This window comes from Argiope bruennichi, chromosome 1, assembly GCF_947563725.1.
Source record: "Argiope bruennichi chromosome 1, qqArgBrue1.1, whole genome shotgun sequence".
In the NCBI taxonomy this organism is placed as follows: Eukaryota; Metazoa; Arthropoda; class Arachnida; order Araneae; family Araneidae; genus Argiope; species Argiope bruennichi.
Genome location: NC_079151.1, coordinates 49,746,508 through 49,807,455, shown reverse-complemented (window position 1 = coordinate 49,807,455; position 60,948 = coordinate 49,746,508). Strand labels below are relative to the sequence as shown.

Sequence of the window (60,948 nt, the reverse complement as noted above, 5' to 3'; positions counted from 1 at the left end):
CAATGGGAATTACATTCATTTGCCTAAAAATAATTGTCTTGCGTTTCGCTGATTTTGCACACCATCTGCAGTTTTAGTACAGATTATCCATGAAAAGAAAGGCATCATTGTTACGTACAGTTCAATTTAAAATATTTTTAATTGATATTTTAACTGCTGGAGATTTATGGAATAGACATGACATTTTTAATTGATGTACATATAATTTTATATTTGGAAAAGTACAGGAAAAGTTTTCTATTAAAAAGTGTATTAAGAAAGCAAGAATCCAAAGATAAAAATGTTAATGTTTCTTTTTGTCTCTTGACCTTTTCTAGATAAGGAGTAAAAGACCGTATAAAAGTATATATAAGAATTCTGCGTAGAATGCCTGATGATTTGCTTTCAACAGTGATTCATTTTTAAATACTTTTGGTTTTACTTTAAAAATAAATAAACTGATATAACATAAATAACATAACTTTTATTTTTTAAAAATTATAATATCTAACAGTATATGAGAGAAACAGTAAATGCATAATAAATACGTTCAGCATAATAGTTATGAAGCAACGGACAAATGAGATCATATGCGGTAAGTCGATGGCACATCACACAGTCTTTATTGTTGATTTGCCTCGTTTTCCTTGCCTAAAAGGAAAGAAATCTGAAATGAATCACAAATACAACATTTCAACATATATTTCATCAGGATCTGAAAATAACAAAAACATATATAACAAACTGAAAATAATAAAAATAAATATAACAGACTGAAAATAACAAAAATATATGGAACAAAAAAATGGATGGGTAAAATTGGAATAGTAAAGAACAACATTGAAAAATTGCTATTTAAATAAATTAGTTTTTGAATCGTTTAGTTATAAAATTTCAAAAAATAGTAGGAATGCTATTTATTCTATAAGCAAGTTTCATAAATATTGCTTCTATTGCATGGTTTGTAGTTTTTTATACATGCTGGAAATAAGCTGCATTTGTTTTGCATTGCAAACGTTTTAGAATAATTTAGAATTTTCTCTTTTGGATTTGGACCTAGGATTCTGGATTGTTAAGGTTTAAAAAAAACAGGTTTTCTTTCAGATACTTATCAAATAAAACTATGCAAAGGTCTATAAAGTTATTGCTTTATTGATAATAATTATTGTTTTCAAAAAATTCCTTTCCTGAATTTCTTGGGGAATTTTCGGACCATGAGGGGTCAATACTAAGGGTCAGTCAGATCTCTCAGAGAAAAAAATTTCTTACTTTTTAAATTCTACTTCCCTACTTAAAAATTGCTTTGATTTTTACTGAGCATTATCAAAGAAATAATTTAGATAAGTTTACTATAACAAATCTCACCGGTGCTTTTAGCTAAACAGTAATATAAATAACCTTTATTATTATTCATTAGCTGCTTTCAATAGATAGTTGTTTCACTAAGGATATCTGTAGTGTTTAATTTGAATTACTTATTGAATTTCTTATGTACAGCATAAAGTTCATTAATCCCTTAAGCCATATTTGTAAATATAAAATTGCGATAGACATTAAAGATATCTGTTTTGTATTTGTTCTATTTTTTGTGTATATAAAACTTTTTAATGCTATTATGAATTTGTAGTGTTATTAAAAACATAACTATATGGTAAATCTATCTTCTACCCACCCACAATCTCTATAATTTCATTAGAAACATAACTATATAGTACATCTATCTTCAACCTATCCGTGCTTTATAATTTCATTAAAAACATAACTATATGGTACGTCTACCTTCTACCTATCCATGCTCTATAACTTCATTAGAAACATACTCTATGGTACATCTATCTTCAACCTATCCGTGCTTTATAATTTCATTAAAAACATAACTATATGGTACGTCTACCTTCTACCTATCCATGCTCTATAACTTCATTAGAAACATACTCTATGGTACATCTATCTTCAACCTATCCGTGCTTTATAATTTCATTAAAAACATAACTATATGGTATATCTATCTTCTGTTCATGCTCTATAATTTCAGTTTTCTATTCATTATGCAAACTATGTACATTCTTAGCTTTCAATAATGGAAGAAAAACGCGAGATTAAATACTTGATGAAACAATGAAAGCAATTTAAATTTCAGGGCAACTATAATATTCATTCTCATCCTATAAAATATAATCGTACGAAATATGGAATTAGTAGATTTAGGCCAAATATTCTATCCTGGGGAGTGGCGACACAATTATGCGCGCACATGTACATCTTTATTATCAGCAGAAAAGACTGAGATATAACTTACTTTCAACAATTTTTGGTGGGCATGCTTTATTGCATTCTTCCTCGGTGTCGAAATTGTTTTGGTTGCCACCACATCCGCCATATACGAAGGATTCGCATTTTTCACCATTGAAGTAGAATCTGTTGAAATAGGCATAACAAAGACCGGGTTGTTTGGGTTGACTGCAGATATCTACATTTTCTTCAGGCTTAGGTACTTCTGCTTCAGCTATTGCAGGCAACTCTTCAATTTGGGGTTGATCTAAAATCGAAGGTTTTATTTAATTAAAACTAAATATTACTGTGCATATAAATCTAATGCACAGTACATGCATATGATTTCGAAAAAAAAAATTATAATTGAAAAATGAGTTTTTATTCATATACCATAAAAAATTTCAAGTTAAACTTATAACTATTCACTGAGGTTTAATAATTAACACTTACTTTCAACTGCTTTAGGTGGGCATACTTTATTGCATTCTTCCTCTGTTTCGAAATTGTTTTGGTTGCCATCACATCCGCCATACACAAAGGACACACACTTTTCACCATTGAAGTAGAATCTGTTGAAATAGGCATAACAAAGACCGGGTTGTTTGGGTTGACTGCAGATATCTACATTTTCTTCAGGCTTAGGTACTTCTGCTTCAGCTATTGCAGGCAACTCTTCAATTTGGGGTTGATCTGATATCGAAGGTTTCATTTAATTAAAACTAAATATTAGTACAGTACATGCACATGATTTCGAAAAAAAATCATAATGGAAAAATGAGTTTTTATTCATATACCATAAAAAATATCAAGTTAAACTGACAGTTATTCACTAAAATTTAATAACTAACACTTACTTTTCACTACTTTAGGTGGGCATACTTTATTGCATTCTTCCTCTGTTTCGAAATTGTTTTGGTTGCCATCACATCCGCCATACACAAAGGACACACACTTTTCACCATTGAAGTAGAATCTGTTGAAATAGGCATAACAAAGACCTGGTCTTGCTGGTTGACTGCAGATGTCTATGTTTTCTTCCGCCTTTGGCTCTTCTGGAACTGGTACTAGTTCTATTTTAGGTTCTTCTAAAATTATATATAGACAAATATGTTTAAAATCTAGATATTATATAAAACCGATTTCTAGATAAATGATAAATCACCATGTTTTATGTAAAATATTCTGTCAAAATGTATGAAAAAAAAAAGAAAGAATTCTTGTTAAAAAAAATCGTTTTTTAGAAAAGATTAATAAGTGAGAATTCAGGATGATTAAATGGTTAGTTAGAGAATTACTAAAAAGTGGTAAATAAGTATTTGTATTAATTTCATTGTTCAAAGTATACCATTACAGTTTCAAAGTGTTAGTTGTCAAGTGATATGGTAGATAGAGTCAGAATGATTCAACACTGGTGTTAGTAATAGTTTTTATTGCAAAAGCATTTATTCATAGTCTCCATGCATTGGAATTAGATACAGGGAACATGGATACATTTACAATACATGAAAAGATGAACAGAAAATTAATGCAATGACAATCAAAAATACAAAAATACACAAAGTATTATTATAAATGACATTTTAACAATACAAAATGTAGCACATAGCTTCATTTCTTTAGCGTATTGAAATGAGGAGATTTGGCAAAAATGTTTTCTCCATAGAGATAGAGAGAGGTCTTAGAAATAATGGGAAACGATCACTTGGTAAAGAGCCCTGAAAACACAAAACATAATTACTTCTGTGACCAAAAATGTTCTTCATTTCAATCAATCAATGCATTATAAATGTTTAAAGCAATTGATTTGAAAGGAATAAAACAGGGAATTTATATAAAATTGTATAAAAATATATCTTCTTATCAAAACTTTATTGATTACAGATATTTTAATTCTTTTTCGGAGATGATGGTTGTGATAATCAATTAAATTAATGCACGATGGCCAAACATTAAAGATTATAGACTCTGAGAATTCAACACTTTGATCATGATTTAAAAAAAAATCTTGAATTTGAATTAAATTTCGTGTGTTGTATCTTTTTCACTTATTAGTTCACATTAAAAAATTAACTGGATATCATACTTTAAAGATTATGTTTTATAAATTATGTTTCCAAACTTTTACGATGCAAATAACTTCAATGCTGATGAACCTGCATAGAGAAAAAATTGTAAAAACCATAGCAAAATATGAAATGTAAAAAAAAAGGACAATATGCTATATATTGTAAAATTCATAGCATATTGCAAAAGTTGAGAGAAATATGCTATTTTTAATGTTTTTATATTCTGCTTTCTTAACATTTATTTTTTATTTGAAATTTTTGATAAGTATATATATTTTTTACGAAATTTCAGTAACCCTACGCTATCATAGTTTGTATGCTGGATCAAAGAAATTATGGGCACATTAACTGAAGCCATCTACCATTTCATGTTCATTTAATTGCTTGAATCTAGAGGAGTATTTAATGAATTTCCTTTTATAGTGATTAACAATTTACTAGTTTCCAAAATCTACCTAAAAATATCTTCTCATAAATTGAGTTTAAATATCTATATATTTCTTTTTTAATAATTTTACTTCTCTTTAATCAATATTGAATTCTTCTTGCAATATATTGACACTATAATTGCTGGTCTGTTTCACCCACTCCATCAAAAGGTATTTGACCTCATCCTATAATTTATCCAACGATTTCAATAGACTTTCAACTCATCCCTCTAAAAGTTGATTAGCTTTAAGGTAAACTAGTTTCATTGAAATTCTTCTACTGAGTGTAGAAAGTAAAGGAAGCTTTTACAACCTTGACTCGTGTTTGTGGGTGGCGGGAAAATGGTTTGAGCTCCCAACGTCTTTTGTCCTATTTCGAATGCGACACACGTGTTCGGATTTCCCATGAACTCGCGTATCCATTCATCGGCAATATGTGCTCACTTTTCAATGGGCTCTTACGAAACCCGGTGGTCTTCTCTGGAGAGGGTGACGCAAAATTCTGGCTCTGCAAACCAGTTTTTTGACGTCTATTTGAAACATGTTGACAATTTCGTCTGCTAAATGCGGTCAATGAGTTCAATTGTCTTCTTTGCAACCTTTTTCAGGGAGTCTTACTTTACAGTCATATATCTTTCATTTAGCCAAGAAATATTCTGTTATATTTTTTGACATAATCAATATTATTACTGGATTTCTTGTAATTTTTTATTTTGCAAAATTAAGATTGTTTTTCCAAATTTCTTTCTAATTTTGAAAAATATAATTTATGGAAGTGCTAATTTGATAAACCATTTGTTTTCTATAATTATTTGGTAATTTTGTAATCTGAAATTGATTATATTTTTAAAAAGTGTTTTAACCATAATTTTAAAATTTTGTTTAAAAACAACTTCGGAATTTAAAAATTATTTCAAATTTAATTGTTTTATATTTTTAAATTTATTTCAATTTTTTTTTCGTAAGACATTTGTTGATTACTTTAGTGCAATTCATATTATAATTAATTGACAAGGAACCGAAAAAAAAATCGTTTGTATTCAAGACAAGCACGTTGAATTTAAAGTCTCTAGTAAAAATGTTAATTCGCGCAGACGATAAAATATCGTCTCATGTCATCTAAAACTGATATATATGAAGTTTGAGAACAAAATAAGTTTAAAATATTCGATTGTCTGGGAAAAAATTATACAAATTTGTGAGTAAATTTAAATTTAAATTTTATACTTGTATCTTCATTTTATTTTGCATAGAAATAAAATGAAAAAAAAAAAAAACACACACACACACACAAACAAGACCAAGCAAAAATTTAATGAATTACTCATTTCTAAAATAATTTTTCAAACATTTTATTATTTTAACTGATTTTAATAAATTCTTTATATTTTGCTCTCTTTCGGATGACCTTCTCAGAAAAGTATAGTTAATTATTTAAAACTGAATTCATTTCAAAAACGATTCACGAGAGGCGAAAATAAATTTTAATTAAAATCGAAAAATTTCGGTTTTGATAATATTTAAAGAATCTCATATTTTATGTTTTCGGTTTTGACAAAGTTGAAGTCCCAGGAAATGTTTTAATATTAACAACAAATGAATAAACAAAATAAATTATAATGAATAATAAACTCTTTCCAAAAGTAAGTTAGATAAATTATTTAAGTCGTCGTTTTATATGTATTGGTCATCCGATTTCAGAATTAGAAATCAAAGGTCCTTTTTTATTTACTATGCATATATGTGTCCATATTTGATCTCTTACTACGTTTAGGATATCTATTGTATAAAGTTTTCTTAAATAAAATATTTCTTAATGTTATACTGATTTTAAATCAATTACCTCCACCTGGTTGATTTTTTTCTCCACAAGCTCTCATGCATTCAGCTTCCGAGAAGAATCTATTATCGTTTCCACTGCAGCCACCATAGATGAAGCTTTCACATTTTTTTGTACCAGGGTTATAATAAAAACTTGGAATGTAAGCCAAGCAGAGACCTGATCGAGGTGGTTGCATGCACAGAGGTATGTTGTCGGTGTTTGGCATGAGGGGATCGAAAGGAGGGGATGCTGGAATAAAAGTTGATCAAATTAACATATAAATAAACAAAGAAAAACTTAAAAACGAATAAAAAATTGTTAAAAAAAGTACTACAACCACTATTCTTTGAAGCAGGTTACATATAAGATCAATGTTTATAAAATAATTTTCTTTGAAGCATACTACATAAAATATCATTTTTTAAATTTATTACATATAAGATCAATTTTAAATAATGAACAATTACACTTCAGGGAAACAACATTAAAAAAATATTATCAAGAGATCTTCTACTTAATATTGTTTGTAACGTAATACATGAGTTTACCCTAGGCTTCTTAAATTTAAGTTTAAAAATCATAATTTGTAAAAAAAATATTCCAATGATGTAAATTATTATAAAATATAAATTTCAAAATCAGCATCAAGGTGCCTTCCGTTGAAAATATTTTGGGACATAATAAATACGATCATTTCATTTTAAAAGTAATAATTAAAAAGAAACCCTTTTACAATAATTTCCTCTATAATATAATTTCAAAAGAAATAATTTTTAACCTTCGATTTAATGCGCACCATCAAATAAATGAAAAGAAATGAAATACACTGTTACAATGCAAAGAAAAAAAAATGAAATTTTTTTGTTTTATAACTGAATTTTTAAAAAATATTTTGCAATGAAATAATAATTTTTATAATTATAAGTATAATTTTAATAATTATAATTATAATAAAATTAAATTATAATTTAACAATATTTATAATATATAATTTTAATTATAAATTATACTTTTAATGAATCAATTATTTAAAGATATAACTAAAAATTGATAACAGCTTTTGGATTTTAAAAACTGAGCACATAGTTTAATGATGTTACTACTTTAATAATAACATGATTTTATTGTTATGAATATAACAAATAATAATTATAATTTTTCGAATTTTCATTCTTCAAATTTCATTGTGGAATAATATCTTAGAAATAAATACTAAAATAAAACTGATTTTAGTTTTTATTCGCCTAACTATTTTTAACTATGTCTTCCTTTACGATTTCTCTTTGATTGTAGAGTAGACATGATTGGTCGGTAGAAAGATTAAATTAAAGAAATCGAAAAGATTTTGTATTATTAGAAGATGAGACTGCAATTATAATTTTATAACCTTAAGAAATGTTTATATCTTTCCCAAAAGGACAATTATTTTTTTTTAAATTTATGCATGGTTATTTGAAAAATATTAATTAAAAAAGAATTAAAAAATTATTAATTAACATCTAAACAAATGTTTTGAATATAAATTATTTCCAAAATATTTTCAGCATTATCAATTTACAATATATGCATCCTCTCATAAATATATTTTTTCTTTAATGTACGCTTACAATATAGAAAGCGGAAAATGTGTTACGTTTTATAGAAACGCATTGTCGCCGATCTAATGTTGTATCCGAATTTTTGTATTTGTTATTTATTTCATTTTAATGTTCCACTGTTCCAATTTCTGTATTTTTTAAAAAATTCTAAGCAAAAATATGAAAATATGAAATCTTATTTTTTTAAAAACTGCTTAGATAGTAGCAACTTGTAAGCGCTGATGTTGCTACATTCTTACTATTTTTAGTTAACTGATTCCTTCTATCCTTTTTTAGCTTTCAGACTATTTTATTGATTAATTTAGACTTAATGATGAGTGGTTTTTCTTTAACTAAATAATAATATTTAATATTAATTTTAAATATTTCTGTGTTTAGCTGTAAAGTTGTTATTAATATATTTCCCCCTTCTTTTACAGAATAATAAGCTGTAGGCCACTTGAGTCCTTATTAATTCCTATTTGATATTAATTTTTTAAATTCGACAGACATGATCAACAAAGTATAACGTGACTTGAGTACGGAAATAAATATGCATTTTTGAAGGAAAAAATATTAATTTTGATTGTTCTAGATTTTTAAACAGATTTTTGATTATGAAATTTTCAGTGCTTTAATTCCAAAAATTATGAAAAGAAGCTCTCATTTATCATTGAAGAGTAAACTCAAAGCAGAATTTTTTAAAATTAATTTTATTAAAATTTTTCTTCAACTTTATTGTCTTATACAAGCAGTTGCTTAATGTTTATAAAACATATTTAAATACAAATTATAGAAAATTATAATTTCCAGCTAAAGTATCTTTTAGAAAAGAAAACCAAGAAAATTGTATCTAAATTTTCAATCAAATAGTAACATAAAAATACTTAGTCTTTTGTTATTTCAGATCAAGCGATAAACTTAATCTTTTCTTGTATTTTGCTTGTCAAAAATCTCTGAAATAAATGTTAATTAAGAAAATCCTTTCTCAAAAATATGAAATTTATTGAAGCAAAGCGAATACTGGAAGCCAATCTTTGAAGTATTTCCCACAGTTGATAAACTGTGAGATAAACCGAAACATTTTGAAAAAGCAAGTTAAAGATGAGAAATATTGATATAATGTTGCGTACCATGCTACTCATTCTTTTGGTGAGAAATTATCCCAATTTCACGGCACGAATAAATAATTTTATGAAAAATCTGCTTGTTTCGCTCTATTCCGAACCATTTTCTAAACTTCATTATTTATCAATTAAATTTCTATCTAAAATTACGACACATTATTTAAATGATGCAAGGATTTTTTGTTAAAAATTAATGATACTTTATGCTATTATATTTTCCCATTTAAAGAAAAAAACGAGAATTTTTTTAGAAAGATTATACAATATTTATAATAGTTTTTTATATAGAAGAATTCAATCATAGATAAAAAAATATTTTTGAAATTTCCCATGAAACATGAAACAATAAAATAAAACATGAAAGGGAAATCCTTTATCATACTACGAAGAAATTAAATTTAAATTCTGAGTTTTATACCAATATCTTTATCTTTGTCTTCCTTTTCCTTATGTACCTTTTAATGTTCTAACATAAAAACAGGATGTCCGCTTTTTTATCTTTTGATTTTAAGATTTACAAGCGTATTCTTTTTGATAGCGAATACCTGAAATTTTGTCTGAAGGACAAACAAATCAGGAAGTAATGTTTGTAAACAAATGATTTGTATCTTAGAAAAAGCTTTGAAAAATGCCAAAGAAAAGAAGTATATTCTTTAATGCGCTTTTATCTCCCTTATTTTAAAAAAGAATTATAAAGAATGCAATTTATAAGTACTTAATATTTGTACGTATCTTTGTACTGTAAATAAGGGATGCAAGGGATTTTTTAAAAAAATATGTACGATTTTAAAATGCTCCGACATTTTTTGTTGATTATAGTTGCTTTAATATTTATTTCTCTTATTTGAAGTTAAATGTACTGTTTTTCAATTTTATTCCTTTTATTTATTACAAGTAGTTTTATTAATATTAATTTTTTATATATGATATAACTTTTAGCAACCAGCTGGTTCGTAGCGGATATTGATAAAGTTTACTTTCAATTAAATCCCTATACATGCTTTAATATCCATGATTTCTCTTAGAAGATATTTTTAAGTATCAAATTAAGACAACAAGTCTCTTTTATTTTAGCAGCGTTACACAGATTCTATTAATTCTATATATTCATTGCTCCTATTTAAAGAATCAAATTCCTGAACTTTCCAGATTAAATTATCCGGATAATTTATTTCTAATAAATCGTGGCATAATAACTATACTTTATTAATTCTCATGTAAACACAACAGAATCTTTCTTTCTTAGCTTTCAACAATGGAAAACAAATTCTGAAATTAAATATTTGGCGGCACAAAGGAAATTGTTTGAATTTTACTTCAATAATGAACTGCATTGTTTAAGGTCATACAAAAATATACTTATAAAAATCTTGAAATTGAAAAAAAAATGACATATTTATTAAAAAGTTATTAAAAATAATTTTATAATTTTAAAATTACATGATTTTTATGGCATTTTGTGATGTAATATTTTCAAAGGTTACGGTGAAAAAAGAGAACATTTTTTTTTAAAGTTTGAACTATTTAAAATTTCCCTCAAAAAATATATCAGGGGTGCATATTCCTACCTTCCAAAATAATTGTGAAATTTGGTATCTAGACTATGAGATCTGATTTTTAGAAAATAATATAGGCGAATCGAAACTAAAATTAAAGTTTTATTTTGATATTTGTTTCTTAGATATTATTTTACAATCAAAGTTAAAGGATGAAAATTCGAAAAATTGTATTAATTATTTGTTATATTCATAATATTAGAATCATGTTATTATTAAATTTAATGTATTAAGCAGCATTCATCTATTTTTTGTCATTGAGAATAGATACATAGATTATACGCTATATTATTTTATAATATATGCTGACTTTCAAATTCTTTTTATTGTTCATGATGGCTAAATATACAATAAAATCCAAGATTTCATCGTCTTTTTGCTAAATTACCATTTTGGTCATTTTAAAATTATTAAATTTTTAATTATAAAAAAGCTTATTCTAAGTAAAGATTTTGATGCACAATAGTATATTTTTATAATATGGTATACTATAGATCCGAGTTCGTTTAATTTAGTATAGAATTGACTACATTTATATAGAATCTGCACGAATGAATCCGAAATTTATTTCTCGATTATATGACTATAGTTGGTTTTTATTATAATTAACTTTTATATTATGAATTTAAGCAGCAGTGCTTAAGAAACATATCAGAAATTTATTTCTCGATAATAAAATATAAATCAGTACTAATTTTAATTCGAAAATTCTTGGACTTCGCTTCTTAAATAAATTTAATATAACAGTTTCTCAAAATCAATTCTATTAGTGTACAACGTGTTTTCTATTAATTATTTTCTACTTTGTACACTTTTGTTTACAGTTCATTATTTTACATGTTAAAAAATTGAAATATTATTTTCTAATTCACAAATCAGATGGCGCCATGCGTAGGGAATCAAAATTCAATTAAATCAATCGATGTATTGATAATATTATAGAAATGTTAAAATAATATATTATCATTGATATAAGCAAGTGTACAAAATATCAAAAATCCAACCATTCAGTAAGTACGAAAAAATCAATCAAAATATTCTATCTTTACAAATTTGAAGCAAATGTAATGATAAAAAAGTTTAAAAACAAATTTTTACATAACGCAAAAATATGGTTTAAACATAAAAATATAGTTTACAGAACTTTTTTTTGCAATTTTAGTCGATTAAATTATCTTAATAATATTGTTCAAATGTACAAATATAGAATAAATTCATTCAGTTCAAAATGATAGTTTAAAAATTAGTTCTTAATTTTGCATTCTTTCTAAAGTTGTATTTTCTCAACATGAAATTATAAAATAATACACTTTTTGGAACATTTTTTTTGGATTATAAAAATTTTGGTTTAAAATTGTTAATTCATAAAAAGGAATCCATTAATTCTTACCAGCAAATGCACAACCCAGCACAACAGCCAACATCAAAACAAAAAGTCCCTTCGTCATTTTGAGAAAATGTAGTAATATTCAAGACAAAACTGCAAAATAAACAACAAACAGTTTCAGTTTCAAAAGCTGAAATAACACATTGATAATAAATAAACGTATCTGATATCTAATCTAGAACAAGAGGTTTAAAGAATTAGACTGTTTATCTTATATCGTTTATTCTAACGAACTGGCGAACGCATATGTCATTATAGCAATTTCCGATAAGTATCGCCTTATTTAAGAACGAGAGTAGAAATTACAAATTAGATAGGAAAAGTATCAGTATTTAGAATTAAGTAAAAAATTATAATAGTTGCGTATAAAATGTTTAGTCTTGCTGTTAATATTTCGGTGTTTATAAAAATAATTTACTATATTCGGTATTTATAAAAATAATTGAAAAGTTTTTACAAACATATTTTGCCACAATATTAAAATTTTTAGATTGATATTGGAGAGATCTAAATGAATACAAATTTGTGTTTGAATATTTTCGTTAATTTTTCTTCTTCATGGAACATTCATAACATCATAGATAAGTATTGCCTTATTTAAAAAAGAGCGCAGAAATAAAGAATTGGATAAGGAAAGTGTCAGTATTTAGAATTATGTAAAAAATTATAATATCTGTGTATAAAATGTTTGGTTTTGCTCTTAATATTCCAATATTTATAAAAATAATTGTAAAGTTTTTAAAAATATTTTACAAACATATTTTGTCTAATATTAAAATTTTTAGACTGTTATAGGGCAGATCTAAATGAACACAAATTTGTGTTAGAAAGTTTTCATATATTTTTCTTCTTCTTAGAATATATTTCAAATATAATATTATATTTTGCTAATATTAAATTGCATTTTGTTCTAATATTTTTGGTAATAAATTTGAAGACAATATTTTAGTTTCAGTAAATTAGTTTTTATTCAAAATATTTAACTGAATACCGACTGGTCCAAATAATATTATTCAATGAAGTTTAAACTCTGATTAGCTCCTCGCTACAAAAGAGAGCTAAAAATTATTTAAAATTATTAATTAAAATAATGAAACCATTTGAAAGACAAGAACGAAAAATTCATTTATAACACTATTTTAAATAATTTGTAAGAAATACCTAACGTTTAATGATTTATTCAAAAACTAACTAAACTTAATAATTTAAGAAATAATACAGAAATAGTAGAAATTCTAGTCAACTCACTATAAATCCAACTTTTCAGAATGTAGAGAATTCTTCAACTAAAATGCTTGGACCATGTGCAACAGTTTATATATATTTCAAACAAACCCGGACGAATAGGGTTGCCGTAGTTAAGTACCAAGGTCGTTAATTTATCGCTCTATTGGCACGACCTCGCAGTTATTAGAAGAGATTTATTGTCATGCTTGAAATCTCGTCTCTTTATCGCAATTGACGTGGGAAAAAAAGAGAAAAAAATTCATTATCAAGAAGTTAGTCATTGTCCTTCCTGTCACGACAACAGAAAATTACGTTTTACGTTGTTCATAAAGATATGTTATTTTCAAAAGTGTGTACAATAAATTTGGGATTTCCCTTACACCTGATGGCGTAAACTTAGGATTTCTCACTTTGTTTGTTTTCGTTTTTCTCTTCATCAGTTTCATTCCTTTTGTAAATTAATGACAGCTTCATGAGAAGTCAATAAAGAACCGTTAAATAAATATAAAAATGCATTAGTGCAGATTTTCCATATTTTAGTATCTTTTTCATTTGGCTACAATGAGAATTTTCAGGTGAGTTTGAAAATAGTCCTTGTCCTTTCAGTGCGAAACATAAATTTTATGGAATATCTTTATTTTATCGAATTTATATTATATTCTGCAAAAATTATTAATTATTTCTCGACAAGCCCGAAGGGTTGCTAACAATACAAATGAAGATAGTTTCTCATGGTTTTTTCTGAGTCATATTTTCAGACATACCATAGCGAAAATTGATTTTCTTACTGTAAATTTCATTGGTGATAATTAATTACAACATTAACTATTAACTAACAACATTAATTCATATTCATGCTTACTTTGTTTTGTAATTGTCTTGTTTTTTCATAAAAATCTAAAAAAAAAAAGAAAAGAAAATAATTAAAACGTTTCGATAATCCCTTGTGTAGAAAAAAAATCTTTGCAAATCTTTGCAATCTTCATTAAAAATATTAGTTTAATTACATAATTTGAAAAAATTACTAGCAAATTTGAAATCAAAATTCTTACATTTTCAATACGATTATATAAACAGATGATTTCTCAGAAAACTTTTAGATTTCCATAAAAAGTAAAATCGGAAGACCGTTCGATGCAAACGTGTTGTCTCCTTTGAATTGCAAGTTTTGAAAAATATAATAAAAATTGGAAAATAACAAACCAAACTTTATATTTATTTTATACTAGCCGCCTTTGACGACCAGCCGGTTCGCCAGTATTACCGCTCGTTACAATTTTCAATTAAATATTTTAAGTAACTGGTCTCTTAATAGATTCTCAAACAAAACATTTTTAATCTTCAAATTTTGACAGTCATACCAAACTTATACTGTTGTTTAGATCGTTTCGTTCAATTTACTATATATATTTTGCTAATTTGTTGTCATTTCCGGTAAAACTTCAACTTTAATTTAAAGTGGAAATGATGAAATTGCAATTAATATAAAGATATTTTTAATAAAACCAAGCGTTTTATTTTATTTATCATCTTTATTGTTATTTATTTATTATTATTATTATTGAATATGAGTATTGCAAACAGAATCACTCAGTATTTATGAGAACTACAAAATATTTTTCATAATTTATGTAATATCTCAAACAATAATTCAACAAAAATTTCTCAGATTCAGCATAAAATTCAGTTTTTAGTTTTGCTTTCAAAAGGATTGAAATGAAATCAATAATAATATTTTGTTCTGGCCTATAAATATATTTCACAAATTATGAAGTCTAAATTTAATACAGTAAGGTATCATATTCTGAGAAATATTCTGGACACAACTAATTTTAAATAAATGAATGAATGTTTCTATTTTCTACGATCAACTAAGACTTATTTATGAAGTTTTGAATGTTAAAAATTTAGAAAATCATAATCTTTGGCCAATTAATCTTGAGAAACCTGCGCTCTGATTGGCTTATTATCTTTGAAACGATCGATTTAAAATCTAAAACTATCCTTTTTTTATTGAATAGTGATATTCAAATTTTCATAAATCAGTCAGTTGAAGTGATTGATTTAGTTGATTGAAAATTAACTCTTTTTATTTAAAATATTAGTGTTTCAAGAACATTTTGTTAATCGTGATTTCCACAGCAGAAGCTTGATGTAAAATCAAAAATTCATTATTTATTAGAGCATTTATTGAATCAAATTACATAAAATATAATCATTTTCCATTTAGACAATTTTAGCAGATCTGTGTCTTGCTAAAGGGTTACAAATTAGCTGTGTAGCCCTGATTTGAATGGATATCCTGTTCATATTAAACAAAACTTGCCTTAAAATAAAACTGATTTTTTGGATTAGTAATATAGAGAGTGTGAAAGATCATAAAATAATTTTTCTTGAATTTATTTTTTAGAAAAAATAATATTTCATATTTGTTTCATTTCCTACAGACACGTACCGAAAATCATATTTTTGCAAATTTCATTTCCAAAAAGATTTAATTTATTTTAAATTGGAGCTTTAATAAATGCGATGGCGACACGTTGAAAAAAGCTCATTTTTTCCCATGAAAGCGAAACGTGCTTGTGTAGCTTAAATTTTATTTTTATTTTGTACGAAAAAAATTGTTGAAAAATATAGTTAAAATATTTATTTAAAAATTCATTAAAAATAGAAAATTAATTTTAAGGTTAAAGCATTGGTATCATTTAAAAGATAAATTTTTGATCTTTAACTTCATATAAAAATCTTTTTTGTGCGGTAATATTTTCGGAAGTTATAGCAGATAAACGTCAAAATTTCGCTTAATTTTTAAATAAATAAAATTCTAATTAAAAATTCAAAAAAATAATTCCCAGGTGCACATTATCGGCCTCCAAGGTATGCACGTGCTAAATTTGGTAGCTGTAGGTTGAATGGTCTGGCCTGTAGAGCACCAACACACACACACACACATTGAGCTTTATTATAAGTATAGATTATTCTTGCTTTTCTAATCTTAGAATATATTAAAAATTTCAAACATTCTGCTATTTAATTTACTTTCCTGAATACATAAATTGTTGTATTGCAGTATTATGATTTATTATTGTAAAGCAATACATTTTATTATAATATTAGTAGCTCATAGATCACCGGAGATATTGGTTACATTTAGTTTTCCAGTAAAATCGTTTTATAACTTTTTGTTCATGATTCAAGTAAATTGTCAGACATTTAATTTTGTTATTTTATTCAAGTAATATCAAATTTGTTATTTTATTCAAGTGTTATTTGATTCAAGTAAATTGTCAGACATTTAGGATTTGTTATTTTAATTGTCTTAAATAGTTATCTTCATTGTTCATACAAACCTCTTCAATAAAAAAGACGTTAATGAAAACAATTAATAGAATTTTTCAGCCCCATGACATCACAGAGTCCTCATCTGTCTTCCATTTTTCATTATATCGAAACTTATTTTTTTCACTTGTCTTGTAAACTACATAGATATTGGACAGAATCTTCCATCTTGCCTTTCAACAATAAAAAAAACCAAACTAGTAAATATCTGATGAAATAATGAAAAACATTTGAATTTCTGAGTATTTTGAAAATTCCGTCAAAATATTTTTTTAGCTAACAAAATTCAGGAAAGATTTGCAAAGCTAATAATTTGGTATTCTTAAAAGACAGTTTTTTTTAAATTTGAAGCAGTGTAAATCACACTTAAACACTCATCTTCATTATTAGTAGAGGTTGATAGTATCTTAGTGATCAAGGCAGAATCTTGGTTAGTCGAAGCCTCGATACTAGATTGTTCATGTAGATAAATCATGTGTATTCTATTCTAATTTAATTCTTATCTAATCACGTGTCTTCTAATTTAATTCTTTTACTCATCAGTTTTTATGTTGTAGTAGTACGGAATGGATTAAAATTTATAATATTTTTATTCCTAATATTCCAATATACTATATTAAAAAAAAGACATTCAATAAATTAATAAATTTTATGTGGAGGAAATCACACGTACATACGTTCTCTGTTTATATAGTTTAATGGGAACCACAATGTTTTAAATATTAATTTTATAAATTAAGAATACATAGTTTTCATCTAAGGTCCATTGAATACATTATTTTAAAGATTATTTAATTTTAACAAATAACAATTTTAATCACAAATAACACATATCACACATAATAACACAAATAACATGATTTAATTAAACAATATGTTTACTAATGCATCAATTAATTGAATTATTTTCATATTTTATCTATTTTCTTTCCTTTAATAGAAAAACTAGGCGTATTAAAAGACCACATAATTCTTATTGGAAATTTACAAGTTGAACTACACTTAGATGATGAAAATAATTTTACTGAAATTGCACAAAATTTATTTCTTATTTTTAACTTAAAATGAGAAACAGAAGATTATAATTATAAACGTTTTATGTTAAATGAGTAATTTAAATATATAATATTTTAATTGTATTAATAAACAAGAGATTATATCTCATGAATATATTATAAAATTTAGGTTTCCGATCAAAGATCGAAAGGCGAATGACATTTATCATTTGAGGATCATGATTTTATAGCTATACTAAAAAAAGTCGAATAAAATTTTTTCAATGATTATGAAGTAGTTTTAATATTTGTTTTTAAATCCTGTTATCAATATTTTAAATGTATTTACTAATATGTTATTGGTAACGCTTTTTAGAATATTAGTATTTTAGGTTATTATGTGTGATATGTTGCAATCAGAATTCTTACTATATTAACAAATTCAAGCCGAATTTAGAAAAAATAAAATCCCTAGTTTTTTAGAGATTAAAGTAAAGAAAGAAGAGTTATTCCCAAATATATGGGAATAAATAACTTGTAAAATATAATAATAGATATTATTTTATAGTTAAGTTTATAGTCCTACTTTTGCTGCATTTTTAAACTCATATATTATGAAGGATAATTGGGATAAATTAACAAACTAATAATTTATTAAAAATAATAGATTATAATGAGTGTATAACAAATAGCTATTAAAAATTTTTGTTCCATTGAACAGGCTGATATATCAAGTCACATTACAAGTTATTGAATTTAAATGTGAAAGTTCATGGCACTGCAGATTTTCAATCGGTAATTGGTTCTTTGCCAATTCATAAATATTATATGAGTATTATGAATCAACTTTTAAAGAGATACACTGTTTCAAACCATGAAGATGACAAATATTTTTCATGGAATACAGTATTTTTAATAAAGCTTTCAGTGAAAAAGAACTTCTCTGAATGTGGAAGACTTGCAAACTCATGTAGTAAAGTTTATTCTTCCAATGGTCGATTCCAGAAAAGGTTTCCTTAAAAAGTGCGGGCAGATACAGAATGCATGACTGCAAGATCTTGTTAAAAATATATAATTTTTTTAACTAGTTCACATTTGTGTTGTAACAACTGCATTATCTGACGAAACGAAGAATGAGACGACGATAGAGAGAATTGGGAAATCAAGAGAGCGAGGGCAGCCGATGATAGTGTTGGTGACATTCTTCCAAGATGAACGTTTCCACTAAATCGTGCCATAGAATTAAATTGTAAATTTCCTATTTTAGTGTCTTAGCCTATATATTTATGAGTTTTGGCCGTGTATATTATCTGTTCAATCCAGAATAAAAAAAAATTAAGCCCCTATAGGCACCATGGTATTCTACCATAATTCAAGACAGTAAAGTTCTTTTCATTGGGGGGGGGGGGGCACAAAAACTCATTGCATCTAAAGCAACAGCAGAATTCACTAAAGTCCATAGCTGAATTTATAAATAATGATGGCTAAGAATTCAGTTAGAGGATAAGCCCATAACCTTATTCCTTCGAGTTTTGTGCCTCAGTGATGCCATTTATAATTCTATTAAAAAACTGCTGGATGAAACAGTCGGTTGGGAGATATTTCAGACTTTTTCCAATGTTTTTGATCTTGAAAGTTCTAAACCAATTTTTTATTAGATATTATATATTTTCTCAATTAAATTTTTAGTTTAAATTTTTATTATTTAAAAGTTTTAAATATTTATTTTCTTTTATGATATTCTTAATAAGAATCACATGAATGTAGGATTTTTAAACTATCTGTATTCTTAATGATGTAAATGAAAAACCCCTATCTTCATAAACCCATTTTTTTCTTATGATTGCGTCTTTATTTTCAGACGTACTTAAGGGTCAAATTTCATTACCTTAAGGGAATCTGTTTAGTAGAACAAAGAAAGTTTACAGTCGGAATTTTGACAAATTTTCTAGTTTTCTGAGTATACTAGGGTGCACTTAATTAATTAAAAATTCTGAAGAACATTTTCTAAATTAAAATTTAAAAAAATAATTTAATTTCAAAAAATTAAAAATTATTTTAATTAATTTAATTAAACTAATTAAAATTAATTAAATTAAATCATAATTTAACATTACTATATTTTCTTGAGCAAAAAAAGCTACTTTCTCACCACTGAGACAAAATAAATGTTAGATGGTGGAAAGTTTAATTTGAAGATGTCATAATATTTCAAATTAATTCTGGTCATTTTCTCTGGAGAATATTGTTGCAGATTTGTGTTATACTTTCAAATGCTTATACTGAAAGTAATTCGGGTTAATTATACAACTTTCAAAAAACAAAATCTACTTTCTTTACTCATACATTTTTATACATTGTTTCGCTAATTTCCTTTTACAAACAACATTTTATCAAAGGAAATCACCTTTCTTGTTATTTCAAGGAAAAGGATGCTATTTTTTTGTCAATTGTCAGACAGGATGCAAGTTTTTCTTTTTAACAGTATACTCATATTTTATCAGTTTAAGGACATAAAATATAAAAACAGAGCAGAATGACAATGAAATTTAAAATGCACCTGCCACTAACTAAATTACTTTAGAAAAGATAATGACTTGTACAGCAACATTATGATTTAAATACACATAATCATATGAGGCATAAAATACATATAATGCATGTGATTTTAACTAAATCATTAAACGTCCACTAATCACGCTTATTTTTTTTCAGTTTTTTAGATTACTTTTGAAGATTATCTGAAAACAGAGAAGCGAAATTTTGGTGCGATGCGTTATCAAGAAATGTTATAATGTTATCGATGTTGATTATCATGAAAATTAAGTTTTTGTAATTTGACATCAAATCGCAAGATTTTACTTTTACTTAATTAAAATGTAACTTTAATATCAATAGATATAGTTCTCCTTAACAAATAGCAGAGGGGCACTGTTTTCTCCATAGCACAAGGGACGCCAGCGAAATCAAAACCTTAATAATATAAAAAGGAAATTAAAAATGAGATTTTCGTATCTTTTTTTTTTTTTTTTTGGTGACAATGAAATCTTCCGATGAACTATAAACAATAAAAAAAAACGAAACAAATAGAAAATGAAGGCTTTCTAAAAATTGAGATAGAGAAACAATGACATTAGAAAATGAGGATGCTATTGGTTCTATTAGAAATTAAATCATACAAAAAAAATTCTTGTCACTTTTTTCTATGAATATTTTTTTGATTTCCTATATTGATTCTTTACCAAACTGTCGAAGAAGTAAAACTTCTGCAAACTGATTAGCTTTTTCGCAAGAATATTTTTCAGCTTATCAGGACATTAATTAATTAAAAATTTAGAATTATACTTTGATCCTCCTTTATTTTAAATTAGAGAGAATTGCTTCAATATAAAAATGAACGGAATTTTAATGTTGGATGCAGGAATTTTAACATTTATTCAAGCCAAATTTTTAAAAATTAGTAAATTTTGTCAGAGATGGAATATAATTTATTAAGAAAGAAATCTTTGTCCATGGTCAATGGAAATGAGACTTATTATTATATATTTTTAAATATTATCTATATTTTATATAAATAAATTTTTGGGCTATTAAATATTTTCTTCTTTCATACTTTCATTTATAATTCCTTATTTTATTTGTTCGAAAACTGAAATATTTTTTTTTCTAATTTGCAATCAGATGGCCCCATGCCCTGGAAATTAAAATTAAATTAAATCAATTTCTTGATAACATGTTTAATATTTTATATAATCTATATTTTAAAATATTTTTAAAATTGAAGCAATTATTTTTGTTTTTCTAGGTTGTTTCATCTGAAATGTCTATTAAATGTTTACGGATTCACATTTGTTTGAATTCTTCAATGTGTATGTTTTCAAAATGTTTAAACAACTTAAAGTTGCACATACTTATCAGTCTCTTTACAGATATGGTTTATATGCCTATAAATTATATGTCATATGAATCGCGCTTTTCCTATAAATGTCATGGAAATACATTTTCCCGTGAAAGTAGTGTTTTTAAAATGACTTCCTCTTCCTGCGTCGTTCATTCTGTTTTACCTCCAGCTGCAATCACTGACATTGTCGGAGAATTATAATTGTGTTCCATGCACCTTCAATAGAATTTAAAGAAATTTTGATTGCGTATTCTTCGATGATATATCACGAAAGTAAACAACATATATTTGTTCGTGATTGATTAAGCTATTAATATTTAATAAAAATTCATGTTCATGATTGAATTTAAAATTACCCATGGCAATTTAATTTAATTTTAATTCTACATTGATGGAATTGATTCTGTTGTTGCTGATACTAACGTGTCTAGGAATTTTTAATAAGCAAAGAATTAATACTATTTAAAAAATACTAGTATTAAAAAGATTCATAGATGACTCTTTTTAATACTGTTTTATAAGCATTCGAACAGTTACTATTTATCTTGATGTTAAAATGTTAAAAATGTCAATCAGATGATAATTCAAAGATAACAAATGATTATAACGTATTGTTCAATTTTTTAAGGAATCGCTTTTTGAAAATAATTGGCTATTAAACAACCTTTTAAAGTCTAAACCAAAGGTTTGGTATAATTTAAACATTTGTTTGTATTTTTAAAGGTCTGCAAAGATAACTTGACGCATCTTATATTATTTTTTCGATTTATATAAACTTTGTTAAATATCTTTTATCTGAATTATTATTGTATTAATTCCAATTACTTTATGAGCTATTTTATTCAAAGGATACGGTTGGATAACTTATTTCCACTTAACCGAGAAGGCAGATTTATTATAAACGAATTTTCTAGTATCTGAATCATTGCTTGTTATTCTATCAAAGACCATAAGGTTTTCAGTTTTTATTTTAATTAAGAACAGTCTGTGTTCTATATAAAAACCATGTGCAATTATGCAGAAATGGAAATATCCATTCAATTTAAACTTCAATAGATGTTGGTAGTAATTATTGAAGATAAGCATGTAATTAAATAAAAGTAAGTGATTCAGTAAGTTGAATTAATCAACAAATTAAATAGTTTCTCTGATTTAAATCTTAAATAAGTATAAAGTTGTAATAAGTATAAGTAATGAAGAAACACTTTCGAATAGTCAAGACAAATGACATGTAAATAAAAAAGTATGAACATTATTAATAATATAATTTATATATTCGAAATTTATACTTCCAAAATATATGCAAGTAAATTTTTTTCACTAATCTTATTTTAATTCGCCAAAATTAACTATCAAGAAAAACACAACATTTTATTTCCTCTACTTTCGACCCAATTTTTCTAGTTTGAGCCAGTTAATCTGAAAGAGTAAAGAATCAATAAGCTATAAAGAATTCGTTGATTATCAGTGCAAGTTAAATATTCAAACGATTTCCATTTAATTAATAAAACATAATAGTTGAGTGATAGGAAGAAAAAAATAAGACCACATTTTGGTAAACGATTGCAGTTCAAACACATATTTAAACATAAAAATTATCTAATACATGATTCAATTAAATCAAAATACTTATTAAAAAACGACTTAGGGAACTTCATTATCATAAATACGTAGTTTAAAACCAACGAAATACCAGAAACCGAATGCATCTTTGGTAAAAAGAATGTAATATTCTCATTCATTCAAAAGAATAATGTGCCTGCAATCGGTCATGGTATTGATTTGTGATGAAAATTTCTTTATAGTTTAATTTAAATCACTTCCAAGTAAAATCTGTTAGAGAAGATTCATGTATTTAAAAAATACACCTTTTATGATTTATTGTTTTAGGATTTTCAAACTCCATACAAAAATCATCTTCTCTGTCTCAAACCATAGCGCTTATTATTAAATAACTATTTATTTTTTAAACTTGTTTACAGGTATGAAAAAATATTTAATTTTTGTTTTGTACATTGTATTTGTATGAATTGTACATTGATATAATTATAAGAGTATTCTTCATCTTAAATAATGCAAAATAAATCCTAATGTGAAGTTTAAAAAATTGAAGGTATCATTCATTGTATCATACCTTCTTTCATCGCATTTGCCATTTATTAAAGATTTATGTTTTATTTTAGAATTATATAATTTAAAATATTCATATTTGCATTTATATGAATAAATACCAGAAAAATGTGTATATATAGATAAATAGATTTAAATTCATTCTTATTGAAATTTCATGAAAGCACATTCATGAGAGATGCACTGAATAATATTTTAGAATGCACCCCAGGAAATCGAAACCATTAATAAGATATAACAGTGAGACTTTTTATATAATCTTATATATTTTTATACATAATTTTCATTTACGGAATAATACTTTAAAATGCACATCGGGAAATCAAAACCATTGTTTAGATAAAGTAATGTAGGTTTTCAAACGTGATTTCCATGCAGTGAATAATACTTTAGAATGGACACCAGGAAACAGAAATTGTTATTAAGATTAAATGACACAGATTCACATAAATGTTCTTTATCATTGATTTTACACTCCCATTTATTCTTTTAGAGTAATTTTTATTTGACGATGATTAAGATCTGAAGGCAAACGTTAACCACTTAGGGAATTTCCACCTGCAGTTTCTGCATTGGCTTTTACGAGTAATAATGGTAGGTAGATATGATAATGATGAAGTAATCCATAATTCATGATGCTTGTGTCGTAAAAGCGATTAACGAAGACATTTCTTTCAGAGTTCTGAAGTCTAATAGCTTACGTGTGGTGGAACACGTAGAACGGAAGACTCTAAATACTGTGGATCGTAATTCTTATTGTAACAGAAGAAATCATTCCCTGTTCATCTTATTACTCGTATTTTCTATGATAAAACTTAAAAATTGTTTTTTCACCAGTGTCATTTCAAAATTCATAGATTTTTGGGATCAAAGTTCATTGGTTGTCTGGAAATTATTGACAATTTAAAAGTATTAGAGTTTTTTGCTTCAAAATTGCTGAAAAAAATCCGAATAACTCAGAATTTTTGAGCTCTGTTTATTCAATAAGGAGTTCAAAAAATCTCAATTTTTTCTTCTTTTTTATAAGTGTCCTTGATTAAAAAAGACGTTTTTGTTTTATTTAAAATAAATGTCTCAATTCCAATATCAGTTTAAGTATTAATCATTTTTTACTATAAATATTTATTATTTATAGAAACAACAACAAAAAAAATCTTCAAATGAATTTCCAAAATTATCATTCATTTTATTGCTTCTGAATGATAACTGTACTTCATTTTTATTTCAAAGTGAAAAAAGTTTATTTCACAAAAAACTAACATATTTTTAAAACGATACATTTTCGGACAGCTTTATTATTCTATTATTTAAAAAATATTCTATGATTATTTTATTATTTAAAATAATGTTAAATTTTTTTAATGCTTGGATTGTAATGACTATAAAATAATTACATTATTTTACGACTACTGTAATTACATTATTTTATTTTTATGACTATTAATAATTATATTATTTTATAATGCGAATTTTATTTCTTTTTTGAATATGAATTGTATTTCAGTAACTTTGCAAATCTTTTCTCTTGAAGTCACATTCATAACTCCCTGAATTTTAAAGAAAATTAAAAATTTTATTCTAAAATGTTATTCAGTATTAATTTTTATGTTTTTACTTTATGAAAAGATCGGAGAGACATCTGCCTTTTGACATTAAAACTCAGTTTTGATTTTCCTGTTAAGAATATTAATTAAGAGATACTTTATATCTATATATAAGTATATATAAATATATCTATTTTACTTTCTCTATGCCATATAAAGTATTTTTCTTTCTAAAAGTCGGACAATGCTTTATAAGGCAAAACGTTATTTGAATTTTAATTGCCTCTTGTCATAATGTGATAGCATCTGAAGCAATTTTATATTTATAATTCTGTTCATTATATAAGTTTTTACATGTTGAGAATTGTAATGATTTAAAAATTTTCTATGGAGATTTAAAGGTTTTAAAATTATTTGCAATTTTGTTTAAAAATTATGAAAAATTGTTATTTTTTTTTTTACTTCCCAAGGCTACTGATAAATATTACATTTAAAAAAAATATGTGAAAATTTTACTAACATTCTGGAATTTTTTTGTTAATAAGTATGTAATACTATTCATACTATAATCACTTTAGCATAAAGTGAGCTGATTTTAAATTAAAAGTCTGAATAGAAAAAAAAATTCTTAGAAGCAGAGATTCTGCAACTAGTGTTTGAATAAATACAAGTAATATTATATTATTGATTGATCTTAAATATTTCTCTAGAAATGCTATATACATAATTATTTGAATTCATATTAAGTTATTACTTGAATTCATATTACTTATCATATAATTATTACTTTGGTAAAGCGTAGTTTAAAAAGCTTTAATGAAACATTAAACAAGAATAAAATGTTATTGTATAATATATATTGGGTATATATATATTGTATAATATATATTGGGTATATATATATTGTATAATATATATTGGGTAAATTGACTTTATTTCCAAATAAAAATGCAGAATTTCTAATTTTTCTAAGAAATGCTTCTCTTACTTTTTAGTCTCAGCTTTTATATAAGCATCAAGAAGGGGAGACTAGAACAGGATGTAGCATGACTTTGTTTATGTTTATTGATATTTCTACATTCGATACTAACAGACACTAAACACTGGCGCAGTGAAGTCATAGCGGCCTTTCGTTGTTCGTTAGATGATATGTATTTTGATGACATGTCGCAATTTTCCATGCTAGCAGCACAAAATCTCGTATACCAAAAGAACAAATTCTTTTCTACATAAGACAATCTGCTTTTCAGAATGAGTATTTATTCAGATCCTTTTATTATTAATCCAATCAAAGAATCTAAGATTTTTAAAGTCTTGATCAGAGCAAGATGGCCAGGAATTGTTGATGATATTGTTATCCTGCTCCAAATACTTTTTACTGTTTTTATTAGACATTTATATAATTTAAAAAATTATTTTGTCTATTTGATCCACAAGCTGTTTCATATTATACTGTAAAGAAAATAGATTCACAGATAATATTTCAAATTCCCTCCTTTCGCATATTTACTATTTCAGAATAAAATAATATTTCAACAATCCATCTGTCAAATATTTGTTATTTCAGAAGAAGATACATAAGAAACAATAAAATCATTTACATTTTTAAAAAAAGGCAAGATGCTCGAGGGGAAAAAAAGGAGGAAATTCGATTTTTGTAAAATAACTACCAAGTCCGATTTACACGATGTTAGCTGGAACATTCAAATAAACCTTGTGAGATTCTTCAATCAGAGAACTCTATAAGAATTATGCAAAAAAAAATACTCATTATGGATATCTGAGGTATGTTTTAAGGAGGAAGTAACGTTGTGTTTAATTTTTTATAATAAAGAAACTCGAATTTTTTGTTATGATAAACTATGTGAGCTAGAGTTGTAAGCACAACTCATAACATTTTTGAAAAATACTTAACAATATTTAATTCATCAGAGTATTGTCTTATAACTTCTAAGAATAAAAATGTATTCAATTTTTTTCTGGGTTGTCATCTTGGCTTAAGATCAAAATCGTCTCGCTCCAGTACCTGGGCAAGATGGCATCTTTGCCTTATTGTTACTTAAAATTGCAAAATAATATTGATAGCTCTAAAATAAATATTTATCCAACTAGATATAAGGCAATAAAAGATCATTCTAATGATATTTGTAATGTAAAACAATTTAAATCAAAAACTGAAAAATATTCAACTTTTATCCTTCACATCATGATCCGGATTTTCCTATATAATTTTATTGGTATATTTCTATCTAAAATAATGATGAAATATTCATTTAGAAACGATGCTTCATTTTTGTTTTCTATAGAAGAAACATAGAGAGATACTTCAGAATATCTGAAAATTTGTTTCAAAATGTTTTTATTACGTTGTTCGATGTAAATGCGCATTATTTAGAATAAAGTCAAAATACAGAGTATTTTTTTTTCGAATAATTTATTGAATTGCTTAATGTAATGACTTGGTATACATCAGGATCCTTTGAAACTTCTAAGCCAAAGTCAAACTAAGAATTAATTTGACCGAATAACTTTTTTTCATCATTAATGCCAAAATCATAAGTGCGACTCCTCCGGCAACCGAATCGTTAAATTTCTGAACATTTATAGCTAAAAAAACATTTGAAATTCTAATGAATTCAACAACTGAATTGTTTTCTTTCATCTATTTAATAAAAGTCTTCTGATTAACAAAATTATACTAACAATTTTGATTCAACACAAATATTAATAGCAACACTTGAGATAGTAATGGATTACAGATAATTGTATTTAATTGTATTTTAATGAACCACGCATAGAAATTATGTGTTAGAAAATACATTAATCAGATGCACGTGTGTTTCAGATAGAAATTATTTAAATAATTAAAGGCTATTTAGGCTGTAACCAAGACAGTCATTGGAGAATCTTGACCCCTAGATGCTTAAATTTAAATATTCATATTATTTAACAAAGCTCTATAAATTTAGTATAGAAAAGATAAAGAAAAAATCAGTCAGTTGTATTATGAAGCTAATAAAGTGCAAACTGAAAATCATCTAACAAAACACATTTTTCAGATTCTTATCTAAGCTCTTAAATATTAAATGCGAAATTTAAAACAGTGAAATATGATATAAACAAAGCTCTAAATGTATAAAAGACATTAAAAAAAGGGCTTTAAAATTTAATGTATTAAGAACTTTATTTAATTGCTAACAATTATTTTAAAGAATTTTTATTGAAACTCTCTCAATCAATGCAATCTCATTAAGAGAATTTCAATATTCATTCTTAATGTTAGCATATAAGTTATTTTTGGTGGTATTTTTTTATTTATATGCATTGCAATCTTCCCTTAATTCTCAAGTGTGATAATACAAATATATATATTCTTAAGAAATCATTTCAAGGAAAATAAAATCTTAGATTTCTTTAAAATTGTAATGTTTTCTTTTGACATTGCATACAGAAATGTTTGTTCAACTTCCCACTTAAGTCACTCAGTGATGTTTACTTAACAATGAGTTATAAAAAGTTGTTACGACAGCCGCACGATGAGAAACTTCCAATGAATTTTTTTGAATATTGAATTACTCCCAAGGATTTAGGGCAACAAATATTTTTATAATGTCGATAAACATTTAAAAAAGAACATCAACACTTATGGTTATATCAAATTCAATAGTTAGAATTTACATGTTTATGTGAGTGATTTATATAGGGACCTATATAGGTTTTAAGAAAAAAAATACATGAAATATACAGTTGCTTGAATTATTTTTTTAAGCTGAATATTTAGAAACTTTAAATCTATTTCTGTCTTTTACAATTATTTGAAGGACGGGAGGAAAACCGAATAAAAGAGTTTTGGGCCGAGATAAATGTTGAGATAATGACTAACAAATAATTTAATTAAGAAATATAAATAAATGTATGAGCGCGGAGTTGGAAACTATTCTATTTATTAGCTTGTATGATGTGGGTTTCTTGGAAGACAGTACCAAAAAAATGGAAATAAGTATCTCATTGTAATATTAAAATGAATTTAGATAGTGGCTGTGCATATGACGTAGTTGAAAGCCTTTGTCAATATTTTATACTCATTTAGTTATGAATTTAAATACAGTAATAATTTATAACCTGTTAATGAGTTTTCTCTTCATTTCATATAATTTTCATCTGATCAAAATACCATCTACAAAGTTTTTGAATCATACAACGGGACCCAGACATTAACAGCAAACGTTTGACGTATAACATATTAATTCTCAATGTGGAATTATCTTCTTGTTGTAAAACTTACATTCATATATAATATTTTTATAAGTATTTGATCGATGCAGACAATCAACTATTTAATCAGTCATAATAGATTAACACTGTTCTCCCTTCCAATGATTTTTATGAATCGATTAGATAATCTCCTAATCTATAGGATCAGTTAATCACTTTGTTGGACACCACAGTTTTGTGGTATGGGATTTTTAAAAGAAAACATTCTTTGCAAAAACCAGAACATACTAATCCCATAAACTAGATACCTATCATTATTTTGAAAACCGTTACACAATTTCTATCTTCCTACAAAATCAAAAAGAAAATCCATTCCATTTAGATGCTAGATATATTAGATTCGTGTTTTAGAATAAAGAATTACTTCCTGGTTAATTGGGAACTCTGTAGTTTTTTTGTTTATAAATGACTTAAAATATGTAAATTTTGGTTGTCCTCCAAATTTAATAAAGACAATTAAAAGTAAAGTAAAGTTCTTTTCCCTATATAATTAGAAAGATACTTATACTTTTATTGTGATGATTTTAAGGAAATACATTTAAAGAATAATTCATTTGTTTCAAATATTTTGTAAGTAATTTTTGAATTATGCTGATAAAAGTATGATTTCGTAAAATGTGAAACAGAAAGACGTGGGTGGTCTGAAGTACGTTAAAATATGTAAATGATCGTTGCCCTTGAAAAGCTGTGAAGGTCTTAAGAATATGTGAGATTTCGCGCGTTTAGTGACTAAAGAAATGATATTTTATAATTTTTATTAATAAAAAAAGTCGTTGTCCATGACTCCATTGACCTTCGTATTCATTACTTTTCATTAAAAGTCAAAATGGGTTTTTCCACTTAGAATATGGTGCGATTTATCAGAAAAAAAATCCAGCATGCATTGTTATTAAATTTAAATAAAATAGTGAATAAACCAGGTGTTTGAGATTAATTCTGAGAAATAAAATAAATAATTTAAAAGAAGTTTGTTCAAATGTAATATCATCTGTTTAATTTTAAGCTTTATAGGAAAAATTTCAAAATTTGACAATGAAAGGTTTTGACCTATGTCTAGTTAGTTTGCAACATATGCTCAAACGTAACATTTCAGATTTATTTCAATATTTTAAACTTATTTAAGTGATATGTTTGGAATATGTAATTTTGCAACAATTGCAATTTGATTGAGCATATTTTCTTCAATTCTGTATTATAAGGAAATATAAAATTATGCATATCTAAGTGGTGGCATTTCCCTGTCAAAGGCTTCAAAATGTGTGGCTTTTATCCTAAAAAATTTAAACAACTGAAATCTTGCCAAAATTAGAAACTTTTCATTTCATAATGCATTTAAATGGTTTTGTACGTTGTAAGGGTTTACTGATGTTAACCTACAGGTTTACAAATTATCTAATGCTAAAAACTTTAACACTGCTACAAAATAAATCGATTAATGTAAACTTACCTTTTTGTTCCTCTAATTTTATTACATTGAATTAAATCAGAGTTTCAGGGCAAGATTTATGATTAATCAGAATTTGACAGAATTAGCACTATTTTAGGGATTCCCTCGTAATTTTTAATTGTAGCCAATGACGTGTGAACTGACAATGTACATTCTAAGAGTAAAAACATTTGACTTCCAATAGACTAAACGTCAGAATTCCTTTGTATATTCTGTGAAATCGTTTCTCGAGTTTGTGCTCCTCCACTTACAAAGCCAATTTTGCCAGGAATTATCAAGGCTCACAATAGGGATTTGTCTTGGAGTTGCTACATGTTTTAATCTGTTTTTGCAGCGGATTCTATCAAGCAATCAACGAAGCCCACGGTAAGGCTGAATCTATGATTTTATTATTATGATTTAATTTAATCTACTTGATTTGAACTGGATTCTGTTTCTATTATTATGATTTAATTTAATCTACTAGATTTGAACTGGATTCTGTTTCTATTATTATGATTTAATTTAATCTACTAGATTTGAACTGGATTCTGTTTCTATTATTATGATTTAATTTAATCTGCTAGATTTGAACTGGATTCTGTTTCTATTATTATGATTTAATTTAATCTGCTAGATTTGAACTGGATTCTGTTTCTATTATTATGATTTAATTTAATCTGCTAGATTTGAACTGGATTCTGTTTCTATTATTATGATTTAATTTAATCTACTAGATTTGAACTGGATTCTGTTTCTATTATTATGATTTAATTTAATCTGCTAGATTTGAACTGGATTCTGTTTCTATTATTATGATTTAATTTAATCTGCTAGATTTGAACTGGATTCTGTTTCTATTATTATGATTTAATTTAATCTGCTAGATTTGAACTGGATTCTGTTTCTATTATTATGATTTAATTTAATCTGCTAGATTTGAACTGGATTCTGTTTCTATTATTATGATTTAATTTAATCTACTAGATTTGAACTGGATTCTGTTTCTATTATTATGATTTAATTTAATCTGCTAGATTTGAACTGGATTCTTACAAAAGGTCATCAAGGCTAGCAATAAGGATTAATCTAGTGGTTACGGTTTTATTCGATTTAATTTATTTGATTTTAACTGGATTTCATTAGGGGACAACTGTGGTCCGCACAATCTATGCGCTGATGGTTTGATTTAATAATTTTTGCACGCAAACATTTCTAGTGGCGAAACATGGTCTGAAAAGTCATATGTCCCTTTTGACAGCATTGTTTGAATTCAGGATATCGTACTATTTTGAAGACATTTGGAATTTCTTATCGTAACTCCGAATACTGAATCTTCGGTTGAATTGGGATGGACATCCCAACTCTTAAACTCCTGGGATGAGAAATATCTAATTTTCTACCGATACCTTTGAGGATTTAGTCAAAAAGAACAATGATGATGAAATTGACCTGCTGGAATATCCTGTTGAAACGTTTGCTCAAATGACTTTGAAAATTTTTACTTTACTATTGTTACCGCCATTTCACTGACATTGGTAGAAAAATATGGAACGCAATCGTTAGCTGCACCTGTGCGTCGATATTGCAATTGTTTTTGGATTTTTGAAGTCGTAGATGGCAACTAAAAAGTTGTTAATTAGTTTATACTATTGATGTCAATGGTTTTCCCCCTTTCCCCCCCCAAAAAAACCTTGATTCTAACACCTGCTAAGAAATCAATTAATTTTATAATTTGCTGAATACTGACTGATGATATCGTTACAGGAATATCTTAAGTTAATGATATTTTTAATTATTAAATCATACTATTTGCAAATAGAAAGGAGAAATCTATGGAAAACATCCGGGACTGATTGGGTCTATTTATATATTTTTCTTTTATTATTTCCATTAAATAAAACTTACTACAGACATTATATACCTAAAGAAATATTTTGAATTCACAGAAAAAAATTATAAAATTAGTACATAGAAAGAATGAACTCATCTTAAAACGTAATGTACTGATTTATTATAAACAAATTTTTTAAATATATAGGATAAATTTATTATAAAATGTAAATATACTTATTAAATTTTCAATTTATATTATTTTTAGCGAAATCTTTCTTCTTATTTTTTCCCTATCAACTGAACCAAATCATTATACCATCAAAAATTTTTTGTTCCATTGATAATTTCTCTAAGTATGTGATATCATGATAGACTATTACTTGGGAAAATATAAGTATAATTCGAAACTATTTCTTCAAGAGAACGAGGGATAATTTTTGATAAGAATAAGACTTTTTGGAAAAATTGAATTCCATGGATAACTAATTTCAATCAATTTAACCAATTCAATTTCAAATTTGCATTCAAGTTATATTCATATTTGAAAATTATAAAGGAAATAATTTTTTTATGTATGCAAAGAATAAATCTTGTTAGGGAAATTGATTCACAATATTATATTTTATTTCAGTATGTCAGGTAGATAATATTGAATAATTTTTTTAACAATTTTTAAGATAGAAAATGCTAGTATGTATTCTCGAATAATTTATTTGCATTAGAGTCGGCTTTCAAGGCATGTTTTAAAGCTAAATTGCATAGTATTTTTATAATTTATTGCTAACATTGATTGTTATAAAATTTATATTAAAAATATCAATCAGTCAATTGAATTGTTGTGATGAATGGAATGTTGGGTTACAGAAAATCTCAATTTTAATTTTATTTTTCGTTTTAAAATTTTATTTGTAAAAAAAAAAAAAAAATCATTTTTTGCAAAAAAAAAAAAAAAAAAAAAAAAAAAAAAATTGAGAAATTAAAATTATCCTTTGGGCAATTAGTTCATTCTCTTTGTATTTTTTCTTTGTTATTAAATTATTATTATGGATTGTATTTATTGAAAATTTCTGCTAATTATTTGATAATGCTGAAAAATTTGAATATAATAGAATCAATTCCCTACAAATTATCGGAAGTGTAAATTAAAAAGTGTTGCCGTGCATGATGAAATAAATCTGGAAGTGAAAATTCTACTTATATCTAAAGAAACCCATTTAATATCCAAATAACGGTAAATGGTTTTTAACTCCGGTAAAAGCACGCGGTTGAGTGGTTTGATGGGGTAATAAAATAGTTTGAATTTCATCATAGTTATAAAAAACATTTTTACGGATTACGCATCAAATTAGTATTTTGAAATATATTAAAGTTATAGAAAGAAATCGTGCTTAAATGAACTGATTAAAAAGTTATTTTCTGAGTCAAGATAGTGTAAAATTGTCTTATTAATGTTTCTGGGAATAATGTTTTCTGAAGTTATAGTTTAAACTCTCAACAGTTTATTAGCTAATTTTTAATTATCTTTCATTTAATTTCTGAAAATAGTGACGTCCTTTTGTTATTAAAAGTACGTGTGTCAATTTTCTCCATGATTATAAATTTCAATTAAAAGTATTAATTTTCAATAAAATAAGTACATGTATCTGTAGAAATATATAAGGGTAAGGCTATAAAAGAATTTGACGTTATATCTCGGAAAAGTTGATAATTGGGAGCAGTAAAATGAGGGAAAAGTTAATGAAGCTAATAATTCCAATCTCATAAGTGAATTAAAAGTCATAAAAAACAGCAAGAATCAATATCTTTTCATTATTTTTTTTAAATTTCACAATATTTCATTATTAGTTTATTATGGTATTTAGTGTTAAGTTCTAAATTCTTTAAATATAGTAAAAAAAAATTATCAATATCAGTTTATAATTTCCAGATGAATATTTTCTGTAAATTAAATAAACGAACAAAGAAAGAGTAAAATATCATGTAAAAGATTTAAAATTGTTGAGGATGTTTTAATAATTAAAAGGTTTTCTTAAAAATTTCCCTAGTTTGGTAATTTTTAGTATTCTTAACATTCGTCCTTTGCTACAATGATAATAATAATCTAGTTCTGGAGTTTAGTATTGCAACGTGTTTCTATAAACAAAATAAATAAATTTCTTATTTTTTGTAGATGTAAAATCCTTTCGCCATGTATATATTCGAATTATTCCAGTTTATTCACAAGATGTTGCTTGAAAATTATGGTACTAATTACGAATAAAATGTCTATATTGAAATCATTTCATGTATTTTTTTTGTTTACTTCGAGGAGAATGTGCAACTGGGAGCATGCTGAGTACTTTGATGTTAATACTATATTAAACAAATTAAATTTTATTAATTTATAAAGTACTAAAAATAATAAAAAAACAGTACATTTTTATTCCTTTCTTACAATTTCAATCCAAATGTGAGAGCAGAAAACATCAGTTAGTTTAAAAATTCTTATTTTTAAAAACTATCAATCAATTGAAAATCAAATGTTGAATTGAAATTGTTAACAATTTTGATAAAAATATAATCTAACTTTATGTTATGTTTGAAAATTTTAGAAAACTTCCACTATAAAATGTTTTGAGAATTAAATATATAAATACATGAGTGTGTCAAGTATTAGAGTTGACTAAATGAAAGATCTATTTAACCTCGTAACTTACATGCTAATTTTCCACTAGAGAAGGAATGAAAAGATATTACAACTAAATGTGAAAAACAAGTCAATTCATCTGTCTCAATGCTAAAACACTCCACCAACCAAATTTCCATCTGAATAAAGGGACAACAACCCATGATGACCTTCCGTTATTTTAGCTCACCACAATTCATCCGTTTCTCTCTCGAAAATACTTTTTTCTGCTTTCACTTAGCGCATCACATGATATTAATTCTCTGTGATTACCTTTTGAAATTTGTTTACAGCACAAAACATGAGAATAAATTACCACCCGCACGCTAGAGGAACCAACCCTCGTTGCATTCATGAACGAAAACCTCATATCGCTGAACCTTGACTGGATAAAATGAAACAGAAACGGGACTTCAATGCCTGCGCGTATCCTTGGTGGTTTTTACGCACTTCAGGAATATGATGCATCTCGGACAATGCTGTTGACGGTCGTTCCACCTGCCACCTGTTGCCATGACGATAGAAACTGCCATCGTGCAGCATTTTTTTATGCCTTCAAATGGGTGCTCTGCCGTAACAATATGAGTTTGGAATGCATTTCATATAGAAATCTCGGCACAAACAAAAATAACAACAGAAAAGATATTGCTGCCCATTGTTTGCGTTGTTTGTTTTAATATCTTCCTTTTTTTAGTGGTTTGAGAAGAATGTGGCTTTCATGTAAACAATTGATGTTTTTCCATCGCTGTTTTATAATGAATACATTGGAAACTACAGTGAATATTTCTTATGATCGCGAATAAAGTTATAATTTGCCTTATATTATCAAAATGCTCGATTCCTGATCCGACGAATGAACACAAAAATACTCGTCTAAAATTATCGCTCTCGTTTAATGTTATTAGTTTTGATGTAAAGAATTAACCGATCCTTCTTTGTAAACGATTAATATTTGTTTAATTTTTCGCTCTACTTGTAAAGAAACATCTGGCAGGTATTCCCCAATTGAATGTAGTTCATATACTTTTATATGGATTATGGATACAACCATAAACCATTGCTATCATAACCATATTGCTAACCATAAACCATTCCGATTTAATTATGGAAACAAAATAGATAAAAAAAAATATTGATTTGAGTGTTAAAGACAAAATTGAAATTCTTAATGGATTTGAAAGTTACTTGTCCGCACAATTCGAGTTTGAAAATTTTACAGACTCAAATTTTCATACAGACAAAAATTTTCAAAAATCCTGAACTATTTGTGATTAATGAATGGTTCCAGGCAATAAATGGTGATGATTCTGATAAGAACAAATTTATTGGAAAAACCTTCCAACGAATGCCGAAAAGAATCGAATTCTTAATACATTAAAACCTAGCTTGCAGCCTCCTTCAACAAATTTTTAAAAAGGAAATAGTACAAATGCGAATAATCTTTGAGTGAACCTTTAAAGAATAATTGTCGGCAAGCAACAATTAATGAATATTTTTATCATTTTTTAATGAACAACGGACAGCCTTGTAGTAAGTATTTATACTCTGATACCTTGATGTGATAAATTACTCAATTTGGTAATTCTTATCAATCAGTTAAAGTTATTAAAATTCTCAAGTCCCGTTACAACATTAAATGGCAGTTGCAGTAGGCATTGGAAAGATATCAGCGAAATTAATTTCACTAATCGGAATTACTAATTGTTTTTAATTTATTATAAATTTCAAGGTATCATGCAACTTAACATACTGTTTTTGTTCGTTTTTATTTTCTCATTTATGTAAAACAGAAATCGACAAAAAATAGCCCTAAAATAAATTCCGAAATTTTGATTAATTTCTATGGAATTATGGACCAATCTATCTATGAAGATCACAGTAGATGACATCTAGACATGTAGATTATCATACATCGTTCTATTTTCGAAAATCATAAATTTTGAAAGGGGAATATCAAAAAATAAAATTTATTATACTGTTATGCCATCAAATACGTAGATCTGTACAGAGTTTTGTTTATTTCTACTGTGCAAGTTTGCAAAGAGGAAAACACAAACTCTCATAAGATCAAAGAATATGATTTAATGTATAGCGTTATATCCTGAATTAGAGGCCTGAAATTTTTTGTATCAAATCAATCAATTGATGGTTTGTCAAAAGCACAATTAACTAGAATGTTGAATATTTAGTAAGAGATCTATCTATAAGACAATATTGTAGATCTATATTCAGTTTCTGAAAAAATTTCATCAATATCTTTTCATTTCTCGTGTATATGACTTCATCTATGCTTATATATGTGAACACTATTTTTCAAAATGCACGAACTAAATAAATGGAATATAATAGAAATTATTGGAAGCTAATTAGAAAATCAGTGTCAAATTTTGAACGCAATGAAAAGCGAGAAGAAATCAAACCATTGTTCTGAATGCATGGACTAAATAAATGGAGTTTAATAGATATTATTGGAAGCTAAATAGGAAATTAGCACCAAATTCTGAAAGCAATGAATAGACTGTAGTAAACATTGTAGAAATCACACCACACTTCAAAATGCATGAATTATATAAATGGAATTTAATAGATATTATTTAAAGCTAAATAGGAAATCCACCTCAAAATTTAAATGCAATGAATAACGAGAAGAAATCACACCATTGTTCGAAATGCATGAACTAAATAAAGGAAATTTAATAGATATTATTGGAAGCTAAATAATAAATCAGCATCAAATTTTGAGTTTAATGAATGACGAGAAGAAATAACAATATTGTTCAAAATGCATGAACTAAATAATTGGAATTTAATAGATATTATTGGAGGCTAAATAGTAAATCAGCACCAAATTTTGAACGCGCAATGAATAACAAGAAGAAATCACACAATTTTTCAAAATGCATGAACTAAATAAAGGAAATTTAATAGATATTATTGGAAGCTAAATAATAAATCAGCATCAAATTTTGAATTTAATGGATGACGAGAAGAAATAACAATATTGTTCAAAATGCATGAACTAAATAATTGGAATTTAATAGATATTATTGGAGGCTAAATAGTAAATCAGCACCAAATTTTGAACGCGCAATGAATAACAAGAAGCAATCACACCATTGTTCGAAATGCATGAACTAAATAAATGGAATTCAATAGATATTATCGGAAGCTAAATAGGAAATCAGCACCAATTTTTGAACGCAATGAATAACGAGAAGAAATCACACCATTGTTCGAAATGCATGAACTAAATAAATGGAATTCAATAGATATTATCGGAAGCTAAATAGGAAATCAGCACCAATTTTTGAACGCAATCAATAACGAGAAGAAATCACACCATTTTTCAAAATGCATGAACTAAATAAAGGAAATTTAATAGATATTATTGGAAGCTAAATAATAAATCAGCATCAAATTTTGAATTTAATGAATGACGAGAAGAAATAACAATATTGTTCGAAATGCATGAACTAAATAATTGGAATTTAATAGATATTATTGGAGGCTAAATAGTAAATCAGCACCAAATTTTGAACGCGCAATGAATAACAAGAAGCAATCACACCATTGTTCGAAATGCATGAACTAAATAAATGGAATTCTATAGATATTATTGGAAGCTAAATAGGAAATCAGCACCAATTTTTGAACGAAATGAATAACAAGAAGAAATCACACCATTGTTCGAAATGCATGAACTAAATAAATGGAATTCAATAGATATTATCGGAAGCTAAATAGGAAATCAGCACCAATTTTTGAACGCAATGAATAACGAGAAGAAATCACACCATTTTTCAAAATGCATGAACTAAATAAAGGAAATTTAATAGATTTTATTGGAAGCTAAATAATAAATCAGCATCAAATTTTGAATTTAATGAATGACGAGAAGAAATAACAATATTGTTCAAAATGCATGAACTAAATAATTGGAATTTAATAGATATTATTGGAGGCTAAATAGTAAATCAGCACCAAATTTTGAACGCGCAATGAATAACAAGAAGCAATCACACCATTGTTCGAAATGCATGAACTAAATAAATGGAATTCTATAGATATTATTGGAAGCTAAAAAGGAAATCAGCACCAATTTTTGAACGAAATGAATAACAAGAAGAAATCACACCATTTTTCAAAATGCATGAACTAAATAAAGGAAATTTAATAGATATTATTGGAAGCTAAATAATAAATCAGCATCAAATTTTGAATTTAATGAATGACGAGAAGAAATAACAATGTTGTTCAAAATGCATGAACTAAATAATTAGAATTTAATAGATATTATTGGAGGCTAAATAGTAAATCAGCACCAAATTTTGAACGCGCAATGAATAACAAGAAGCAATCACACCATTGTTCGAAATGCATGAACTAAATAAATGGAATTCTATAGATATTATTGGAAGCTAAATAGGAAATCAGCACCAATTTTTGAACGAAATGAATAACAAGAAGAAATCACACCATTTTTCAAAATGCATGAACTAAATAAAGGAAATTTAATAGATTTTATTGGAAGCTAAATAATAAATCAGCATCAAATTTTGAATTTAATGAATGACGAGAAGAAATAACAATATTGTTCAAAATGCATGAACTAAATAATTGGAATTTAATAGATATTATTGGAGGCTAAATAGTAAATCAGCACCAAATTTTGAACGCGCAATGAATAACAAGAAGCAATCACACCATTGTTCGAAATGCATGAACTAAATAAATGGAATTCTATAGATATTATTGGAAGCTAAAAAGGAAATCAGCACCAATTTTTGAACGAAATGAATAACAAGAAGAAATCACACCATTTTTCAAAATGCATGAACTAAATAAAGGAAATTTAATAGATTTTATTGGAAGCTAAATAATAAATCAGCATCAAATTTTGAATTTAATGAATGACGAGAAGAAATAACAATATTGTTCAAAATGCATGAACTAAATAATTGGAATTTAATAGATATTATTGGAGGCTAAATAGTAAATCAGCACCAAATTTTGAACGCGCAATGAATAACAAGAAGCAATCACACCATTGTTCGAAATGCATGAACTAAATAAATGGAATTCTATAGATATTATTGGAAGCTAAATAGGAAATCAGCACCAATTTTTGAACGAAATGAATAACAAGAAGAAATAACAATATTGTTCAAAATGCATGAACTAAATAAAGGAAATTTAATAGATTTTATTGGAAGCTAAATAATAAATCAGCATCAAATTTTGAATTTAATGAATGACGAGAAGAAATAACAATATTGTTCAAAATGCATGAACTAAATAATTGGAATTTAATAGATATTATTGGAGGCTAAATAGTAAATCAGCACCAAATTTTGAACGCGCAATGAATAACAAGAAGCAATCACACCATTGTTCGAAACGCATGAACTAAATAAATGGAATTCTATAGATATTATTGGAAGCTAAATAGGAAATCAGCACCAATTTTTGAACGAAATGAATAACAAGAAGAAATCACACCATTTTTCAAAATGCATGAACTAAATAAAGGAAATTTAATAGATATTATTGGAAGCTAAATAATAAATCAGCATCAAATTTTGAATTTAATGAATGACGAGAAGAAATAACAATGTTGTTCAAAATGCATGAACTAAATAATTAGAATTTAATAGATATTATTGGAGGCTAAATAGTAAATCAGCACCAAATTTTGAACGCGCAATGAATAACAAGAAGAAATCATAACTGCAATTACTATCCAGGATGAAGTTGCACATCTACCATATCACACTGTGGAAATGTGGAAGAAAGACGAAGGAAGAGCAGTGCAACTGGTAATTTGTAATAACGTGTTTTCGTAGATTGTTTTAATAAAGTACGGAACCTTTGTTTGAAAAAAATACGATTTCTCAATTTAAATGTCAGTTTTGAAGTGTAATGAAAATGTTAGAGGAAATGATTTTTATTAATTTAACAAATGACATTTAAATGGCGAACACGGCATCTGAGTATGCATTCCTCTCTTTTAACTTGCATTCCATTACAAAGGGAAGACAGATTTATATCCAAATTGTCATACTCTTTGGGTATCCTGAATCACAGTCTTTTGATCGTAAACAAGAGATTTTTCACAATAGCTATTATTAATACATGATCCATAGACGTAGCATAATTATCCATTCTTATAAATGCGCATTGGATTTAATGCCTGTTTTCAAGAAATTGATTTTCAGACACACTTCGATTATCTTTACTTCCTCATGAGATATTTACATTCAATTTTTCATATATAAGTTCTTAAAAAATGAACTTTATTCAAAATAAATTGATTTTTTTTACAAATTTAATTATTTTTACAAAATTTCAAACAGCTGTTGCATTCTACTTTTACTAATTCTATTTTTTGGGATCTTAACATTTCTTTATAATAACACTCTAAAATGATTTATGTTCTGATTCCATCGTGATTTTAATATGGAGAATATGCATATTGTGCATTATCGATAACAGTTCTCTTGTAGCCCAAGTTACCCATACAGGAACTGGTCTGTATATTCTTGTAACTAATTAAATATCACTGAATAGAGTAATTTAGAGCAGAAATACTATAACAAATCTACCTACTATAATTCTCAATTTTATTGTAATAAAAATTATCATCATGGAATTTTATTAGATTTTAGAACTAGAACTAATAATTTAAATTGCTACAGAAAAGGAAAATTACTATTAGGAATAAATATTTTATTTGTTTGCCATTATTTAAAAATTCCTTCTTTCTGATATATGGCGATACAATCGAAAGCCAAATAAAGAAATCAATAACGGCGAATTAGAATTTCATGTTTTCAGAATATAAAATAATGAAAAAAATATCACTTTGCTGTTCTCAAGCTATTTCAGAAAGTTTATAAACTGATGCATCCATTAATTAAATTTGGTATTTCTCTCTCTTTTTAAAAATAATTTTACTTCTAAAAATTTTTAATAAAAAAGCTACTTTTAAAGTAATGCAGAATGTAAAAATTTTATGATAAAAGGTGTAATTGAAAAGGAATAAAGGTAATTTATTTAAATTATTCCTTTCTATTGATATTTGTATATTTTGCTCTTTTAACCCAATGATATACAAATAATTCTATGCATTTGGAAATAAATGCATGAATGTGAATGCGGCATGAGATTTTCCATTTGTATAGTTATTGTATGTAGTGTTTATTTGTAAAGTTGTAATTTAATGTTGTAATGTAACAACTTTAATGTAAAGTTGTAATTTGTAAGTTAATAAGCATTTATTTATCAGATATTCGCTGATTCATACTTGGAGTAATAAAAAACGCAGAAAATCCAGAGAATTCAAAAATGTATTTTGCATTGAATGTGAAATTAATATTATTCATTTGAATTGTTATTCAATCATGTGCCTTCGGAAGAGATAAAAAAATTTCGCCCATAAACATATTATGCAGTGGTCAGGTTGGATATAATTTGAAATTTAAATTTCTTTGAAGTCTTTTATCTAACTATTGGTTTTCCGCGTTTCAACAAATACCCTACACCTCACTACGCGAAATAGTTTTATTCTTACCCCAAATCATATTTTGAAACTTCGAGCAATCCTTTACAAGCCATTAGCTGCAATACCCAACCAGCTGATTTGCCGGAAATATTCTCTTATCCATAATTTAACGTTCATTGTTAACCTGGCAAAGTATTTATTACGCATCGAATTGTGACAGATATTGCAGCAGTATCATATTAATAACTTCACACCTGTTCTGTTCATTGAGTAAACTCGCTGTTTCTCATTCATTGTGATTTTTAATCAATCTATCGAAATTTGCTGTTGTTCCTATATGATATTTAAATATGATCTAGATTGCGTTAATTTTGTAATGAGAACTGTGTAGAAATTCTATGTACAAAAAGTAAGTAAACTCTTTATTCTAAATTTGCTATGTGTGGGAAATTGCGTAAATAAAATATGGCTTTTAGTATGTTACAATGATTACAACTAGCGTTCAAATTGACAACTTATGTTCTTAAAGGATTGATTTACAAAAGATGTCTCTGCTTAACTGATGCTTACTTAGTTTAGTTTAGTTATATTAGCGTCCCGTTTGAAGCAACACTAGGGCTATTTTGGGACGGACCTCGTAATTTTGAACCACGGTCAGATGACGTGGACGACACCTGAGCTGGCATCCCCCTCTCCACACCACTCCAGCAGGAGGACGTTTGGTCACGACGGATTTAATTTGCAACAGACCCCCTTACACGACGGTTCTTCGGTGGAACGGGTTTCGAACCTGAAACTCTCCGGTTCCGAAGCCGAGACCTTACCACCAGGCCACCGCGGCCCGAGGCTATGCGCGGACATATCTTTATAGCTCTCAGAAAACCTGTATGTCTATAACCATCTGGGCGAGGGCTTCTAACAAACAAATAATGTCTAAAAATATAATTAAACCAAGTAAAGTAATAGCTTTATTTGGTTTAATTATAGCCAAATAAAGTAATAGTAATAAAATAATCACAAAAAAAACCTCTAACGTACGAGACTCAGCCATTCGAGTCCGTCATACTTGATGAAAAGAGTTTACAGTGATATTCAAGGATTTCTGGCTTCTTCTATAATTTCGTTGGATGGACGTTTGAAACATTTCAGTATGACTATATTTAAAAGCCAGTATTTTCACAAAATAAGATGCATTTTCTTGTCTTCGGGAACCACATATTATTGAGGAATTACGAAGCCTGCTATATACGGTTCAAAAGACATTATTCCATCTAAACTACCATAAGTTTGACACAGAATAGCAAAATCTAGCTCTCGAGTCATTGAAATTTATTATCTTCCCTAATCTATTTGAATTACATATCTAAACCAATAAGAGAAAAATATCGGAAACAAAACGGAGTTTATTCTTTTCCAGAAAACAGTTTAATCTAAAGAAATTGAGAAATACTCGCTCAAAAGATAAATTTCATACATGTAAAAATGTTTATAACTTTTTCACAGAAAAGTGTTACATTTACTATTTTATTTAAAGCCCTAGCAGTACAGGGCTTTAAAATTACATGAATATTAATTTCATAATGAGCTTAATAAACAAGCAATTAAAATTTGTGTCAATCCTTTTTTAAATCTGCATTGAAAAGATTTGTAAGTATCCGAAGCTAATAAGAATTAATTGCCTAATTTGCATATTTTCAAGGAATTCCGAAATTATTTTCTCCCCAATATATTATAAGATATAATATGTTAATTTATTTTATCTTGAATGGGTTTTGTGTATAACAAAAAACCCATTCAAGTTTCGTTTTATTCCCTTGACATCAAATAAAAAGAACACGGAGAAATTTGTTCTTTAATTATCCTTATGAATAAGTTATTTATAGGCTGGTGAATCTATTTGTTTTTATTTTGATTATGCTTTGAATTTGTATCGATAATTAGTATAATTATATTAGTAATTGTAATTATTAACATAATTAAAAAATATAAATACTTATTAAGGTAATTAAGAAAAAAGATAAAATAAAGGAAAAAGAAAAGATAAAGAATGTTTCACATTATATAATTTGTATATATAATATGCTTGTTCATTATATTTTTAAGGCTTTGAAAATCACAATATTATATAAGACTTTTGTCGAAAACAATAAACCAATTAATCATACATGATGTTATGAGAAAAGTGAATAATGGGTTTGTTCTGAAATAAAGTATAAAAAATAACAAATATTATCTTTACAAGGTGGAATATTAAACAAAAAGACACTTAACACACAGAAAAAAGTAAACTTGCTTTATTTATTATGAGAAACAAACTGAATTGCTTAGTACAGAAATAATTGAATAAAATAAAATCAGTTACAGGAAAATTTTATGAAAAATTTTAAAAACAAATTGAGGAATTTTCGCTTTTAAACTATTACTTAATTTCCAAAATTCTTGTTTTCCTGTACATAGAAAATTCCCTTAGAGAATATTTGCAAAGAAATTCATTTTTTCAAAAAACTTCACATTCCAAACTTCATTTATTTAATTCTTTGCGTTTCTGAGACAGTATTTATATGAGTAAGAAAATATACACAAATAGGCGGTCAAACGTATGACGGATTTAATTTAAATTGTTATAAGAATATGTATCTTAGATTTGTATTATATGTATTTAGAATATGTATTTTAGAAGAAAATTTCATTTATCCAACACATTGTCCAATGCGCATTGCGTTTACAAATTTCCAAAAATACGGACAGATAGACGTTCAACCGGTTGACGGGTTTGCCTTAAAATTGCATTCGTATCTAAATTTTAAATAATAAATCTTTGCATAAAATTGTATGCATCTCTCTCTCTCTACCTTTTAGAGTTATATTATTTACCTATTCTAGAACAACCAGAAAGATAGACTTCCTCTGAGTGGATTTCATTCAAAATTTGAAAGATATATGCATATTTAGAACAAAAACGATATATGAAATGTGTCTAGCTAAAAATGATTTCAGTTATTGTATTTACAGTCAGACAAATAGAACGACAAACAGACCGAACATCATTCCTAAAATAGGAATATTCATGCATTGTTTATATAGCGATTTCTTTTTATATAAATTGTTCATTCCACATATTGGATACGGGGGAGGGGTCAAAGCGTGGAGATTCGTCAAAATCTTTAGCGATTACAATACTCTATATTTATATAGTTCTTATATTAGGAATTAAAAAAATAAATAAATAATATATTTTTTAAAAAATCACAGGAAAAAAATCAAATAACATCAAAGAATTACGAAAGATTTACAGATATTTCAAATCCTTTCATCTTAAATAATATAAATAAAGAATTTCAAATGTTTTACTTAACAATAGGGTGCATTTTTATCCTCATTCAGAGTTATGATATTGACAGCATCTTTTGTTCGACTTGTGATTGAGTATCTGCGCATGCCCAACATAAAGTGGAGTAAAAAAATAAAGATACTACATTTCATTTATCAAATAAATATTAACATTGTGAAAACGAAATATAAATTCAAGAATGTATCAAGAGCTCAGCTTTTCAATATCTTTATATTAACTAATTCATTTCGCATATTTTTATTCAATCTTTAAAATTTAATAAATTTTTTGATTAGACCGATCCTTTATAAGAATTAACATAGGAATGTGAAACACTATTCATCTACTGCAGCAGTTCTTAATTATTTTTGATTGAGAGGATTATTTATTGTGTAAAAAAATGTCTTGAGATTCTTCCTCTTATTTAGCACCCCCCCCCCCACACACACACACTAAGAGAGAGAGAGTGTGAGAAAAACAGAAAACACATGCAAAAATATAACAGTACAATCCTTTCATTTAATTGTTTGATAATGTTAGCAGCCAAAGTTATAATCTCTACATCTTTTCTTTTCCTGATGAACAATCACTGGGTTATCTCTTTATTTCAGATTTTTTTTTTTTTTTTTACATTTTATTTTCTCCTTTATGACATATTTATGACTCACAGCTTAAGGATAAAATGATTAATAATGTGTTAAATATAATGAAAAAAAAAATACTTTATGTCAACATGTAGCTATTACTAAGCATAAAAAAATGGAACAGATAAAAATGAAGTAAAAAAAAATGCCAATGGGAGTGAATATCTATATCAAAACTTGAAAGTTTCAATGTTGAATAACTTTCAACACATAAACTAGTTCTGCGTTTATATTTTAAAAAGTAACAAATTAATTGAGAAACCACATTCGTTCACAAAATAAAAGGTTCAGAAGCCCATTAAATGTTTGACTGCAAATTTGGCAATTATTAGGTACAGTTGATGCTGCTCTAAAAAAAGGATTTATAGTCTAGACATGTGATAATTCAATTAACCGATCTCTTTTTTTTCATGATACTTTTACTTTCTTTATATAACATTTTTCAGAAGAAGTTTTGATATTTTCGGAAAACATCATCTGAAACTAATATAAAAGGATCATTCCGCAAGCCAGAAACATAGTATCTGCGGCTCTCAAGTTGCCTATAGTTTTGAAACCATGGATCTACTGAATTATAGAAACGGGAACAGAAAATAATCTCTATAATTTATCTTTATACAAGATATTTATTTCTGTTAATAATTCAAAATTCACATTATATGTTTTATATACAAACATTTAGTGTCATTTTTATTGCATAGAGAGTAGGAAGATTAGAAATGCTTTCATGCAATTACGCGCACAGTAAACTACTCATTGTGAATTTTTTTTTTTTTTTTTTTTTTAAGAAAAGAAGGAGGGAGAAACGAGAAAAAAAAAGAATGTAGAAATTCCATCTTCAGTTAAATAAAATAACAAACAGTGCGTAATGAAATTAATTACTAATTTTATTAATTACAAATCTCTTAATTAAGAGTGTTTAAAGAAATGAGAAAGCACTTATAATTTTTACGAAAAAAAGTTTTTTTCTTTATATTTTATCTTTAAAGAAAAATTTTTTGGCTGAAGAACTTGGACAAATGAAACGAATATATTTAAAATTTTCTATTGAATTAATAGGCATCAAATATATAATAAAAAATTAATTATGTTAGAATTTTATGAAAAAAAAAGAAGATTACAATAAAGATATTTTTCAATTGTATTAATGAAGGCTATTGGTCGGAAGGTTTGTGCTGCGTTTGCCAATAAGATTTGGTATTTTCATGCCGCTAATGCTAAGTCAAGTAATGATAGCAATACACCTTTACAGATAAATATTAATATGCAGCAAAATTTTGATTAAATTCTTCTAGATTTGCTCCTACTAATTACAAGTTCATCTTTGTGGTAGTTTCTTTTTAAATTTCATTTACAAAAGAATTTGTGACGGAATACAACGAATTTGTAATTATAATGAGGTAACTTCCCTTTATTTTTAAACAGTGGTGCTGCCATCTACTGTCATCTATTGAAATAATTTTGGTCTTCACTAAATTTATACTTGGTGCTGCCATCTATTGTGTTAAAGATAAAGTCAAAGTAAAATAAAAAAGTAAATAAATTAAAACTATCCTTTCTTAGTTTTAATTGCAGGAATCTAATCATGAAGGCAGTTAAAAAAAGTATAAAAAATGATGTTAAAAATTATTAAAAGGAATTTTTATCATGAATTTGCGAGCATTCTGCATTTTTTTTTTCTTCTAATAGTTTCGTAAAGTTATAAACTCAAATTTATTTAATCCCTTATTAAAATATCTTTTCTAATTAAAAAAATTATTATCTTTCTAATAGCAATAGCAGTTTGTTTATTTTTATTGCAATATCTTTAATAATTGCATGATAAAATGAAACCATTTAAATTATTCTTTGCATACTAATATTTCATCTCAATTTCAATGAAGTTTATTCTATTTTATTTTCTTTGCTTCTTAACAAATATTTAGGGGTTATTTACTATTCTTTTCTTTTCAATTACAAAGAAAAGGAAATGGAAGAACGAACTTTAAAAAAATATATACTTTAAGATAAAATTCTTTAATAGTTCTATAGCAATAAGCTAACAGGAAGAAATAACTGATTTTTGTGGCGCCATCTACTGAATCACTTATTAACTAGAGCAGTAAATCGGCTATTGCATTAATGTCAATACTAATCTACATTCGTAGAATAGATAAAATAGTTTTGCTTCTTTAATTTGAAAGATAATAAAAGAAATTTGAGGAGAACAAATAGTATTTATTTATTTATTATTATTATTTCATTCCATTTTATCTAATTAGTATTTTCATTTATACGAAAATTACAAATGAGTAAATTCAAATCACGGATGCGAATTCAGTTTTAAAAAAAAGAATACAATACACCACAAAAAGATATTACGTATCTAATAATTATTTCTCATTGCATTTCTTATAACTCCGAGTGAATTGTGACGTTTCCGGTACTGATTTGGAACACAAAATGTATATGTAAATTTGCAATTGTAAATTGTTTCTGCATTTTGTTTTAAAAAGCGAAAGAGAAAATGCCTACAGAATTAAATTTACTCTTACTTTTTAGTATTATTCCTGCAAGAAAAAAAAGAGTCTATTTATGCTTAATAATGAATCTGAAAATTCATTAAATTATACAATTAAATCGTTTTTTTTTTAAATTTTGGAATATGATCTAAAAAAAAGAAAATATCTGCGTGTGACAATGGATTTTTTTAAAAAAATACTAACCAATTTGTAAAACATTGAGCAAAACTGAAAAAAGGAAATCAATAAAATCTGAATATTTCATTGATATATGGCCAAATAGTTATTTCGATTCGAACTGTATATTTTATGTATTATAAGCTAAATCCCTCTGCATATTTTAATTTTCAAGTTTTCCTACTGAAAAAAAAATACGAAAGCAGACCGGGCAAAAGAAAATATTACTAGTATGTGATTTAATCTTAAAGTACACTTTTTGAATCAACGGAAATTTTTAATGCGCTGAAATGTATGAATAATGTAACATATACAGAAAAATGGTCACTGAATTCAACATCTCTTCTCCAAGCCATACCCCTAACAATAAAACCTGAATGATGAAATTTTTGAGATTGAAACTCATCAATCATTATTAATTATTTGGCAATAATTAATTCCGAGTTTTTGAGGATTTTTTTATTAATTTAATTAGTAAATTTTGCAGCATCCAGCAAATTTATCATGTAGTAAAAAAATCTGTGATTATTTATGCATAGATTTACACTGTTAAAATTACATATGGTACCCGGGAATGCCCTCTCGAATAGCTAGCGTAATATTTTCTACTGATGTAGCGAGTTCTTTGTTAGTCCCTGCGTACAAAAAGCTTATAAGAATTTACGAAAATAATGAAGACGGACATACCGACTTCACTGAATATAGCTCTAATTTCACGCAATGTACACACCGTGTGTTTAATTATGAGTGCAGAACTTTGGGAAGATGGAATGAGATATGCACACTTACTGCTCAAACGTAATGTAAAAAAAAATGCACTATTTAAATTACTACTAAAATTTTATGCACTACTAAAATTTTATGCACTATTTCATTATTAATATTTGATTTACATTCCAACATGATGTCTTGTCATTAAAACTTGAACATATGTAATCTGATGGCTTTCATAAGTTGATTGAAGAATAACGAAACACCATAAAATCAGATAATTAATACTTTAAACTTTATATAAAATAGAAAATTTTATGTATGATTATTTGAAGTGATTCAGGTTTTTCTCCGGTTCTTTTTCAATATATATGATAAACAAGTTAGCTCGAAAGAAAAACTAGATGGCAGGAATATGCAGATAATTTTAAGATAATTCAAACTTTAGAGTTTAAATATCCTGAAAATGTTAATAAAATAAAATGAATTTAATAAAAAATGAATAAATAATGAATAAAAAATCTTCAATGGTAGAATGAAATTTCTTACATGAATGACGAGTAATTGTTTTACTTAAAATTCAAGGAAATTACGATTCATTCTGTAAAAGCATGGATATCTTTTTTTGTTTTGTTTTTTGAAATCATATCAGTGTTCAAATATTCTAAAAATGTATTTATATCTTTGAATTTTTTTTTCAAAAATATCATTTCAGATCAATATTACTACAAATATTAAAGGTAATTGAGGTTCTTAAGTTATTAAAGGCCCTGATGAGGGAAAGGTTTATTTAACTTTATAATAAATGTTAATTTTGTTTATTGATTTCCTGTTTTGAGACCATGTAAGGACTATAGTGTAATGAAACTCGTCTTGGAAAACTGAAAAAAATGATAAGAGGGTCATTGCTTGTGCAAATGAATTAATTCAATGAATTTTGAATTTTAATAGAGTTTAGTCATTTCAAACAAATGTTACTCAATGAGTTGTGTTTTAAAGTTTATCTAAAAAAATATTGTTTTATTACTTATTAACTATACTTCCAAGAGATGATTCTAGTATGTGGTGGTGGGCTGTTTTATTGAATATAAAAGTAGTTGTTCATTCATGTTACTGATTTTTTTGACAATACTTTTATTATTGGAAAGTGTGGATGTTATAATTTTTATTGAAAGGATCCGTCGATAGTCTTTTAAAATGACAAAAATGAGCTTTCGCTCGTCTTTTCTACTATGAGATGTTATTCCTTTCAGAAAGAAAGCCACGCCTGTCACTTTTGGATTATTATATTTTTTAGAAAGTTAATATTAAGAGAGGGATAAAAACACCTTTTAAATTTCCTACCTTAATATGAATACTTAGGAATTTGAGACAATTTTAAACTCTCCAAAATTAAAGCAAACCAATAAAAGTAGATAAAATCGTTCATTAAATTACTTAGGAAAAATTTTTATCATCACATCCATCTTTAATCTCTCTTTCACTGTGATAAAATCAAGATCAATTGGCCCATCTGCAAGATTGTGAAGGGTTTTCGTTCTAAAACTGGAAAGTTCTTTATTTAAAAAGACAAGATAATTAGCCACATAAATATATATATTTTATTTAAAGAGTTCAATTCCGCAAGTTTATTTACAAAAATAGAAAACAGGCAGGAAACAAAATGACTTAATGAATTGAAGTTTATTTTTCCCATAGTAGGTCTAATTCCAATTATTCTTTTGCAGTTTATTTTTCCTCGAATATAATTTTATAAATAAATTTTCAAAATTTACTTGTTCACATTTTTAAAGAATCTTCACACATAGGATGAGTAAGCATATTACTGTATATTACAACAATATTACTTAACTCATATGACTGTATATTAGAATCAATACTCTAAATATAAACCAGTGGAAGGTGTTTCCTCAAAAATTTATCGAATATTTTTTTAATGAAACTGCAATTAGTATTTTTCAGTTATCGTATTAATTGACAAACAGACATAATTCTAAAAAAACGTTTATTGGATTAAAAAAAAAACAACACTGATAAATTATACTCAAGAAATTTTTGAATTACGCAGACAATAATACTGTATCAATTTACATATGCAACTTATATATTGGCTGCAACTTATGTGCCTTAATTGGTGTTTGACAGAATGTGATATTTACAAAAACTTTAAATTGTGCAATATAATATTTAAATCTGTCATTTTTAGAACATATATAGCTTTAAAATTTTGTATTTAGGCTTTTTAATTATTTTCAAGTACAATGAGAAAATAGATGACATCTATTTTAGAGCGTCCTTTTACATCGCCAAGGATGCCAAGTAACTGAACAAAATGGCTGACTAGATACTTCTTGTGTACAGCTGATCATCCTGTCACCAATGAACAAAAAAGTATCGACTGACCCGATGCAACATTAATATTATCATACATGATGTAAATTATTAAATTTTAACTATCCTGATTTTGAACTTTTGGGGCGTGGTATTTTCGATGAGGGATTAGAAATTGTAGACACTGGGAGATAGTGTGAGTTCTATAATCTTATGAAAATATTTGAAATTAAGAATTCTTGCTTTATTTCTAAAATATAAGCATACATTTTACAGGCGAAAACTGATAATGTGAACAGTTTTGTCTTCTGTGGTTTATCACTATAACAATAAAGATATTTGATCAAAAAATTATAAAATATCAAATTATATATTATTTAATTTTTTAAAAAAATGTGATGAAAACATATTATAAATAATTTTCATAAATAATGTTAAGGAAGGAGTCCTATTTTCGGTTAAGGAATCCTACTTCAAGAAGAAATATATTTTCTAAGTAACATACACACACACGAAAAAAATGTGTAATTGTACGTGAAAAACTTTTTAATAAAAGATACAGCGTTTATTCATTCAAAACATTTTATCCGAAGTTTTTGCCAAGCTTGGATTAGCACAATTAATGATATCTCTAACTTAAAAAAATAAATAGAAGAGGAAACATGAAGGACGCGATGTCTTTTTCAGTCTTTAAAAAATAACTGATTCTTTTTCAACTATACTTTCCTAAACTTGGAAGTTTCCTAAGGCCTTTCATTTTTAGAAAACAGATTCCGTTTCAAAATAAATTGTAACCGAAAAGAATTGAAAGAAAATCACAAAATTATATAAAACGATCTGTCATCTAACAGCTCAATGAAAGATCATCACAAAAAAGTTATATATCTTCTTTAAAATAATTGCTCTTATTTAATAGATAGGATTTTTGAGTATTTAATTCAAATATTAATAAAGCACAATCAATATTTGTTGCACTTCATTTTAAAAGTAAATATTAAAAATATCGATACAGGCAGAATTAAAAACAAAATATTTAATAATAATACAAAATAGGTAATAGTAATACAAAAATGGTTAATATTAATGAATCCTATTTCATAAAATAAAATACATGAAGGTATTGAATTGGGGAATATACAAATGAAATGTAAATTATTCTTTAGTAAATAAACAAATGATAACTAATACAAGATAATTAATTCTGTTAGATGGTAATATATAAGGTGGGAAGTAATTAGTTGCATAATAACTGATTTATTAAGCATAGTTAATGCCAAATATAAAAATTATCATAACTGTAAGATAATGCATTATACGAAATTTACCTTTACGAAAAATAGCTGCCTTCGGAAGCCACCGTCTTTGCACAAAATATTGATTTTCTTGACTAAGTATTCAAATAAATTTCATTTAATTAAAATGTCATCTTTTTATTTTATAAGTCTGAAAAATAAAATTTCCATGGAGTTCACTACAATTTGTTATGCATGTAAAAAAAAGTGTTTGTACTAAGAAATATATGAAATTAAAGTTAAACCGGAGAAAAGTAGAGTAAAAATCCTATTTCATTGCAAAATTAATGTACAAAGACAGGGAATTTTTCTCTTAAATTCAACATTAGCAATCCCCAAGTTTGAATTATATGACAGAACGATGCAATTAGTCTGAATTTCATCATAATAATGAGAATGATAAATAAAATAAATTTAAAATTAGAGAATAAATAATATGGAAATTAAATTGAGTATATTTGAATTTGTTTTGTATATTTATATTTTTTATATTAATTACTTTTTTTCTTATTGTTTTTAATTAAGTATTTCAAGTTAAGTATTAAGTACTTTTATTATCGTTAATGGCAACAATATTGTTGGTCATTTAAAAAAGGCTTTATCATTACTAAGTTGTAGGCTTATATTTCTTCATAAATTTATTTGATTTTTTTTGCCGAAATTAAATGATATTTTTTGTATAAAGTGTCGTTTTTTTATGTAAATCAATTTGATATAAGGTTTTAGTATTGAGTTTTAAGATAACGTAAAAAAATGGTAAAGTAACTTAAGGTCATGTTTCCTGCTTATAGAACTGAAAAACATAAAAATGTCGCTTTATTTGTCATCTGGTCTTTGAAAAGTTTAGTGCTCATTCCTCTTCATTGGAAGAGCAAGTGCGACTCGGACTCACAGTAACTTCCTGTAGCCAGGCGATAGTGTTAAATTTTCATGAAGAAGGCAAGCAAATGTATTTTAAACCAAATCTACAAATAAAGTTTAATCTTGATTGAGTACTTGAGAAATGTTAATATGTATGTATATAAAGATGGATATTTATGAATTTTTATACAAATCTTTAATTCCCCCCTCCTTCCTCGATATTCAAAGAATTTCAAATATGTACTTTTAAACTGCAAAAAAAGTCATTGTCCAAACCTAACTAAAATCTTAGTTAAATTAAAATTAAATAAGTGTTTTGTGTTTTTATTATTATTTAAGGACTATATTATTTAAGATATCGTTATTAAAAATAATATTTAAAAAAATATTTTTACAATTATGAAATTCAAAATATAATCTTTTTAATAACAATTTCTTTCCCTAAAATATTTCGCCAATTTTACTAAGTATTTTGAATTTAATTTGATGCAGAATCTGTAACATTGTTCTATCAGTTATGATGAAATTCAAATTAATTTTGTTGCTCCATAAAATCATTCAGACATGTTGAACATATAAGTAATAAAGACAAAAAAATTGCTTTCTTTGAAATTCTGAATAAAATTTTCACTTTTGCTTTGAATTCATTATATGCACTTTTTATTTACATGTGCAGTCATTTGCTGTAGATTGATTTCATTCATAAATTGAAATTTTAAATATATGCATTCCATATCACCATTTTAACAATCAGGAAAGTTAATTAGCTGGTCGTTAAAAGCAGATATTTGCATATAAAATTAGTAATTAAATTTCTGTGGTTCTCAGTAAAATAAGTAATTGCCATAGTTTATTATCTAAATAATAAATATCAATCCACTTCAAGTTCACTAAAATAAGTTAATCTTACTTTCAAATTGAATTAGAAAAAATATACAATTTGTGTCTTAATTTTTCTTTTTCTGATAACCAAATGTATTTTTATTTTTTCTCTAATTACAATAAAGGGAATTACACACAAAATATTCATTTACGAAGAGCAAGTTATTCGACAAATTACTCCTATGGGTACGTTATAGTTGCTGACAATAATGAGTCACTCCATTTTAAATGGAGATTGAAAAACATTCAATGATCATTGAAGAAACGTCGGTAAAGGCCCGCTTTCGCACTCCAGAGGCAGCTCATTTGTCAGAAGCAAAAAGGAAGAAGGCAACAGTTTAGGAAGTCATTAGTTCTTAATTGTTCAAAATATCACACCCGCGGAGAAACAACAACAATTGTTCTGAAAGAATGGCGCTCATTCCAATAGTTCATTTTCTAGTGATAATTATATAATCCCTCCCGTAACTACATTCCCCTCTTACGTCCATTAGCGTTTTTCATTTCTTTCAACAAAATTCCGGAAGAAAAATAAAAGAAGAGGAAAAAAAAAAAGAGTTAGATAGTATCCACCATTTATAAGAAGTACGAGAAAGGGCCGTGGGCAAAAACAAAAAGAAAAGAAACGAAGGAAAAGGAGGGAGAAGGAGGAGAAGGAAAAAAAAAAAAAAGAAAGAAAAAAAAAAAAGAAAGAAAGAAGAGGGATTCAACTTACATAATGAAAGGACCAATAGATTATCGTCATTATCCCAGTTACAGTGAACACTGTTCTGAATATGACAAGAACAGCGTTATCGGAAAAATAATTAAGTTTCGGAGTTCGATCGCGATACAAAATAAGTCCTTTTATATGCGAGCATTGTTATCGAAGGGACGGAACTTTTGTTAATTTGACACCGTCGACCATTCATGCGAATGTCTGCATTGGAACGAAATGGCGTAAAAATACCCATTAAGCAGTAACACTTCGCGGGTCGAAAAATAGGACGATTTTCGATCGAGTAAATAATACTCCAGCTTTCGATGGCAGAGGTAAAAACTTTTTTTCCACTGTCTCAGAGGATCAGGCCTTCTATGATAAGGTGGTACTTCGGGAAATGACGTCTTTAGAAGTTAATATTGGTTATTGCAGACTGAAATGTCTGGAAAGATTAAAGGGTGGTGGAAGAAATAGGAAAAGTCTTTTCTCCAAGAAAGCCGACTTGACGCTTGGAGTGTTTTGTGTACCGTGTCAGACGCCTGCGAGAAGATGACGGCAGCTTTGAGAAGTTAATGTAGAAAGAAAGCAGAGTTCTCTGATATAGATTAAATAAATTGAAAAGATTTTTCTGCTTATTAGCTGTTATCCAATCAACAGTTATTATAAATTTTCTCCAAACGTGTAAATATTTAGTAAGATTTGTGGAATTATTTCGAGTCTGATTACATTTTAAGTGAAAAAAAAAGGGAAGGAGAGTATTCCTTTTAGGATTTACTGTTGGGATTTATCTGCCTTATTATTATTCATGACTTAGGAATAACAGAAAACAACCAGTAGTATATTCTATATACATTTTTAAAAAGACGCATATACTGAGTCATTTATTTGTAAACATGTTATTTAGGGTTACTTTTGAACAATATTTGTATTAAGCATTTCTTTTCCTTCTCAAGACAGCATTTCTGATTATAGATGAAAATTTTTTGATCTTAACATTATGCATTGCTAGATTCGAATCACTTTTTCACATTAATGTTTTATTTTCCTTTATGGGATAGACGCAACTAGGGATTGCAATATCGGTATACCGGGATACCGAATACCGGTATTTTGAGCCATTTGTACAGTTTTGTAATACCGGTATTCACAAGTTTAAATACCGGTTTTTCGGTATTTACTAGAAAATTTTAAAATGGTCTCCACTATATGTTCAGGGATCGCGGACATAGCAAAATAGTGTACGTTTTTGTTTTTATGTCTCCCTAACGGGCGAAATTAATTAGCTAATGAATGGCTTAATTAATTGCTTAAATCTAAATTAGCGAAACATGGATTATCCCTGAAAGAAAATATTGTATCCATGACGACTAATGGAGCAACAATTATGAAAAAAGTTGGAAAGTTGATTGGTGCAAATCGAAGATTATGATGTCACTACTGAAATAGTGAGGAATAGTGTCAATAGTGAAAAGGAATTGTCTCTTGAACAAAAATTAGAATTAGCGATAAATAAAAATTTAAAAAAATTTCAACGAACCAAAATACAATACAGAAATCAGCTATATCAAAACCATCCGACGATAAATCGATTTATTTGAAGATGAGGGATTTAGAGGTAAATACTTGAAAAAAATATATCGCACATTGCTAACAGTACCACCAGCTAGCGTAGATGCCGAAAGAGCGTTTTCGACAGCTGGTCATTTTTACACAAAATTACTTTTCAGGCTTAATGATAGTACAATTGATGCATAATGTTTTTTTAAGATCACATTTCAAAAATTTGTAATAGTACCACAGATTGAATAGTAATATTTACACTTTTTTTGTGATTTAAATAAATAAGATGTTCCTTTACTTTTTTATGATTATATACTGTTATAATTTATAAGTTACAAATTATTTTTTGTGATATTTACACTCTCTAACAAAACTGGCAAATAAAACAAAGAAACACCTGTGTTTTCTTTCCTTTTCTAAACTTTCTAATACCGGTATTAAAACCGGTATCCCGGTATTAAGATTTTAAAAATACCGAATACCGGTATTGAAATTTTGGTCCGGTATTGCAATCCCTAGACGCAACCCATTGGTTGATAAAATATCAAATGAATTATTTAACATTCTGCATTGTTAGTTTCGCATCACCTTTTCAGATGAGCAGTACACTTAACTCTATGGGATAGATGCAACTCGTCAAACATCAAATGAATTATTTTTAAGAGCATACACTAATATATTTTTTCAGAATTAAGAAAAAAAAATATTCAAAATTTAAGAGTTTATAATTTTGGTTCGCATTCAAAACCTTATGACTTTATTTTTACTAACGTGTAGATTTTTACTAACGTGTAGACTTTATTTTTACTAACAAATTTGTGCATTTTCAAGTTTGTTTTGTTATAAATTCTTTGTTTTACGTTACGATTATAGATTAATTATGTCTTGATTTTTAATCTTATTTATCTGCAACAATAATATGCGGAGTTGTAAATCACCAATTGTAAAATAAATTTTCAATAAACTAAATTTGGGCGCCTGATTAAAATAAAAAATATATATATATTTTCTTTCAAAGAGTTTATTATTCCGTTTCAAAAAGAGTTTATGTTTTCTATACTAGAACTATACTAGAAGACAGAACTTGTTAACTTGATCCCTTTGTGTGTTTAAAAAAATCTGACGTTAGCTAATTTCAGTCAAAAAAAATTGTCACAGGTTTTATCTCAGTGACAAGTTTTATCAATCCTTTTAATTAATAGCAATCACTCACAGAAATTTCCAATTTCCATGTAGGATTGTTATTAATTAAAAAGTTAAAAAGTTCCGTTAGTTAAGTTACGTTAACCTCATTGTAGAAAGTTGTACGTAGCCCCAAGCTCATATAAAGTAATAGCAAAAACTGTGAAGGTCATTAAGAAAAATTTCAAATGAGAAAATATAGGATGTTCTAAAAGAATTTGTTTGCTTACTAAATTAATTGTATAAGTTTTCATACGCCAGAAAAACGACATGGGGTTGGTCTTAATCTTAATAATATAATGCTGGTTATTGGTTTGAGAGATAGCTTTGCCATTTTAATTGAAATATCATAATGCATGCTTGCGAAGGTTGGCTTTCTTCTCTGCTTCCTTTGCTTTCATCTTAATGCAGTTCTAAACCATAAAATCCATCGACAACGACATCTTGAGTGATTTTGTATCAGGATCTTTGTCTAACAAATGAAGTCAAACAATAAGAGAATGTTAAACAATCAAAAATTTTATGAAAATAAATGTTTCAGAGCAGAATATGTTCTCCGAAGGAGCGCCGCAATAATAAGCAAATGAATTCCGATAATTCTGAAGAAATATTGCACAAAACCTACATTTATGCCTAGATAGCTCTATTACATACAGCTACTAAAACGAGTAATATATAAAAAAAAGATTTTAAGTCAATTCCTACTTAAGTCAACATTTTTTTTAAGTTTTAGTTTCTTTTTATTAAATAATTATAATTAATATAAATAATATATATACATATGACAGAATAACAGTATTAAGTGGCATTTTTAAAAAAAAATTGAATTCCTTCTAATTTTCTTATATTATTTATATATATATTGTTTATGATAGGGTGTCGCGTCAGTAATCTCAGAGCTTAACGACCATTTGGCGACCAAATAGAAATTACTGGAGAAATTTAATTAATTAATTAATATTTGGGAAAAACTGTATTAACATCAAGTGTCACCCACTACAAGTTTAAAAAAATTATTTGAACTTTGTGGATGAATAAAAAGTATTTTATTAACGGGTGAAATTTGAACAAGACACACACACACACACACACACACACACACACACACACACACACACACACACACACACACACACACACACACACACACACACACACACACACACACACACACACACACACACACACACACACACACACACACACACACACACACACACACATATATATATGATAGAATGCTAATGAAATATTTAGTAATCGTTAAAAGCTGCTCATATTTATAATTAAAATACAAATATCTATAATCTCTAAGTAAAAATAAATTAGAAATTACATATAAATAATTATGCATAGCAGTTATTTATTTTACCGAAATAAAGATTGTAGATAACTTTAGAATTGCAAATAGTATATAAAAATATGTTATAAAACTTTTGAACTAAAAAGTAAGCTGTATTTTTATCCATTCTTTAAATACTGTGTTTCTACTAAAAAATAACACAAAATTTTCAATTTTTTTACATTCTAAAGCACTAAAATCACTAAAAATATTTGTGAAGCAATAAATTACTTATTCGCTAGTTCAGGAAATACTGAACGTCTTGATAAATTACTATACCAAATTTAGAAAACGTATGCTTTCTATTTTAATTTATGAGATTTTTCGTCAGAAAATTCTATCAAAGATTTTAATTTAAGAAAATAACATTAAAAAATAT

At 26.5% G+C, this 60,948-nt stretch overlaps 1 protein-coding gene and 1 long non-coding RNA gene across 3 annotated transcripts; one reads left to right on the top strand and one right to left on the bottom strand.

Moving 5' to 3' along the window:
• Positions 1-443: 443 nt before the first annotated feature.
• LOC129955377 (actinia tenebrosa protease inhibitors-like) lies at positions 444-13,619 on the bottom strand. 2 transcript variants are annotated; one of them, XM_056068222.1, is made up of 7 exons: positions 13,465-13,619; positions 12,220-12,309; positions 6,591-6,818; positions 3,108-3,338; positions 2,704-2,943; positions 2,279-2,518; positions 444-646 (listed from the first exon to the last, which is right to left on the bottom strand). In XM_056068222.1, exons 2-7 carry the CDS (start codon positions 12,275-12,277, stop codon positions 591-593), a joined length of 1,053 nt encoding a protein of 350 aa, XP_055924197.1. In that variant the 5' UTR covers positions 12,278-12,309; positions 13,465-13,619; the 3' UTR covers positions 444-590. The 2 variants fall into 2 exon arrangements, with proteins under 2 accessions (XP_055924197.1, XP_055924206.1); XM_056068231.1 differs by having other exon boundaries at positions 444-630.
• A 301-nt stretch (positions 13,620-13,920) lies between these two features.
• On the top strand, positions 13,921-24,576 carry LOC129955796 (uncharacterized). Its single transcript, XR_008782685.1, has 3 exons — positions 13,921-14,018; positions 24,302-24,402; positions 24,487-24,576. It is a non-coding gene; the product is annotated as an uncharacterized LOC129955796 (long non-coding RNA).
• The last annotated feature ends 36,372 nt before the right edge of the window (positions 24,577-60,948 follow it).

Bases quoted from the DNA above. Each gene is read 5' to 3' on its own strand.
- LOC129955377 (XM_056068222.1), bottom strand. From the start codon at position 12,277: ATGACGAAGGGACTTTTTGTTTTGATGTTGGCTGTTGTGCTGGGTTGT. The intron at 6,819-12,219 runs GTAAGAATTAAT...CTTTTATTCCAG, and splicing joins GCTGGGTTGTGCATTTGCTG to CATCCCCTCCTTTCGATCCC. The intron at 2,944-3,107 runs GTAAGTGTTAGT...CTTCGATATCAG, and splicing joins CCCACCTAAAGTAGTGAAAA to ATCAACCCCAAATTGAAGAG.